The 72,089-nt window shown below is 32.4% G+C and overlaps 3 protein-coding genes across 7 annotated transcripts; all 3 read right to left on the bottom strand.

Annotated features, from left to right (window-relative positions):
- Positions 1-263: 263 nt before the first annotated feature.
- On the bottom strand, positions 264-2,149 carry LOC115969511 (peroxidase 16-like). The gene is made up of 4 exons (XM_031089176.1): positions 1,937-2,149; positions 1,445-1,642; positions 1,081-1,246; positions 264-670 (listed from the first exon to the last, which is right to left on the bottom strand). Exons 1-4 carry the CDS (start codon positions 2,144-2,146, stop codon positions 264-266), a joined length of 981 nt encoding a protein of 326 aa, XP_030945036.1. The 5' UTR covers positions 2,147-2,149.
- Positions 2,150-29,931: 27,782 nt separating this feature from the next.
- Positions 29,932-34,799, bottom strand: LOC115967741 (peroxidase 45-like). 2 transcript variants are annotated; one of them, XM_031086869.1, is made up of 5 exons: positions 32,360-32,534; positions 31,632-31,853; positions 31,170-31,358; positions 30,783-30,948; positions 29,932-30,502 (listed from the first exon to the last, which is right to left on the bottom strand). In XM_031086869.1, the coding sequence occupies exons 2-5, from the start codon at positions 31,839-31,841 to the stop codon at positions 30,096-30,098; spliced, it is 972 nt and encodes a 323-aa protein (XP_030942729.1). In that variant the 5' UTR covers positions 31,842-31,853; positions 32,360-32,534; the 3' UTR covers positions 29,932-30,095. The 2 variants fall into 2 exon arrangements, with proteins under 2 accessions (XP_030942729.1, XP_030942730.1); XM_031086870.1 differs by lacking the exon at positions 32,360-32,534 and adding an exon at positions 34,698-34,799 and having other exon boundaries at positions 29,933-30,502.
- An 8,009-nt stretch (positions 34,800-42,808) lies between these two features.
- On the bottom strand, positions 42,809-56,839 carry LOC115968156 (putative glucose-6-phosphate 1-epimerase). Of its 4 annotated transcripts, none has more exons than XM_031087456.1 (9): positions 56,488-56,834; positions 55,924-55,998; positions 51,503-51,559; positions 51,260-51,420; positions 50,942-51,082; positions 49,306-49,408; positions 49,141-49,240; positions 45,789-46,036; positions 42,809-43,181 (listed from the first exon to the last, which is right to left on the bottom strand). In XM_031087456.1, the coding sequence occupies exons 1-8, from the start codon at positions 56,623-56,625 to the stop codon at positions 45,822-45,824; spliced, it is 990 nt and encodes a 329-aa protein (XP_030943316.1). In that variant the 5' UTR covers positions 56,626-56,834; the 3' UTR covers positions 42,809-43,181; positions 45,789-45,821. The 4 variants fall into 4 exon arrangements, with proteins under 4 accessions (XP_030943316.1, XP_030943314.1, XP_030943315.1 ...); XM_031087454.1 differs by lacking the exon at positions 42,809-43,181 and adding an exon at positions 43,279-43,785 and having other exon boundaries at positions 56,488-56,839; XM_031087455.1 differs by lacking the exon at positions 42,809-43,181 and adding an exon at positions 43,370-43,826.
- Positions 56,840-72,089: the final 15,250 nt, after the last annotated feature.

Raw genomic sequence — 72,089 nt, 5'->3', positions numbered from 1 at the left:
CTTTAGTATGCAACCTTTGCTTATCGCTAGTATAGTAAAAAAAAATTAGCTTTGAACGGTCCTCTTTAGGTACTCCAAAATTCGTATGACATTGTCTGATTTGGCATTATTTTTTTGTAGGCTGAACGTATCACTTTTATTATATTCTGAAAGTTACATTAAAAAAAGCTTATGAAAATGAAATATCATGTTCAGTGCGAACTTATAGATTTGTGATACAGTCATAATTAACAAAACTAGAAGAAAACTCTCTTCTCTTCTCTCTAGTTTATCCGGGAGCAATCATGCCGAATCTCACCTTGATTTCCAGTCTTAACCCCAACTCGACCTAGTTTGGTTATAGCACTTACAAAGGCCTGTTGAAAAGCGTCATTGTTTGATGCAAATAAATCGACTGTGGACTTTGATCTTGCATCTGTGAACAATACCTCATCAGAGCTTAGGAGACCCTTTCCTTGTTGAAGATTTGTGTAGTAAGCATTGTCGAATTTATTAGGTGTGGTTGGGTCCAAACTAATGGCGATTGTGGGGTTGACATTTAAGGGACACATCTGTCTAAGCTGGAAAGCATATGTCAAGTTTAGGGTTGGGTCAATCGGGTTTTTGGGGCTGAATTTGTAGATTCGTCTGGAGAAACGGCTGCAATGAGAAACCCCAATTGTGTGCGCACCTAATGGAAACATAGAACTTTGCATGTTAGATAACATGAGTTACATTACACATCAGTAGATTTATGATTGATGTTGTACACTCAAATTAAGTGACATGTTACTTATTTCTCTAGGTCTAGTTATTTAATAGGATTCATCATTCATATAAAATGAGGAAGTAACACGTGTACTCTATTCTGGAAATGTCTGTGATGTCTTATAATTTAGACCAATTAATTAAAAACACATTAAATCTGCTAAAAGTCTTGTAGCTTAATTAATATCATTTGGTATTTATGATGAAAACATACAACGTTCAAATTATCATTTTCCCATTATTATTGTATCTATCAAAGTTTAAAAATTGTCAAATCTATGCTACATAGAAAATTGTAAGAGCTACAATAAAGGGCTTGAAGACTTCAGGTACCTGATAATGCAATCATATCTGTTTGGGTGAGATTATTAAAGCCAAAGAAGGAATTGAGCTGGTCTAAATTGAAAAAGGGCTGAGGAAGATGCCTTTGAACACTAGCAATAGTAGATATCCTCCCATCACGCCTCCCCAATTCGACTGGGTAAAATGGTCCCCCTGTCTGTATTACATGTCAAAGCATATACTATTTAAATGTGTTGGTGCTTGATTATAATGACTGTAGAAGTTCAACTATATAGGTATAACCGTATAAATTAGTTGAGAGTTTGAAAAGTTACAAAAGTTTTCAAAACTATATAAGTATATCGTTTTGAAAATAATGAACTGAAGAGAAAACCAACGTTTTATTTCCACATACCAATACAACCACATCTCTAGTGGCAAGAGCTAGTATATCAGCACAGGAAACTTTGTTTGTGCACTGAGGGTCACTATCTACAGCTGCCTTAGCTTTGACCACAGTGTCAAATCCATCACCAGCAAGAGAAATATCATCAGGGTGATTCTTCTCTGCTGTATTAGTTGGTGAGTCAATCAACATTGAAGCATCACATCCCTGTGCCAAAGAAAGCCAATATCTCAATACATACGTTTCATCTTGCAAACTCACCATGATTATATTCCAACCAACAAGGTCTTTACCAAAAACCAAAAATGATAATTATCAATGCTATAAATACATCAAATTTCAAAAGATTTTCAAGATGACAAATTGTAATTAATGCAACATCTTTTTCATATTAGATTATCACTGACATCATTCTTATTGTATAATTATTGCATCTTACTACCTCAACAGTCGTGGACAAAAAATGAATTGAAATTTGCTGTGTGAAATAAGACTACAAACCCGAACAAAGCAATCGTGGAAAAAGAGTCGAAGAGTGGCTGGAGCAGTCACAAAGGTCTGCTGGAACTTATTTGTGACAGCTGTGCGGACTAATGATTCAACATTCGGGCATGTGTTCTTGTAGAAGTCACTGCTAAGTTGAGCTGAAGTAGTACTTAGGAGAAGAGAAAAAAGCAAAGATGATAAAAGAATGGCACTTCTAGATTCCATGACTTTTTTTGTAGTAGTTGTTGTTGTTGTTGTTGATTTGCATGCTGCGTGGGGTTATGGGACTATTTATACACGGAATTTGAAGTCAAAAAAAGGATGGTAATTAAAATAATCCGGTAGGTACACTGGCTTTAATTGCATGGATTTTTTTTTTTTTTTTGGATTTATTTTAATTGCTTACCATCGATGTTGAAGAGAGGTGACAATAAAAAATAATTCAAAAAATTATATAATGATAAAACTGGAACCAATGGACAGAATTGACTAGAGGGATCAAAATTTATTTAAACCAAGCTTTTGCAAATGATTGGACTAGTGGAAACGTACAGGCATGGATATGTAAATTTCTTTGGTTTTTTACTTTTTTGCTAAGAATCGATGCAAACAATGCAAAGGACAACGAACATTCTAGTCTGCATTTTTTTAATGTTGGACCAATAGGGATTTTCATTAAGTTGACAACCTCAGTATATGAACATGTGCAGCTCTACCAACTCCATTGCAACCAGGTGACCTCTCTCTCTCTCTCTCATGTTAGCTTGCCATGTCATCACCATTCACCAATCATCATTGATCATTGACTACTATTGTTGAATTTTTTTAATATTTTTTTTATGCCCAGTTTTTGCAATCAGGACACTTTAACACCTTTTTTTTTTACACAGATTCTCAATTTAAGATCTATTTTTCAATGTAAGACTTAGAGATGGCCCAAAATCGCATCACTCATCCATTTTTCATTATTCTTAATTCTTAATGGAGGCAAGTATTCCATTTGGACCTGGAGCATGCCAAGTTTCATCAATTATTGCAAGTTCAGGTCATATATCACCGGGAATTGCAAGATGCAAGTCAAGAAACCTTAGGAGTTTGAAGAAGATTACACATCACAAGCTGTGGGCTGGGGCAACTGTAGATCTACGGACCCAACAATGTAAGGTTCTTTGCAGATGCCACTTGTTGCAGTTCGGCCAATAAATTTTTTTGATTGGAATCCCCCTCCCCCACTTGCTATAAGCAATAAATAAATAAAAAAACAATTAGCTCAGTGAGTCCGTGACAACATATATTATGATATGGGATTGAAAGCGATTGTTCAATAATAATATCTAGGGGAGTTTACAGTGTGGTTTTGGGTCAAGTTTAGCACCATACTTTGTGGTGCAGTTTAGCTAAAACTATAACTACACTGTACTTTATTTTTGCAATCATATGTATGGTGTGGTGTGATTTAAAATTTAGGCAAAACCATAACCGCACTGCGCCTCATTTTTACGGTTACATGTGCGATACTATGTATAAGATGGGGTTTGAAGTCGGTATATTTTTCAAATTTTGGGCTTTTCCTACTCAGTCCAAAAGTAATTTTTCCCTTTTTTTGAGCCCAAATTTTAAATTATTGAGCTAGTTTTTCTTTATTTTAGGTTGGCCTTTTTAGTTAACACTTGCTAGGGTTATTAAACTTTTTTTTTTTTTTGGGAAAACTAGGGTTATTAAACTATTAATAATATATTTAATATTAAAAATAAATAAATATATTAATATATAGTGAGGGTGCGGTGCGGTGTGGTTTGTGCGGTTTTCTTATTATAAAACCGCAAATTGCACTGCACCATGCGGTGTGGTGCAATGCAGTGCACTATGACTTGCGGTGCGATACAGTTATGTCATTTTGTGGGTGGTTTTGGTGCGTTTTTTACTGTTTGTGCGGTTTATGCGATTTGGTGAACACCCCTAATAATAACATCTTTTGTGGTTCAAATATCACCTCTTCCTTCCTTATTATCTTAAAAAATATATATATTAAAAGAAAATTATGATATCTATATTGTTGGGTTGGAATTAAAATCTACGTACGTAGCAAAACGAGGACTAGGATTCCAACTAAACTTTTGATGGATCAACCCTTTTTTATTGACACTTGCAATTTGTCACTTGCCAACTTCTACTAGAGAATAGAGATATGCACCATTTAGGACCTTAATGAATTGACAAGTTGATGGGGGTGAAAATGTGTGTAAGTCCACTACCAAAAAAAAAAACTTTAGGCTAGCTCTAGCTCATATTTATGAGTTGATGACCCTAATATTACTGAAATAAACGATCTTATAGTATAAAAAATTATAAAAAGCTGTGTATATTCTGAGATTTTTCTTTATAATGTCGTGCTGGTTGACACTTAAAGAATAGCAAGTGCATGAGCTAACGTATTATGCTTCGCAACTCAGGCTTTTGTCACGAACGGTGCAAAAACAACATTTGATTGTAATGACAGAATTATCAGGCTAATAAAACCATAATAATTTTGGCAAATCATGCTGCAATAACATGCCAAAGTATAATTTGTTGACTTTGTCTAAATTACCAACGATCATCATTAATAAGCAAACATGGTTTGTCCGTAGTTTTAGCACTATATGCATGTGTTCATGTCAATGAGTTTTGCTATGCTGCCCATAGCAAAATGATTCTCATAAAGCTTTGACATCCTTGTTTTTCTCTTAATTTATTAAAAAAAAAAAAGAAAAAAAAAATTTATATTCTGATTTTGTTCTAATATTGGTGAGACAAGGTTGCTTGGTCACTGTGCTGATTCATAAGATTTGCAGTCGTGGAACATGGATCAAGTATTAATGTATTATTATATACCATATTGAAGACAAGTTACTTCTTTGGCATGGCTTGTAAATTTTTCTTTTAATTATTATTTTTTAATATTTTTTTTGGCTGATTTTATTTTTTAATTTATTTAAAGCACCGAATGGACTGTGAACAGAATAAGGAATATCAGTGCATTATCTTAGAATACATCTTAATTAAGAGTTAAGAATATACCGATTAATCAGGTATTTCTGTCCCGTGACTTGATAAGTGACCCTTCTCAAAAAAAAAAAAAAAAAACAAAGACTTCATAAGAGAAGCTCACATGGGTCTTCAATGGCAATATATATATATATATATATATTGCAGGGTCATATATATATATATATATATAAAATACTACAAATACAAACTATTTTACAATATTTTTACCAAATATTGATATGGTTAATTTTTTATTGGTTTTCATTTAAGCTCACCATTAATATCACTTTTTCATTTACCAATAATCACTCACCACATCAGCAGTTTGTAAAAAATTTTATAAGTTTGTATCTCTAGCATTATTCTATATATATTGTAAAATTGTAATTTACAACTATGTTTTTGTTGGCTTTAATTCCGTGTAAAATTTGATTATATTTTACTCAATCATTTCCCTATATTTTTGTGGGATTTAATGTAAGAATTTAGTGTGAGAGTTTGGTGAAGACTTGTGACCAAAGTGAAGCTCACAACTGGCTTGCAAGTGGACAACTCGCAAAAGGCCACGTGAGAAGCACATATTGGTATATGAATAGTCTCATACCAAGCTGGATTTCGCGAGTCACTTCACGACTTAGGCCAAGTTGAGAGTGAACCGTGAAATTCATTGCTTGAACCTTTTTGAAATGTGTTTTTCTCATTTCTTTACCAATACTATATAAACCCACATTACCCACGAAATTGTAAGGAGCTTTTGAGAAAGAAAACCCTAGCAATACACTTGAGAGTTAGAGATTGTAAACCCACAATCATCTACACAATTTCTCTTAGTTTTCTTCTACTCCTACCTCTCCAATTACAAATCCTTGAAAGGTTGCTAGCTCAAACACTTATCTCACCAAATCTGAGTACTAAGCGAAATTTTAGTGCATGTGGGAAGTATTGGAAGAAGCCATCGATTGGTGGATACAATTTGGAGCTAATTGCAAGATCCGGATAACTAGTGAAGATATGGCTCGGTGAAGCCCGTTGGTAGCTAGAACTTGGAGGGTTCAAGTACATTGGGTAGATTAGGCTTAGAGGGTCTTTTCGATATTTGTATACTCCAACTTTATTCACTAATGGATCGATTTCGGATTGGAGGGCCGCGAAGAGGTTTTTCGCCGAGTACTTCGATTTCCTCTTCAATAACACATTGCAGTATTATCTTGTGTTTGCATCTCTTTTCCCTTACTCTTTAAACTTTATATTTGTTGTTGCTTGCTTGTGGCTATGGCTTAGAGAGTTGTTTCGATTATTGTGTATCATTCACTCTTGTTTCGCACTTAGATGAGTTAGAATAAAAGCAATTAAGCCGTGTTTTTAAAATTGGGGGTCTGAATAAGCTATAGTGTTTTCACACTATTTAAGCTTTCATATATGTATATATATATATATATATATTAGTTATGTTCAAGTTACTTTGGTAGAACTTTAAGTAATATTACACCACTTAATATTTTTTAATTGGATGCGAATTTTGACTAATCCATTGCTAGACTAGATTACCTTCGTATATTCTCCGTGCTTGCCAAATTTCAAGGTGATCAAAGATTTCAATTATTGCGTATCATTCACTCTTGTTTCACACTTAGATAAGTTAGAATAAAAGCAATTAAGCCGTGTTTTTAAAATTGGGGGTCTAAATAAGCTATAATGTTTTCACACTATTTAAGCTTTCATATATATATATATATATATATATTAGTTATGTTCAAGTTACTTTGGTAGAACTTTAAGTAATATTACACCACTTAATATTTTTTTCATTGGATGCGAATTTTGACAAATCTCCTGCTAGATTAGATTACCTTCGTATATTCTCCATGCTTGCCAAATTTCAAGGTGATCAAAGATTAATAGTCATGTCATCAATCAATTATTCAAATTCAAATTTTTGTAGTTTAATTAAAATAATGCATAAAAGATCAATTTATGAATCAAATGGTAAATAACATCCAATTGACATGAAAATTAGGATGAATATTAAGAACATATAAAACATATAATTCAATTGTGAGATTTTCAAAATATGAATTCTATAGTAGGTTATTGGGTGATGTAACATTGTTTAGAGTTACACCAGGTGTAACTTGAACCCAACCATATATATCTATATATATATATATATATATATAAAGAAAAGAGAAGTAGAGATTAGAGAACACTATATCTGTCTTGTATAGGGGGTATGGAGAAACAAAAATAGTAGATGTTCTCACACATTTGTTAATATACACTCCATACATACTATTTCCACAATTTTACACACAATTTTCACATTCAAAGCATAGAAGAAGTGTGTACAAATGATATAAAAACATTATTAAAAAAAAATGTTTTTGTATTCTGATTTTGTGTTACTGTATAGAATGGTCACTGCGCATGCGCTGATTCATAAGATTTACAGTCTTGGAACATGTATCAAGTATTAATGCATTATTATATATCATATTGAAGTCAAGTTACTTATTTGGCATGGCTTTCAAATTTTTCTTTTAATTATTATTTTTTAATTTATTTAAAGCACCAAATGGACTGTGAACAGAATAAGGAATTTTAGTGTGTTATCTTAGAATACATCTTAATTAAGAGTTAAGAATACATCGATTAATCAGGTATATCTATCCTGAAAAGAGACCCCTCTCAAAAAAAAAAAAAAAAAAGACTTCATAAAAGAAGCTCATATGGGTCTTCAATGGCAATGATTGTCAGAAAGAATAACAAAATCCCCCACAGGAATTGCGTGTGTCCTACCCAATGCCTTGCCATTGAAAGCAGAGCCCGACACCGTGGCGTTTAGGGTGTTTTCCAAGCATAAGCAACTTGGAGATGGGAGCCCCGAGTAACCGCCCCCATTGTGGTATCAGAGCCACTCTTTTCTGGCCGGTGATAGTGGTGTTGTGTTCTCTGTATTTCTATCTATGTCTACCCAAAACTTTGATACTCCTTTGTTGTGTTCCCTTTTTACCATCATTGGCACCACCCATGTCGGAAAGTGAATTCCTAGAACCGAACAGTAAGGCCCATTTAAGCCAAGAGAGGGCATGTAGCACATAAGAGGTATAGGGTTGACTAGGGTATGTGTTACAAAATGCAACGGTGATAAGAAAAACATGATAATTGAGTGTTAAACCTAGGATAGTATGGATAGGTTGTGGAGATCCAACTCTTCTATCAACTCCTGAACTGGTTGTCCTCCTGATATTGTAAATGAAGAAGATCACAATGTTGAAGATAATGAGTTGTTTCCTGGTTTCCAGAAATGGAATATCCCCAAGATTGATACTAAAACTGTTTACAAAACTAGTTGGACTGAAAATGCTTTTCATTCTACTTATAAAGCTAGAACTATTGAACAAACATTCTCTATTTCAAAAACTCATGAAAAATGTTGCTTGTTTTCTAAGAGAAATATTAGTGAATTTATTGCTACTAAAAAATTCAGTTATTTGCATATTGGTATGGTTCAAGTTGCTGTTAAACCACTTACTAGAAAAGAAATAAATGCTTCTGTTCGCATGTGTTTAAGAGATGCCAGATTTAAAAACTTTAAAGATAGCATTCTTGGTATGATTACTGCTTCTATGTATGATGGTCCTGTACATTTTAATTGTTATCCTAATATTACTCTTGCTTTGGATGATCCCAATATTGTTAAAGCTTTGACCTTGAATATTGCTTCATTTGGTTATCACTTGGAAGAAGGTAGTAAGCCTTTTGCTTTGATCTATCGCATTTATTACAGATTGTTAGAAACTCAATTGAATCCTAGTGCTAAGATCAATAGAGAACCTTTGGTAAAACTATGTTAATTCAATGTTCAACTCCTACTGCTAAAGTTCAAGTTCTAAAAATGATTCAATGTCAAGACGTAAAGCATCCCATTGAATGGCTGTTGTAATAAGAATCCCCCCTTGCTAAACCTGTTTTTGATGAGCTAGATCTTACTCATATTGATCAACAATATCTTGATGGTACTGTTAAAATAAGTTTGCAAAATAATCAACCTTTGAGGATCAACGAAGGAAGGCATTCCTTTGCTGGATATGAAAGTATTTCAAAAAGAGAACAAGAGATCAATGATTTTTTGCAAAATAATTTTGAAAAACCCACTAATTTAAAGCTAAAAGGTGTTTCAAGTGATAAATCTCAAATTAGTTCTGTTTACTATTCAACTGAACCTAAAGCTTCCTCTGCATATAGCAAAACTGCTAATGAAGAAGAAGATGACACTAAATCTGTTTATCCATCTAATTCTGATTTTCCTCCTATTGAAAATCCTTTTTTCCAAAATCAATTAAGAGTTTTGAATGTTTTCGATGAAAGTTTTGAAATTGATATGGTTTCCCTGTATAATGAATTTATGCTTACAAAAAACAGAAATAAAAGAAAATACTACCAAAGTAATTTTGCTCAGTTTGAAAAAGATCGTGTTAAAAGGAAATGGGTAGAAAAGATGAATCAATTGAAAAAACATATTTTGTTTTTTGATTTTCTTGAAACCATTATGTTTCAAAAGATGAAGTTTCAAAACAACATCTAAATGTGATAAAGAAACCAAATTTTGTTAAAGAAGATAAAACCATTGTTAGGTCTAGTCATCCTCCTCTTGAGACAGTTTTGATTACTTGTCAAAAGACGGAAGTGAAGGCCTCCCCTTTCAAAATTGCTAATGCTGATACTCCTATTTTTAGTATTATTGAACAAAACAATTTTACTAATGAATCTTTTCATATTATTGGTCAACAACTTGACCGTATTGAAGAAAAACTTGTTGAAAAAACTCTTGTTTCAAAAATTGAGAAATGTTTGATTGATTTACCAAGTCAAAGAGAAAAAGTGAATTTTAAAACTTCTCAAGCCACAACTCTTGACATTGTTGAGAAAATGCTTTCTGATTTAAAGGTAAAAACTGAAGGTACTTCTACAAGTACTCCTACTACTTGAACTATTTCAAAAAATGAAAAAGAAATTGTTTCTGAAGAAAATACAGATTTTGATACTGTTTCTTCTGTTTTTGCTAAAATGGTTTTTGATGATGATTTACTAGAAATTGAAAGATTTTTTGGAAATTCCAAATTCATGTCTTTTACAAAAAAATTGGTATTCAAAACCTACTCCCCCTGATATGCAGTTTGAAGAAAGAGCTTTTCAAACACAATTCTCTGTTTCTGCTGATAAAATTTATGAATGGAATATTAATGGTTTGTCTAAACAAGAAATCATTAATAAAATGGGTCATATGTCTATGGTTGGAATTGCTTATGTGAATAACCATAATCTTGATCACCTTGAAATTGTTGACCTTCTTGTTACCGGTTTTTCTAGTACACTTTATGGATGGTGGGATTCATATCTCACAGAAGACTCCGGAGAATCTATTAAACATGCTGTTAAAAAGAATGCTGAAGGATTGCCTATTTTTGATGACGGTGTTGGTCGAGGTATTCCTAATGGTGTTAATACCTTGATCTATATTATTCTCAAACATTTTGTTAATACTCCATCTAATATTTCGTCTCGAATTTATGATTATCTAAATAATTTGATATGTCCTACTGTGTCTGATTACAGATGGTACCAAGATGTTTTCATTCCCAGAGTGATCCTTCAGAAAGATTGCTACAAGCCTTATTGGAAAAAAAATTTTATTGACGGTCTGTCTCCTATCTTTGCTCATAAGGTAAAACAATAGCTAATGGGTAAAAATGATTCCATTGATTATGATAATTTTAACTTATGGGGATATTTTAAGCACTATTAAAAAACTTGGTATTAATATGTGTAATGATGAAAACTGTTAAAATACCAATTAAAAAATAAAAGAAAAGCTAAATATGAAATGGATAATTTTTGTGAACAATATGGTTTGCCCCCTATTGCTCCTTCCAAGCAAAAGGGTAAAAAACATCATAAAAGTTATAGTCATAAAAAATATAAAAAATACAAAACCAATTTTGTTAAACCTAATGATTTCTATTCTAAAGAGAAAAATGTTTCTAAAAAATATGATAAACAGAGATCAGGTAAAGGTAAATGTTTTAATTGTGGAAAACCTGGACATTACAGTAAAGACTATAAACAAAAACTTGGTAAGTTAAAAAATAAGTTTAACATGTTAAATATTGATAATAAAGATCAAGAAAAATTATTTAGAATCCTTTAATCAAACAATTCGTCTGATTCTTTGTGTTAGGTTCTAAGGAATTGGGAACTAATGTATTAGAACTTCATTTTGTAATGTTGGCAAGCCATGATCAAAACGTTTTAATCTTGTTTAGACTTGCTCAAATTATATGCTTTTTATGTAAAGTTGGAATTGAGTTGTTGCAAGATTTACTGTGTAAATCTGCTTAGCTCGATCGATCGAGAATTAGACTCGATCGAACGAAAGTCGTGCAGATTGTTTTTTCTATAGAATTTCCAACTCAGCCCAAGCTCGTTTGACATGTAGGGTTTTATGTTTTGTCTTAAATATAAAAGGGAAAACCCTAGCCATGTTTTTAGGTTGCTCTTTATGCTGCATGTGTGAATCTTCTGTGAAATTAAAAGGTGATTGCCTTCACACATACTTAGGGTTTCCAAGATTCAAGATTATGTCAAGAACTTGGTGATCAAATCAGTTGCAAATTCAAGAGCTTAAAGATACACAAGCGAGAGTGCTTGTACTTGCTGGGAATCCAAGAAAGAAGTAGTTCGTGGACTCGGAACTATCATGGGGTCGTGGTAGTAAGTTTCCTTCTCGAGATAGTAATAGGATGTTAGTGGTCTAAGTCGCTATTGTGAACTTCCATTCTTTCATAGTGAATTCAGTTTTACCTTGAAGATAGGTAGGTTGAATCCTCCCCCGGTTTTTTACCTGTTTGGTTTTCTTGGGTTATCATATTGTTGTGTTCTTTATTTTCCGCACTTGTCAATGATATGACTTATATGTGTTAACCTAGATTTGCATAATTTATCTAAGTTAATCATTTGGCTAAATAACTAGGTTAATTTGATTGTGTTTTAAGGGTTCTAAAAACAAACACTTTGGAAGATGATTTTTCTTCTTCATCTAATTCTTGCTATCAATCTACTGATAATTCCTCTGATTCACCTAATATTAAAATTGCTTGTAGAGATTCATATTGTAATGTTATTAAATCTGTTAATGTTCTCACCAAAAGTGAAGAAAATGAAAGCTTATTAATTAAATTGATAAATCAGATTGAAAACCCTGAATTGCAAAAAGAATATTTGGATAAGTTTAAAGAAATATTTGATAAAAGATGAAACTAGTAAAAAACTAAAATCAACTATAAGCTTTGAAGAAACTTTGGAAAGATTTAATAAAAAGAAATCCAAAGAATTGACTGCTAATGATCTTCAACATGAAATTAATGTTGTTAAACAAGAGATAAATGAATTAAAACATGAATTTAAAAGCATTAAAAGTGATAATAATAATCTTAAACAAGAATTGTTGTTGTTAAAAATTAATAAAAATCTTAATAAATCTGATAATGAACAAGATGAACAAGATGAGCACAAAGATCGAGATGAATCCAATCAACAGGCTCTTTTTCCTGATAAAGGTATTGTTGATAATTCTCAACTTAATCTTGTTAACAAAGTACTTCCTCCAAAATGGTTTACAAAAGTTAAAATTGTTGTTTCTCATGATTATCATTTCACTGTTATTACTATGATTGATTTTGGTGCGGATATGAACTGTATCCAAGAAGGATTAATTCCTTCAAAATATTTTGAAAAATCAACTGAAAGATTGATTTATGCCAATGGTAGTCAAATGAAGATTAAATATGAATTTGAATAATGCTCATGTTTGTCATGGTAATGTTTGTTTCAAGATTCCTTTTGTCCTTGTTAAAAACATGACTGATAAAGTGATTCTTGGTTTGTCATTTATAAATGCTTTGTATCCTTTTCTTGTTGAACATGATAGAATTACTACTGATCCTTTTGGATAGAAAGTAAAATTCAAATTTGCTTCAAAGTTTGAAATTGATGTTAATGCTTTAAATTTGATTCATGCTAAAACCAAACATCTTAACTTCCTTCAACAAGAAGTAAGATACAAGAAAATTGCTGAATTATTGCAATCAAAAATTGATAATTTTTAGAAAATTTTGATTGATGATGTTTGCTCTGATGTTCCTAATGCTTTTTGGCATAAAAGAAAACATATTGTTGACTTGCTAATGTTAAAGATTTTGATGAAAAGAATATTCCTACTAAAGCTCTCCTTGTTCAAATGAATGCTGAAACAGTTGAGTTTTGCAAAAAAGAAATCAATGATTTACTTCAGAGAAAACTCAAAAGGAATAGCAAGTCCCCATGGTCTTGTGTTGCTTTCTATGTTCAAAAAAATGCTAAGATTGAGAGAGAAACCCCTTATTTAGTTATCAATTATAAGCCCTTGAACAAGGTCTTAGAATGGATTAGGTATCTCATACCTAACAAAAATGATTTAGTTCACAGATTAAGTATAACCATGATATTCTCCAAGTTTGACATGAAATCTAGATTCTGGCAAATCTAGATTAGTGAGAAGGATAGGTATAAAACTGCTTTTACCACTCCTTTTGGTCATTATGCGTGGAATGTGACATCTTTTGGTCTTAAGAATGCCCCAAGTGAATTCCAAAAAATTATGAATGATATTTTCCATTCTTTCAGCCATTTCACCATTGTTTATATTGATGATATTCTTGTTTATTCTAGCTCTATTGATGAACACTGAAAACATTTGTATTCGTTTCTAGAAACCATCAAAATAAATGGTCTTGTTGTCTCTGCTAAGAAAATTAAACTGTTTCAAACAAAAGTCCGCTTCCTTGGATATGACATCTCTGAGGGACAGATTCGTCCTATAGATAGAGCCATTCAATTTGTTGATAAGTTTCCTGATGTTATCACTAGCAAAACTCAACTCCAGAGATTTCTTGGGTTCCTAAACTATGTTGCTGATTTCTACAAGGATATGAGGAAACAATGTAAACCCCCTTTTGGTCGGTTACAGAATAATCCTCCTCCTTGGTCTTATGTTCATACTTCCCTTGTTAAACAAATCAAGTCTCATGTTAAGACATTGTCGTGTCTTGGTATTCCTACTGTTGATGCTTTCAAAATTGTTGAAACCGATGCCTTTGACATTGGTTATGGTGGTATTCTGAAATAGAAAATTTCCCCAGAGTCATCTGAACAAATTGTCCGTTTCTATTCTGGAATCTGGAATAATGCATAGTTAAACTATAGTACTATTAAAAAAGAAATTTTATATATAGTACTATGTATTTAAAAATTTCAAAGTGATTTGTTAGACCAAAAGTTTTTGTTACGTATTGATTGCAAAAGTGCAAAATATGTTATTGAAAAAAATGTTGAAAATATTGCTTCAAAACATATTTTTGCCAAATGGCAAGCTATTTTAAGTGTTTTTTATTTTGATATTGAATATATTAAAAGATCTCAAAATGCCATCCCTGATTTCCTTACCCGTGAATTTTTGCAGTGTCATAATGGCAAGTAGAAGGTCGAAAGATCAGACGCCTGCCATTGCTAATCAAATTGTTAAAAAAGAAACTGTTTACCCTCTAGACATTGTTAACCCCCCTAGGTACTATTCCCAAGCCTAATTATTCTTCTATATTGAGCCAAATAGGGCTTCCATTACTGGTCCCTTTTCACTTGCTACTAGTTACTTTTCCCCAAGATTCCACTGGATCCCTAAACATGGTGAAAAAACTGTGCAATATTACTCTGATATTTTGTACCATGAAAACTCAATCACTATTAAGGCCATCACTGATAAAATCAACACTACCAAGATAATTTATCATAGTGTTTTTCTTAATCATATTATTTCTGAAGAAATGTGAGGCCCCAACCTTGCCACCACAAGAAGGCTACCAAAATCTCCTATTCCTTATTCATATCATGATTATCTCACTACCTAGTTTAGATTTATGCTTCACCAGAATGACAACATGTCTTATTCATGGTTTGTTAATTTTGATAAAAATTTCAATTCTAATTTCCCCCTCTGGTTCATTTGCTGGTGGGCTCAGTTTGGCTTAACTGTTGAAATATTCCCCGAGCCATTAATGAATTCTCTTACATATTATTTCAAAAGTGTGCTCAAAGTTTATTCCTATGGTGTAAAATTCCCTCCTTTACTCCATTTCATTAAAAAAATATGAAGTTCCATGGATTCTGAAATGGCAGTATGTTAAGGAAGGTGATACTCTCACTCACTGCTGCTATATGTTAAGCCTCATACCCAATCAATCATTAACGATGTTACCAGAGATTTCTCTTCCCCAAGTGCTTCTCCAACATTAAGAATCACTACCCCAATGCAAAAAGCTGAACTACCTGATGCACCTACTTCCTCATCTGCTAAAACTATCAAACCTCCTGTTAAGCCTAGAAAGAAGGGTTCTCCTTTGGATGAAATTTGCAAGGACCCTGATGCTCTATATGCTCTTATCAAAATGATTTCAAAAGAAAAGAAGCTGTTGTCTCAGATGATGAACGGTCCTCTGAAGCCTCTGTTATAAAAGACCCTTACAACCAGGAGTGGTTTAATCATGATGAAGAAGATGCTCATGATCTAGCAAAGGATTGATTGATTCCCCTATTTGTCTGGCCTACACAACGGCAGCCAAAATGATGCAATGTTTACTCCCCCGGTGAAATTCCCACCATTGGTTCACACCACAAATAATGATGGTTCTTCATGATGATGTTTCTTCATGCTTTCTGTCAACTCAAGCTCTCTTTTGACAAAGTTTGGACACTAGTTATTACTTTTGCAGAATCCTCATGATCTCCTGTTAATTCCTCATGATTTAGTCAAAAAATAAAAAATCATTATTCACTTTTATTGTTCACAGATTACTGTTCACGGGTAGTTCATGGATTACTATTCACTTTTTATTGTTCACTTTTTACTGTTCACTCCAAAAATTTTCCTATTTAAGGGGGGTTGTCCCTTAAGTTTAAGACGGAATTCTTTCTTCGGAACTTCGTTCTTTTAGAAGCCTTTCTCTAGTGAGAGTTCCTTGTTTCCACCTTAGGATTTCCTTCTACTTTCCCTATAAACTTGTAACTGTTTCAATCTTGTAACCACTACTACTACTGTAAGTGTTTTGTTCTATTTTCAATAACAAGTATTTTTAGTTTTTAGTTTATTATACTACTTGTTGCTACCACTATCTTGGATGGTTTAAATTTTTAATTGCTTTCATATATACTGCTTGGCTGGTTCTACTGCCTTACTATAGTTTTAAATTACTTTGTTTATATCTCCAATACCGCTTCTTGGTTGGTTCTACTTTATTTATTTTACTTTCAACATATATATTATTGTGCTTCCGCCTTCAACGCCATGTCCCTTCCCCCATTTTGGTATCAGAGCCTGATTAAACTGTTGATTCTCTCACTTTGTAATAGATACATGGTAAAGAGAGGCTCTCCAATGGCAGGTGCGAATACCGAAAAGTGCTAGGACCATATGCTTTGGTAGGTACGCGGTGTCGCCGAAGTCAGGACCACATGAATTGCGTGTCTTGCCCTATGCCTTGTCGTTGAAAGCAGGGCTCGACATCGTGGGGTTTAGGGCGTTTTCCGAGCATAAGAAACTTGGAGATGGGAGCCCCGGGTAACCGCCCCCATTGTGGTATTAGAGCATATGAAAAGAAACATCCATTTTCCTAGTCTCTTGATTGATTATGATGATGGTTCATATGTTGCTGATGATGATTTAGATGATGATGATAATAGGGATCCTAACGGGCTTTCCTAGTGGTATAAGTATTAGTATTATTCCACTTATTATTGGTACTTATCCACGTAACATGCTTCGATTCCTGCGAAGAAACATTGATAATGTTAGGACAATCGGTAATAGTTAACATTTTGGTGCTATGAATATTACCTTTAGCAATATCTGTGAAACATTGGCAAGAACCTATCACTTGGTCTTGAATAAGAACATTAATAAGGAAGTCTTCAACATAGGACAGATTATCAATGTGTATTTTCTCATGCCAAAAAGCATTAGGAGCATAAGAGAAAACATCATCAATTAGAATTTTCTGAAAATTATCAATTTTTTATTGTAACAATTTATTTGAAAGTTGTTCAGCAATTTTCTTGTACCTCACTTCTTCCTAAAGGAAGTTAAGATGTTTGGTTTTAGCATGAATCAGATTTAAAGCATGATCAATATCAATTTCAAACTTTGAAGCAAATTTGAATTTTACTTTCTACCCAAAAGGATTAGTAGTAATTCCATTATGTTCAACAAGAAAAGGATACAAAGCATTTATAAATGGCAGACCAAGAATCACTTTATCAGTCATGTTTTTAACAAAGACAGAAGGAATCTTGAAACAGACATTACCATGACAAACATGAGCGTTATTCAATTCATATTTAATCTTCATTTGACTACCATTAGCAGAAATCAATCTTTCAGTTGATTTTCCAAAATATTTTGAAGGAATCAACTGAAAGATTGGTTTCTGCTAATGGTAGTCAAATAAAGATTAAATATGAATTGAATAATGCTCATGTTTGGATACAGTTCATATCCGCACCAGAATCAATCATAGCAATAACAGTGAAATGATAATCATGGGAAACAAGAATCTTAACTTTTGTAAACCATTTTGAAAGAAGTATTTTATTAACAAGATTAAGTTGAGAATTATCAACAATACCTTTATTAGAAAGAAAAGTCTGTTGACTAGATTCATCTCCATTTTTATGCTCATCTTGTTCATTATCAGGTTTATTAAGATTTTTATCAATTTTTAACAACAACACTTCTTGTTTAAGATTATTATTATTATCACTTTTAATGCTTTTAAATTCATGTTTTAATTCATTTATCTCTTGTTTAACAACATTAATTTCATGTTGAAGATCACTAACAGTTAATTTTTTTGGATTTCTTTTTATTAAATCTTTCCAAAGTTTCTTCAAAACTTATCGTTGATTTTAATTTTTTACTAGTTTCATCTTTTATCAAATTTTTCTTAAACTTATCCAAATATTCTTTTTGTAATTCAGGGTTTTCAATTTGACTTATCAATTTAACCAACAAACTTTCATTTTCTTCATTTTTAGTGAAAACATTAACAGATTTAATAACATTACAACATGAATCTCTAAACCAATTTTAACATTAGGTGAATCAGAGGAATCATCAGTAGATTGATAGCAAGAACCAGATGAAGAAAAAAATCATCTTCCAAAGAATCAAACGAATTGTTTGATTCAAGGATTCTGAATAATTCTTCTTGATCTTTATCATCAATTTTTAACATGTTAAACTTATTTTTTAACTTACCAGGTTTTTGTTTACAATCTTTACTGTAATGTCCAAGTTTTCTACAGTTAAAATATTTACCTTTACCTGATCTCTATTTATCATATTTTTTTAGAAACATTTTTCTTTTTAGCATAGAAATCATTAGGTTTAGCAAAGTTGGTTTTGTATTTTTTTATGTTTTTTATGGCTATAATTTTTATCATGTTTTTTACCCTTTTGCCTGGAAGGAGCAATAGGGGGCAAACCATATTGTTCACAAAAATTACCCATTTCATATTTAGCGTTCCTTTTATTCTTTAATTGGTGTTTTAATAGTTTTTCATCATTGCACATATTAATACCAAGTTTTTTAATAGTGCTTAAAATATCACCACAAGTTAAATTATCATAATCAATGGCATCATTTTTACCAATTAACTCTCGTTTTACCTTATGAGCAAAGATAGGAGGCTAACCGTCAATAAACTTTTCTTTCCAATAAGGCTTGTAGCAATCTTTCCGAAGCATCACTCTAGAAATGAAAACATATTGGTACTATCTGTAATCAAACATAGTAGGACATCCCAAATTATTCAAAGAATAAGAAATTCGAAACAAAATATTACATGGAGTACCAACAAAATGTTTGAGAATGGTATAGACCAAGGTATTGACACCATCAAAAATACCTCGACCAATACTTTCATCAAAAATAGGCAAACCTTCAGCATTCTTTTTAACAACATGTTTAATAGATTCTTTGGAATCTTCTGTGAGATATGAATCCCACCATCCATGAAGAGTGCCAGAAAAACCAGTAACAAGAAGATCAACAATTTTAGGGTGATCAAGATTATGATTATTCACATAAGCAATTCCAACCATAGACATATAACCCATTTTATTAATGATTTCTTTTTCAGACAAACCATCAATATTCCATTCATAAATTTTATCAGCAAAAATAGAGAATTGTGTTTGAAAAGCTCTTTCTTCAAACTGCATATCAGGAGGAGTAGGTTTTGAATACCAATTTTTTGTAAAAGACATGGGTTTGGAATTTCCTACAAATCTTTTAATTTCTAGTAAATCATCATCAAAAAACTTTTTAACAAAAACAGAAGAAACAATATCAGAATCTGTATTTTCTTCAGAAACAATTTCTTTTTCATTTTTTGAAATAGTTCGAGCAGCAGGAATACTTGTAGAAGTACCTTCAGTTTTCACCTTTAAATCAAAAAGCATTTTCTCAACAATGTCAAGAGTTTTGGCTTGAGAATTTTTAAACTTCAATTTTTAATCTTGACTAGGTAATCAATCAAAGGTTTCTCGGTTTTTGAAACAGGAGTTTTTTCAACAATTTTTTCTTAAATGTAGTCAAGCTATTGACCAATAATATGCAAAGATTCATTAGTAAAATTGTTTTGTTCAATAAGACTAACAATGAGAGTTTTATCATCTGCAATTTTGAAAGGGGAGGCCTTACCATCAGTCTTATTAGTAGTTATGAAAATTGTCTCAAGAGGCGGATGGCTAGACCTAGCAATGGTTTTATTTTCTTTAACAAAATTTGATTTTTTTTATAAAATTTAAATGTTGTTTTGAAACTTCAGCTTTTGAAGCATAATGGTTTTCAAAAAAATCAAGAAACAAAATATATTTTTTCAATTGATTCATTTTTTCTAACCATTTCCTTTTAACACAGTCTTTTTCAAACTGAGCAAAATTACTTTGGAAGTATTTTCTTTTATTTCTATTTTTTACAAGCATAAATTCATTATATAGTGAAACCATATCAATTTCAAAACCTTCATCCAAAACATTCAAAACTCTTAGTTGATTTTGGAAAACAGGATTTTCAATAGGAGGAAAATCAGAATCAAATGGACAAATAGATTTAGTGTAGCAGTTCTGCTATATGAAGAGGAAGCTTCAGGTTCAGTGGAGTAGTAAATAGAGCTAATTTGAGATTTATCACTTGAAACACCTTTTAGCTTTAAATCAGTGGGTTTTTCAAAATTCTTTTGCAAAAAATCATTGATCTCTTGATCTTTTTTTGAAATGCTTTCAGATCCAGCAAAGGAATGTCTTCCTTCGTTGATCCGCAAAGGTTGATTATTTTGAAAACTTATTTTAAAAATACCATCAAGATATTGTTGAATATGAGTAAGATCTAGCTCATCAAAAACAAGTTCAACAAGAGGGGATTCTTGTTCCAACAACCATTCAGTGGGAAGCTTTACGTCTTGCCATTGAATCATTTTTGGAACTTGAACTTTAGCATTAGGGGTTGGACATTGAATTAACAAGGTTTTACCAGAAGGTTCTCTATTAATCTTAGCACGAGGGTTCGGTTGAGTACCCAAAAGTCTATAATAAATATGATAAATCAAAGCAAAAGGTTTACTACCTTCTTCCATGTGATAACCAGATGAAGCAACATTCAAAGTTAAAGCTTTAACAATATTGGGATCATCCAAAGCAAGAGTAATATCAGGATAACAATTAAAATGTACAAGATCATCATACATAGAAGCAGTAATCATACCAAGAATGCTATCTTTAAAGTTCTTAAATCTAGCATCTCTTAAACAGATGAGAATAGAAGCATTTATTCCTTTTCTAGTAAGTGGTTTAACAACAACTTGAACCATACCAATATGCAAATAACTAAATTTTTTAGCAGCAATAAATTCACTAATATTTCTCTTAGAAAACAAGCAACATTTTTCACGAGTTTTTGAAATAGAGAATATTTGTTCAACAGTTCTACCTTTATAAGTAGAATGAAAAGCATTTTCAGTCCAACTAGTTTTGTAAATAGTTTTAGTATCAATCTTGAGTATATTCCATTTCTAGAAATCAGGAAATAGCTCATTATCTTCAACATTGTGATCTTCTTCATTTACAATATCAGGAGGACAACCAATCCTGGAACTGATAGAGGAGTTGGATCTCCACAACCTATCCATACTATCCTAGGTTTAACACTCAATTATAATGTTTTTCTTATCACCGTTGCTTTTCGTAACACATACCCTAGTCAACCCTATACCTCTCATGCCCTACACGCCCTCTCTTGGCTCAAACGGGCCTTACTGTTCGGTTCTGGGAATTCACTTTCCGACATGGGTGGCGCCAACGATGGTGAAAATGGAACACAACAAAGGAGTATCAAAGTTTCGGGTAGACACAGATAGAAAGATAAAGAACACAACAACACTATCACCGGTAAGAAAAGAGTGGCTCTAATACCAAAATAGGGGAAGGGACACGACGTGAAGGCGGAAGCACAACAATATATATGTTGAAAGTAAAATAAAAAAAAAAGTAAAACCAGCCAAGAAGGCGGTATTGTAGATATAAACAAAGTAATTTAAAACAATAGTAAGGCAGTAGAACCAGCCAAGCAGTATATATGAAAGCAATTAAAAAATGGGGGAAGGGACACGGCACTGAAGGCAGAAGCACAGTAATATATATGTTAAAAGTAAAATAAATAAAGTAGAACCAGCCAAGAAGGCAATATTGCAAATATAAACAAAGTAACTTAAAACAATAGTAAGGCAGTAGAATCAGCCTAGCAGTATATATGAAAGCAATTAAAAATTTGAATCGTCCAAGATAGCAATGGCAACAAGTAGTATAATAAACTGAAAACTGAAAATATTTGTTATTGAAAATAGAACAAAACATTTACAGTAGTAGTGGTCACAAGATTGAAACAATTACAAAGTTTGTACTAGTTCTAGTTACAAGTTTGTAGGGAAAGTAGTAGGAAATCCTAAGGTGGAAACAAAGAACTCTCTCTAAAGGAAGGCTTCTAAAAGAAAGAAGTTCTAAAGAAAGAATTTTGTCCTAAACTTAAGGGACAGCCCCCCTTAAATAGGCAAAATTCCAGAATGAATAGTGCCATGAACAGTAATTATGAACAGTAATCGGTGAACAGTAATTCATGAATAGTAATTGTGGATAATATTTTTTTTACCTTTTTTACTAAATCATGAGGAATCAGCAAGAGATCATGAGGAATCTGCAAGAGCTATGACTAGAGTCCAAAACTTGCTAGGAGGAATGATTAAAAGTATGAGGAAAAGCATGACGAAATTTCTTTTCAAAACATCATCATATAGTAAACTTTGGAATGACTTCTTTTTATGCATGGAGCAATAGTAGGCTTTGGAATGATTAAAAGCCAAAAGACCAAAAGAATCTCTCTGAACATCAGGAAGCAATGAAGCAATAGTAGACATTGAATTGACTAAAACTAAAATAATCTATCTGAACATCATCATTTACGCATGGGGCAGTGGTGTGAAACAATTGTGGGAATTTTACCAGAGGGTAAACATTGTAGCAATTTGGCCATTGTGCAGGCCAGACAAATAGGGGAAAGTAGCAATAGCCTAAGGAGGCCACTCATCAATCAGTTGAAGGAGCATCAGATGGATAACCATCATAAGGATCCCATGGAGAATCATTATTGCATGCATGCTCATGATAGATGGCTTACTAGTTATAGAATCCACAATATAGAAGTGCCTCAAATTCTGGAGTTTTTCCTGGGGTGAGAAGACTTCTTGTGTTACAATGATCGGCTATCCGCAAATGAGCAATGGCATTAGCATAGGGTCTGGGACCAAAAACAGAAATTCTATCTGTGCTTCCTATGAAATGATAATCTTTCCATAGATTCTGAGCAACATCAAGAATTTGATTATTAAAATAATTTCTCCAACATTCTGCAAGAGCAAAAGGATCTTTGAATGAGAAGTGGGAATTTCCCTCAAGCCATTGTCCTTGGTTAGTGTGACCATTAATGAGAATGAGATGATTTAAGGGTTGGACATTCATCAAGTTATCTCTTTCCCATTTTGGCAAAGTGCTCAGCATCTAATGGAAACAAAAGAGCTCTCAAACCCCTTAATAGCGGTCTACATAATTTGTGGAAGCTGGCTGACCTGTTTATGGCTTGTTAATTTTATGAACCTGATAAAGCCATATTCAAACATTTGGGAAAGTCAGATAGGATCCCTATCATCATCATCATCATCATCATCATCATCTGAATCATCATCAACAACATATGAACCATCATCATAATTAATCAGGAGACTAGGAAATGGATGTTTCTTTTCATACACTCTGAGAAAACTCCCAAAGTGTTCTTCCCAATCTAGTTGGATTAATATGTTACCAGATTCATCCAATTCATCAGAATTAAGAATAGTAGCTGAAACAAGTTTCTTGAAATATTTAACCATAGGTCAAAAGACCTAAACATAGCCTTGCTTTCCAGAATACGAGATTGTATATCTATTGGCCAGTTGGTAGTAGCACTTCTTTATAGAGATTGGGTCTTAAAACTCAATCTAGCATAATCAGTGCCCATTATAGTCTTTTTATCCATTGAATGGATTTCCTCTTTACCAAAGAGTTGACTAATGTAGGCTTCAAGGTGGCTTCTAAGAGCCTCATTTTCTGAAACAAGGTTATTTTCTAAAGTAAGATCATTTTCTAAAACAGGGTTATTTTCTGAAGCAAGATCACTTTCTGAAATAAGGTTATTTTTTGAAACAAGGTCAGCATAGTGGCTCATATAAGCCTCATTTTGAGCAGTAAGGTTAACAAGGTGGATTTCAAGGGCTCTAAGGGTTTTCTGGAAAAGGTTACGGTGGTTTCTAGTAAAAGCAACTTGAAGGTTATGAAGAATACATTTAATAGAATCTAGCAGTTCTAAATAGGTTCCATTGTGGAATTGTAACCTTTTAGACAAAACTTCTTGCAAAGCAATTATCATATCACCACTGGAATATGTCTCCTTTGCTAGGACAAATCCCTGAAGGGATGTTGATCCACTAGATTTTACTCCAAAAGATGCGCCTTCATGCATTACAAAAGGTTGTCCCACTGGGAGCCTTTTTTCTTGATAATAGCCCTGTGCTAGTGCTTTTCCCTTGTTCTTCCTCTCTGCCAAGGAAGTCATAATAATCCACTTACTAGCGCTATAAGTATTAGTATTATTCCACTTATTTACTTATCCATATATATATATATATATATATAGATTGAGTTCAAGTTACATTAGGTGTAACTCATTATAGAATTCATATTTTGAAAATTCTACCGTTGAATTACATGTTCTATATGTTCTTAACATTCATGCTAATTAGATGTTATTTACCATTCGATTCATAAACTCATCTTTTATGCATTATTTTAAAGTACAAATACTTAAATTTAAACAATTGATTGATGACATGACTGTTAATTTTTGATCACCTTAAAATTTTGCAAGTATGGAGAATATACAAAGATAATGTAATCTAACGGTAAATTTGTCAAAAGTCGCATTCAATTAAAATATATTAAGTAATATAACATTACTTAAAGTTACACTAGTTGTAACTTGAATACAACCCTATATATAATAATAATAATAATTGTAAGGACACGATTTGTGACGACCCATAATAATATTGGGTTCGCACGTAAAAAGGCCCAAACAATATCATTTATAGAGTGTGGGTTTGAAAGGCTAGGCCTTGATCACCAGACAGTGGGTTTTTCATGGTGTTCATACGTGGTTCAATCGTGTTCACCTAGGAGTCTTTCTCCAGGAGGCGGGCTGGGAGGCTCTGGTTTTTGGCCATTTTTCCCAGCCTCTTTTCCCCGGATTCCTTACTTTTCCTTTTATACTAGCCTGCATCCCTTATCCAACGTCCACGTGTGGGTTCGACTTTCCAGGACTGATACTTGTCCCATTAGCCCATACCCAAAGTGGTTGGGGTGGTTGTAAAAGCTGAAGGGTATGGCTCTGTCAGGTGCAGAGTATTGAATGGCAGTAAGGGCAGTTTTCCCTTTGTCCTTGGTCGTTATACTATCCAGTGTTCCCTTATCTATTGACCTAGATATTTTAGATTTTTTCCCAAACTGTTCCTATACCGTTTTTGCCCTTCCTTCCAGGGAGACCTCGGATATTCCGAGGACAGAATCATCCTCGGCGGTGTCTCAAAACTATTTGGACTTTTATTACCTATCCTCGGCCATAACCTTCCTCGGCTCGGGCCTTGGTCCCCAATGTAAAAATGGGTCAGGGCCTTAAGTTATTGGACCCCACAATAATAATAATAATAATAAAAGAAAAAAGAAAAGAGAAGTAGAGATTAGAGAACACTATAATTGTCTTGCATGTATGGGGTGTAATAGAGAAACAAGAATAATAAATGTTCTCACACATTCACTAATGTACATTCCATACATACTACTTTCACAATTTCACGCACAATTTTTACATTTAAAACATAAAAGAAGTGTGAACAAATGATATACACTAACAAGTGTCTAATAATCAGTAAAATTTTTAAAATACTATTATTTTTTCATATTAATTATTTAAATTGACCTTATCTTGAAGTTAATTGGAACTTAGCCTCTTTTTAAAATCTAGCTTTAGAAACACAATTTTAACACTTAATATCAATTGACTTGGTTGTATTTGAAAAAATGTTAAAAATCCAAATTATTTCAAAACAGTAACAATTTAAATAATTATTATTAAAATAATATAATTTACAAATTTGACCACCAAATACTAAAAAATTGTTTACTAACCCTAATAAAATTCTAACACACAAATAACACACAAGGAGCTAGGATGGTCAAGGCTACTCATTACTCCCTATGTAGAAGAAAATGCCTCACATAACCACCTATATAGTAAGAATATATCTCAAGAGATGATCTCATAAAATCTCCCCCTCACATGATATTTGGGTCTCATATATGTAGTTTTCACTTATTGTGAAGGTGACCTCATAAGATTGTCTTATAATATAAATTTTCTTAAATAACAACATAATCATGACTCCTTAACTTTTCAATTTTCAAGTGGAACCAGTTTTCAACCAATGTTGTTTAGCTTATTTTAATAGGTCTTCATTTAATGTCTTGTAGCTTTTGTCTTATGCATTTAACTTTTAAATAGTCTATTTAATTACATTGATTGATTTTAGGCTCTCTCTCTCTCTCTAAATTTGCTTTACCCTACGTTTGGTTAGGGTGATTTTAGGGAGGAAGGAAAATGAAGGAGAGAAAAGTTGGGAGAAAATTATGTTTTTGGTTGTTTGGTTGAGGGTGGAAAAAAGGAGAGATTTTGGTGGGGTCCACAAGTTTTCTCTTCTCCCCCTTTAAAATACAATCTCTCCAAACTGGAGAGAAAATTGAAGTGAAAAATATGAAAAATATTTGGACAAAACTGCCCCCACCTCTTTTAACGTTTCTAGCTCCTTTTTCTTTCTTTTGACTTTTTCTTTCTCTGTTAATGGTAGCTTTTTTTTTTTTTCTTTTTTCTTTCTTTGGTTTTGTCAAGACATGGTTGGTTCTTCTTCTTTTCCTTCTTTTTTTTTAAATTTTTTTAATTATTTTTTTAAGAAAACACTTTTGAATGATTTCTTATGCTATTTTTTGAAATGTCCACTTTCATCTATACACAATTTTTTTTAGAAGTATAATGTACTACTTTTTGTTTTATTTAAGAGAGACATGATGGTAAATTTATACAAACCTTATTTTCAATCAAACCAAAAATTTTTCCATCCCTCCACTTTTCCACCCTCTCAACCAAACACAAATAAGGAAAGCTAAAAACTTTTCTATCCTCCCACTTTTCCATCCTCCCTCTATTTTTTATCCTCTCACTTTTCCATCCTTCCAACCAAATGGACCCTTAGTCTTTTGATTGTTGTCAAAGCAACTAAGGAGGAAGAATGTTATCGTTGAAGTCAAATGTTTTTTCTTTCCTTTTTGATAATAAGAATTCCAAATAACTTGTTTAATATAAAAGTTTTATAAAAATAATGCTATAAATTTCTTTTATATAAATAATTAATGAACTATGTATAGATAATTGATAAATATATATATATATATATATATGTAAATGCATTTAACCCATTAACAGGTGGTAATTAACTAGTACCTTGTCATAAATGCAATTTTTTTTTTTTTTGTTGGCTCTTAGGTAGAATTCTACTTTAGTCTAAGATAAGTATATATGTGTGTAAAACTCTCTCCTAGAAACTTGAACACCAACTCTTCCTCCCCTCCCCCCCTCCCCCCAAACACCCCACAAACACTTATACTTTTTGTAAGGGTGATAGGCCCAGGAGTACATATCTTTGTATATATTGGGTCAGAGGCCCAATCTGAGGACATTAAATAGTCTAAGGACGAGTAAACACCTTCCTAAGAATCCATGTTCGTAAGTAAAGAAGTGAGGTCTGATTATGACCATCCAAGAAGGCGGTCCGAGGAGGAATGCTTCCTCGGTTGAGCAAAGCCTAGGTCAGAAGGTGCTGTCTGACACCAAGAGCAATGTTCCAAATGATTACCCTGATAAGGATAAGTATCCATAAGGAACAGGACAGAGGGAGGCCATGAAATATCTAAAAGAAAAACTGCTACCACCGCATTAAATGCTCTACAGTTAAATTTTTGGCCACATTAATGAAAAAGTGATACCTAAACAGTATCTTTCAGCATTACAGCTACTCCCCAAAGAGTTCAAGAAGATGCTGATAGGAAAAAGATCAACTTTAGCAATCTAGTCTACACGTGGAGGGTAGAAATGAAGGAGGAGGATAGTATAAAATAGAAAGAAGATCCTGAAGAAAGGGATCGAGAAATTAAGAAAAAAATACTATAGCAATCAAAAGTGGAATTTGTAATCAAACTTGAGAATCAATATATAAGAACTAATCTCCTCGGACTGTGCTGAGAACGATTTTCTTCAGATTAAACCAGTTTATCTTCATTTTCTTGTCATCTAGATCCACTTTACTTGTTGTCTGACTCATTAAAGCCTAGTTTTCCAACCCACTCTCTATAAATTCATTGTATTGGACTCTTTGGGTCTAAGTTCATACATCCTTTGGACTTGGGAGCCAAATTGTTACCTTACACTTCTAAAGGAATGTATGTAACACTTAATTGAACCTTAGACCACTATGAATATAGAAAAGTTTAGAACTTGGCATCTACATATAGGCAAGCAATTTATGGTGCACAATACAATCATCAATAAAGTTAGGGACACTACAAAACTTCAAGATAATTTCATATTTTTAGTTAGCCTACAACCTTACACAGGAGCCTACCATAATTTGTAATTTAATTTGTTAAAAGAAGATTCTAAAAATAATAATTAATGACCAATGTGCGAGGAGGTCACATAATTTGAGAATATTGTAAAATTGTTATGAATTTTTGAAATAGTGTGACTACCATTATTTAGTTGGAATCTTTTTCCTAGAATATATATCTTACTAAATTGTTGCCCAAAATTTTTAGAAAATTTTATTTTAGAGAATAATATTTTTTTAATAGCTATCAGGTAGATAGAACCATGATTGAAGCTCTCTACGTACCCGTTTTTTTCTCCCTTTTTAATCTTTTCGGTAAAATTACAACTTACTCATCTATGACTTAACTAAAATTTAAGTTGCCTACTTATGGTTTGAAATTTGATATTTTAACTACTTGAGATTTGACTAAAATTTAAGTTGTTTACTTGTAATTTGAAATCTCATGATGCAAGTGTTCCACAAAATTCTTTTTCATCTTATTTGATATTGTATTTTTATGTTTTTTGTGTTTTTGGAAGAAAGATACGTAAAAGTTGAGCAAAATTACATATTTAACTATGTTTTTAACAGAGATGGGTTATGAAACTTTAACTGAGTTAACCTTTGGTGGGTAAAATGTCAAATTTCAAATTATAAGTAGATAACTTAAATTTCAATCAAATCACAAGTGAATAAGTTGTAATTTGCTCAAACTTTTTAACTATATTCTGCTTCTATTTCTAATCTCATTGCTTATGACTTGCCATCATTGACTGACTGCCCATATAGGCCAATGGGCCATAAAAGTATAAAAAATTAAACCCAAACGTTTTGTTTGGAATCCATCGTGTACTTTAATCTAAACCCACAAACCCAACAACCCATTCAAAATAAAACAATCTAAAATGAGTATTATATAGGACACAATACCGACACATTGCTCTACTATTTGTTTCAATTTAAAACATTTTCTACAAGTGAACGTTTGGTGCAGTTAAAAAAATCTTGATCAATAGAAATCATTTACGCCAGTGATGAAGAGTAACTGAAATGGTGAAAAGGTAAAAGAAAAGAAAAAAAAATTTCAAAATCAAGTCTCATTGGAAAACCTTTTTTTTCTCCCTCTCGTGCCACATTACCGGTATGATCTAACTCGATGACCAAGTGTTGTAGTAAAGGAGTATACCCAACCGGGTATACTCCAATTGACAAATGTTTGTATTCCCAACCGGTTCTTTGATAGTTGGCGATAGTGATTTTTGTGTCTTTCTTTTCTCTCTTTCTCTCATGTTGAGGCTGATGGTTTATTAGACCAAATTTGACTAAAAACATGTTGAGGCTGATGTGAATGCTTTTATAATGAAAAACACAAATAGTAAGGAACATATATAAAATCTTGGACATGGTAGCTATTGCCAACTTTAGTATGCAACCTCTGCTTATCACTAGTAGTCAGAAATTTTGCTTTGATTGGTCCTCTTCAGGTATTCTCAAGTCGTAATTGTTTGATTTGACATTTTCTTTTTGTAGGTGAACTTATCACTTTTATTTTATTCTGAAAGTTACCATCAAAAAGCTAAACACTTGTAGGTTGTGATACAATCATAGATAACAAAGCTAGAAGAAAAATCATTAGAAGAAAGAATGAATCTCTCTTCTAGTTAATTCGAGTGCAATCGCGACGAATTTCACCTTGATTTCCAGTATTAACCCCTACTCGGCCTAGTTTGGTTATTGCAGTTACAAAGGCCTGTTGAAAAGCTCCATTGTTTGATGCAAACAAGTTAACAGTGGACTTTGATCTTGTATCTGTAAACAATATCTCATCAGAGCCGAAGAGACCCTTTCCTTGCTGAAGGTTTTTGTAGTAAGCATTGTCGAATCTATTAGGTGTGGTTGGGTCCATATTAATGGCAATTCTAGGATCAACGTTTATCGGACACATCTGTCTAAGTTGCAAAGCGTAAGCTGAATTTAGTGTCGGGTCAATCCGGCTTTTCGGACTGAAGTTGTAGATTCGATTGGAGAAACGGCCGCAATGAGAGAACCCAATTGTGTGCGCACCTAATAGAAACATAAAACTTCACAAGTCAGCTAATATGTTGAATGACCGATATTAGAGATATTACAAATTTTATCACATAAATTCTACAAATTGACGTATCATTAATTAAAAAAATATTCAAACATTAGTATTTTGTTGTTGAAAAATTTGTAATAGTTTTAGCCTTACAAAATATTTTGCTTTATGTGTCTGATAAATAAGAGTTACTAAACCATGTCAAACGTGTGTTATATAGAAAATTCTAAGAGCTAGAACAAAGGGCTTGAAGACTTCAGGTACCTGATAAGGCAATCATATCTGTCTGGGTAAGACCATTTGAGCTAAACATGGAATTGAGCTGGTCTAAATTGAAATCTGGATGAGGAAGATGCCTTTGAACACTGGCAGCAGTAGATATCCTCCCATCACGCCTCCCCAATTCGACTGTGTATGATGGCCCCCCTGCCTGTATTACATGTCAAAGCATATACCATTTGATCAAAGTGTTGGTGCTAAATAATAATGATTGTGGAAGTTAAAACTATGTATAAATTAGTTGAGAGTTGAGCTGTTGAAAAGTTCAAAAATTTTCGTAACTATACATCTTTTTCCAGCAATGTTTTCCCTGAAAATGACAAATAATGAACTGAAAAGAGAAACCCAACTGTTTGTTGGGAGTCCACATACCAATACTACCACATCTCTAGTGGCAAGAGCTAGTATATCAGCACAAGAAACTTTGTTTGTGCACCGAGAATCCCTATCAACAGCTGCCTTAGCCTTGACTACAGTGTCAAATCCATCACCAGCAAGAGAAAGGTCATCAGGGTGATCCTTCTCTGATGGTGAGGCAATCAACACTGAAGCATCACATCCCTGTTCCAGAAGAAGCCAATATCTTAATATATAGGTAACATCTGGTAAACTGACCATGATACCAAAACTGATATTAACAATGCTATGGACACAAAAAATTTAATTAGTTTTTTCAAAATTTATCAAAATAACAGATTGTGATCAGTGCAACATCACTTTCACATTAAACTAGGTCTAATTAATGTTACTTTTATCATACAACAATCACAATCTGTTACCTCAACCCTTATGAAAAATGTATTGAAATTTGTTGTGTGAGATAAGACTACAAACCCGAACAAAGCAATCGTGGAAAAAGAGTCGAAGAGTTGCTGGGGCAGTAACAAAGGTCTGCTGGAACTTCTTTGTGACAGCTGAGCGGACTAATGATTCAACATTTGGGCATGTGTTCTTGTAGAAATCCCTTCTAAGTTGAGCTGAAGTAGTGGTTAGAAGGAGAGCAAGAAGCGAAAATGACAAAAGAATGGCACTGCGAGATTCCATTGCTTCTTGTTGCTGTTGTTGTTTTGCATGTAAGGGATTATTTATACAGAGAATTTGAAGACAAAAAAAGGATAGTAAGATAATGTTATACCCCTAGTTGGGACAAAGAATCCTGCAGGAACACTCTGGCCTTAATGCATGGATTTTTTTTTTTTCAATGTTATTTTATTTGTTCGCCATCGATGTTGAAGAGAGGTGACAATAGAAAATATTTCGAAAATTATTCAGAGATAAAATTGCATCTACAATTTCACTTTTTTTTTTTATATCTATGTTTATGTATTATAATGTAAATATTATCGCATCAATTGTAGATATGTGTGAAATAATAGACGTGAATAAGTGTGTACAGTGTATAAACAATATTTTGCTTGCATGGATATCTATTTCTAAGGATTGTAGAGTCCACTCCAACAATGCATAGGACAATGAACATGTTCGACAGACAATGAAAGACAATCTGATCTCCATTTTTAATGTTGGACAATAGGATTGTAAATAAGTTGGCAACTCAGTACATGTGCACCTCTGCCGACTACGTTGCAATCTGGTGCCCTTCACTTCACCGCCCCTCTCCAAAATAAAAGAAAAATAATTAAAACGTAAGCCACTTCTTGATGTGATTTGATTTGAATTTTGATTTGCCAATTATGCTATGTACTTCCAGTCTTCCATCATCCGAATCACTATAAGTACATTTAAATAATTTAAATCATTTGTTGTTGGTAAAACCCTGTCACAAATACTTAAAAAGTCTAAAAGAGTTGGAGATTTTTAGTATCGTTATTTAAATGTTATGAAAATATATGTGGGTTAAAAAATATTGTGGAAATATTTGTTTTAGTATTTAAACATTAAAGACTGTTATTTAAACAACTGCACCAAACATTCCCTAAAAAATGTATTACCAAAAATCTCAAAAAGTTTCTAGATTTAATATAAAAATATTTTCATCATCTATTATAATCTTTTATTCAGATGAAAATTCAATCTTTAACTAAATAAATCTACCAATTTCTTAAAAAAATTTAAGGCTCTTAAAAAACTTTTTCAATAGTGCCCCAATACACCCTTTTAATCTTTTATCATTCATATAACAAAATGTATTACTATTTATCAATCTTTTTTCTTAACCTTGAGTTTGGTAAGCCTTCTAGCTCGTGAAGGCATTATTTAATATACCGAGTACACAAAAAGATAGAAGCTTGTAAGAGAAATTCCTATCAAGATTCTTTTATGTGGAGCTAAATTTGGTGTATAGTAGAAATAACAATTGCTGATAAGAAACTTCATGCTAAACTAAAGTAATAGATACCTTATTTTAGTTTAGCTTTTTCACCATAGTTTTAAAAATTATTTCCTAACCACCTACAGTTGCCAGTCAAAACTTATAAAAAAACAACATTAACAATGCACAATATTCAACACGTATTACCTAACTACAAAACCTTTTTTCTCCTTTCTGTTTTCTCGCAACGAAACAAAACTTGAACCAAAAGAAGAATGCTCAGATATATACATGGTTTTTGATCTTGGAAGGTCAATTTTATTCGTAAGTAATGTATCTAGGAACATGCTCATAAACATAATAATTATATATATGTAGATAAGGCCATAAAATATATGTGACTCTTAATTAATGTTTTTTTTTTTCTTAGATAAGATGGATTTGAACTATGACACCCACTCTATGATGATTGTTGTTTAATATCAAGCCAAGACATGGTTTACTTTTTTTGTATAGGTGGGATTCAAATATCTGTATCTTTTATTTGAAAACAAAATAATTTATTAGTTGAACTAAATGGGACTTACATTTTAAATTAAATTTTTGGTAATATAAATTGTCACAAAAAAATTTGATATGTTGTTTATTATAAACGTGAGGCTATACATTTCTATTAGTTCATTAGTAAAAACAATATAATCTTAACTATATTTTAAGCAATTAATCATTAGCGTGAATGAGAAAGAAAATGTTTTTTTTATAAGAAAAAAAAAAGTTTGACCAAACATTTCAAGTACAAAATTAGATATATTATCACCCAAGTGGACCAAATCAATTGTATGCCCATGTACTTGTAGAACAAGCAACTTAACCTTGGGTTAGTCTAGGGTTAGTCAACTATTCTCTAATATCTAAACTCTATATTAGGTTCTATATAACGAATACAAACCCTTTATACCACTTTTTGTGTTTCATTTTATATTTCATCAATCATAACTTGTCATGTGCAATTTTTTTTTTCTATTTTAAACTTAACTTTGGTTGTTTTATAAGAAATGTCAAACAAATACATGATTAGTTCTAATTGGTGAAACATAAAGTAGAATATAAAATGTAATACAGAAAATTTGTATTCTTTGTAACTCAAGGCTTAATATAATATGTAGCCATCAATGGCTCTAACACCATGGACATAAGTAGTTAAGCGGAACCACAAAAATCTTTGTGTGTACTCTCTTTCATGCTTCCGTTTATTATTCAATCATTACACACGATCACACAACAACTTTAACACAAAGGTTGTGATGTTGGTAATCTAAGTAAGTGATGAATTCGAATTTAGTTCATATTTAATTAAAATAAAAATAAATAAACAAATAAGCAAATAGTATTATTATTAGGCTTAGTGTGATACTTGATAATAAATTCACCTTTGGGATTCTTGACATTAAGAATAAAAAAAACAAGAGCTATCAAAAAAAGAACAGAAAAGAAGACTACTAAGAAAATGACACTATAGGAGAGGTAAAAAAAAAAGGAAAGTAAATACCCCATAGATTTTGAAATATGATGAAATGAAATGGTGCATTAATCCATAAAAGTTAATCATAAAATTTTTGACAGCTCACCGTGTGATCAGCTTCTATAAGTTTCTTTGGGAAGAAGACGAACCAGAAGGACCAGGAGATGAGCAGACTATAATCTGACCACGAACTCAATGGAAGTTGCTCTGAAAGTTGGCTAGGAAATAAGAAAAATTAACGTCATTAGCCATATATGAACCTTAGAAGATGCACGGGCACCCTGTGAAGACAGATGTTGCACGAGACTGGATTTATCCCCAATCACACGGCATGGTAATTGAGTGAATTGAGACCATCCTGTGGAGATTTTTGTTGAGTGTTTTTTCTTTCTTTTTTATTTAAGATAAAATTGCAGTCTTTTTTTTTAGTTGATATATGAGAAATTTGATGATTCATTTTTTTTTTATTATTAAAAAAAAGTTGGAAAGATGATTCATTAATATTGATATTTAGTGGGTTTTTTTTTTTTTTTTTTTTAATGTAATCACTCACTTAGCACAAAAATTAAAAATACTTAAATTAGACACATGGCACAACATTAAGTTTCAATTGAAATCTAAATTCAATTTGGATTCTATTTGCTTCTTCAACCAAAAAAAAACCCAAGAATATGATAATTTAACTAGCATTTTCTGGTGTTTCCAACATATACATCTAGTGTGCATTCGGGAAGCGCGTTTTGTTCTTCCCACGTCTGCGTTTTCATGTTTTTTCTTTTTTTTTTTTTAGCCACAGTTATTGACTTTTTTTTAATGTACAGTGCACATCAGTGGGTCCCATGCACTGTTCACGGGACTCACAAACTTCACTTTTCAATAATTTTCTCATTAAAAATGGGTCTCACGGCACTATTCACACATTTAAAAATTATTTTGCTATAGTGTTTATAGTTTTCAGCAAAATAAGCTGTATCCAAACGAACCCCTAGAATTCAAATTTCTACTATTCTATTGTAAATATTGAATTATCAAAAAAAATTAAATAATAAAAACAAATGACCAACATTGCCGATGATGGTGGCGGTGGCGATTGGTTTTAGCTTCAACAACGTTTTGATTAGGCCTATACTTTTATATAATCAAATTATAAAATGATCAAGTTTCTGCCCTAGGATCGCCTAGGAAACTTTTGTTTATGATTTTCTGAATTTTGAGCGTTTGGCTTCCAATTGGTAGGGTCTAGATTCTTGCATTTTTGTTTCTTTCTTTTTACTGATTGAGAGGCTTTGTGTCAAAGTGATTTTTTTTTTTTTTTTTTAGAAAAGGAGCCTAGCACTAATAGGTTGTTGATTTATAAGGTCATTTATATGTATTATTTAAATAAGTCACAATACTCCTTAAAAAAGTTATGTGACTAAAATTACACATGAATGGTCTCTTCAATTACCACATAATGGTGGGTTCCAGTTAGCTCAACTGGTAAAGTCTCTAATAGTTGTATAAAAGATCTGGGGTTCAATCCCCGCCTACACCAAAAACTAATTGATGTTTTGGTCTGATGATAAGGAGTCATCATCAGGAGCGGACGCCATAAGTTGAAACTTTCTCTCAAAAAAAAAAAATTACCACATAATGAATTGGAGGAAAATAGCTCCAAATTGGTTTGAAGCTAATCGTTTATCTATTATGATATAAAGTTCAAGTGATAATCTAATAGTAATGACATTTTTTGTAATACTTTTTATTTGTGATTCAAAGTTTCAAACATCACAGACCCTTTTGGATATACATTACTGTCAATTTCTTTAAAATTAACATTTTTCCCTCTCGTTGTATGTGTGTTAAAAAATTTAGTATTCTAAAAAAAAAAAGAAAAAAAAGTTTCAAACATCACCTTTCTTTCTCCCACTATCTAACTATATATATAATAATAATAATAATACAAATAAATAAACATTTATTATGATATTTAAAACGTAGGTTTCAGCCCTTTTTATCTGCCCATTTCAGTTATCACTAGCCAACCTCTACTAGAGATGAACCGTTTACGACTTGGAATAAATTGACAAATGGATATGCTGAAAATGTTTGTAAGACCGTATCCATTTGGGAATAGTTTATCTATTTTTTTGCTAAAATTTTTTTTATTGAAAGCGTGTTAAAGTATATTTGTACCTTGAAAAATTTTTAAAAAGTGAGATTTTAAAAAATTGTACATAAAAGTTAAAAGTTGAATTTATAAGCTAATGTCAAACCAACACAAACACAAGTCCACTAAAACAATCGTTTGTTTAGCACCTATCAATACATCGATGACTCTAATATTACTGAAATAAACTATCTTTTGTGTAACAATTCATAAAGCTGTGGATATTCTGAGATTTTTCCTTATAATGAAAACAGTATTAGGCTTCACATGTCAGCTAGCTTTTTGTGATAGTGCAAAACAGTATTTTAATTTCTTACTTTAGTAATGACACAATTATCATAATATCGTAATAGTACTGCTATATTAATATGCCTAATCGTGCTACAATAATAGATTCCAGTTAGCTTAACCAATTAAGTCTTTTATCATCAAATAAAAAATGCGAAGTTTAAACTCTATTTAAAAATTAATTACTATCTCAGATTTGATAATAAAGAACAATTATTATGAAACAGACACCATAAATTGAAATTCTACTGTGTCTATCCAAAATAAATAAAAATCATGCTCAGAGTTTGTTGACTTTAATCTAAATTCATGAATGATTGGAAACATGGTTTGTCCGCAGTTTTAGCACAATGTACATGTCAATGACAATAAGTTTGACATGCATGCTATTAACAGCAAAAAGATTCTCATAATTAAGCTTAGACAACACCAACTATGAAGACAAAATTAACTAGATTATGTGAGACGAGCTCTCGTGCACTACGCTAATTGATCACATTTGAAGCCGCAAAACATGGATCAATTATTATATACCTAAGCATATATTGATGAGGTTGATCAAGTTAATTATTCCTGACATGACTTTCAAAATTTTATTCTTAAGCTCCATATGGACAGTGAAAAGAATAAGGAATATTGGTGCATTATTTCCTAAGCACATCTGAATAATGGTCCATTGACTTGATAAAACACCCCCACATGTGTTTCCAATGGCAATCGTTGTCAGAAATCATAACAAAATGAAGGGCCATAAGCAAAACCTTTTTTTTCTTTTTTTTTTTAAAGGACAACACGATGTCTCTCTTGTATAGGGAAATATTATATATCCTAAAGAAAGGGAAATTCTTTTTTATACATCATATGGTATAATGTAAATTTACGTGGTAGGGATATAAATAATGACAAATATTGTACACATTTGCAAAAAGTGAACAATATATATATATATATATATTGCAAATATGCACAATATTTGTCACTTTGTATGTCTGCAATGTAAATTTCATTACAAGTACAATATAAACATATAGAGGTCCTTAAAGAAAATAGCTCAAGTTTGGCGCATAAAAAAATAAATAAATAAAATCGTCCTCAAAACAAACTACGCATCCTTGTTCTCTCTCTTTTTTTTAACGTATATAATAGGGGAAGAGAGAGGTGGAGTTTGAACGCTGCACAAACATGAACAGAGGTGTCTCTACAGCCAGCCCAGGGGGTTCAAATGAACCCCCTGACCTGGCCAAGAACCAAAAATTATATAATATATATATATATATATATTTTTTTTTTTTTTGTTTAGACCCCTAAAATAAAATTTTGAACACTCTAACTCTAAATTTTGTTTAATCCCAATTGAAATAAACTTGAATATAATCATTTTAGTGCTATTTTCACAATAATTTTACAATAAAAATTAAGTGGCAAGTTTTAATAAATTTCTATCTAAACCCACAAATGACATCACTTTTTTATATATCTTTAACAACTTGCCACCTAAATTTTGTTGTAAAAGTGTTGTGTCAGTAGCTAGTTGTACTCTTAAAATTGCTGCTTCATTTTTTTAAAATAAATAAATCCTCTCTCCGGTCTCTAGCTTACTTTCCTTTTTCTGCGGAATGAAATTTTTTTTCTTGCACTTTTCTTCTTCGTTAGCAAAAATTACACAACTTTTAACACACGAAAATTACAATACTATTAACTCCCTTAAAAAAATGACATATAATCACATGATATATATGGTTTTTGTTGCATCACTATTTTTTCTTCCATCATAATAAGTGGTGGGAGGGGAAATTTGAACCCAAATTCTTCTCATTTGAAGACTCGAGCAATATCACTAAACTACACAGCTTTTGGTGCATCTATCTATACAATATATACTAACAGAATATTAGCAATTAATTTTGCTAATCTCCTGTTGTGCTATGTCAAAAACATTTCTTGACTCTTTTTCTTGCAATCATTCCTCACTACACCATTAAACTTCCTCTCCCTTTCTTAATTCTTTTTCTTCCTATCATTTCTCACCTTACTGTTACTCTTCCCCCAACCTTTCTTTCCCCCCCCCCCCCCATCTTCTTTGATTTTCTTCTTTTTGTTAGTGGATTTTTTTTTTTTTTTTTTAATTGTTCACACCATCTCTGTTATGGATTTTTGCTTCTTTCTTGTAGCTCTGCTTCGCATAAATACATTTTGGTGCTTTTGGCACCTCTGCTTCTCTCTCTTATAATTTTTTATTTATTTTACTTATTGTTAATATTTAAATGTTTTGGAAGTGAGAATTTGAGTTTATATCATAATACATTTTATTTGGCTTTATATTCAAATGTGCCTACTGCTTGTTTGGATAATTTATTATTACAAAGTCTATCCCTTACGGCTTTGATTTCATTATAATTTTAGTTTGTTTCGTTGGATTTTGGGTCTTGGAAGAGTTTGATCCATTTTCTTTCTTTTCTTCAATATATAATTGCTTTAGATACATTTTTTGTGTTTGATTATTTGGGAGATAAAGTTGGATATTTATGTGATTTTTTTTTTTTTTTTCAAATCATAGTTTCATTAGGTTTGGGTTCTAAAAGTGTTTGTTTACATTTTTTTTCTTTTATTCAAATTATGACTTTCTAGTTACGTTTTCTATGTTTTCATGAGAGAGAGAGAGTTTTGATATTGCTATGAATTTTTTCTTATCATTTTGTTTCTGAATCTTGGCTTTTTTGGGCTTTAGGTCTCGAAAGTATTTGTTTCATATATTATTAATTTTATTTGATTTATAAAAAAATTTTAAAAAAAATTAAGCATGTTTTCTATGTTTTGGATATTAGGGGGAAAATTTTTGGATTTTGATGTGATTTTATTTCTTTTGGATAACTTACACTGACACCCCCAATGTATAAAAAAATTAGACTCACTACACTTGATTTTCAAAAAATGACACTTTGTCCCAAATGATCAAAATAATAGACACTTTGTTCCCTTTCTTAAATAATTTTGGAGGCAAAATCTCAATTATTTTGATCATTTGAGGGAAAAACATCATTTCTTTGATTTCACTGTTCCTCAAGGGTGTCAGTGCAATTTGCCCCTTTATTTTTCATTTTGAATGCTGATTTTTTTATTGAGTTTTGGGTCCTAAAATTTTTTAATTGAACTTCTATTTCTTTTTTTTTATTATTATTAATAGATATTTTAGATATGTTTTGTTTTTTGGATATAGGCAAAAAAGTTGAGATTTTAAGAAATTTATTGGAGTATAATTGCCAATTTCCAGCGTACTTTGATGATATACAAAATTTTGTAAATAAATGCTATTTAAGCATAATTTTTTTTTCTAACTTATCCTTTGAATTCATGAGAAAGTTTGTTTTAATTTTTATTTTGATAATGAAGAAATTGTTTGATTAATATATATAAATGGTCTTGTGGTAGCCACGGAGAGAGAGAGAGAGATGATAAGCTATAGTACCTCACCTAACTTAATGTGGGATTGCACCATTTTGATAGAGAGAGAGAGAGAGTTGATAAGCTATATTATCTCACCTAACTTGATGTGGGATGGCAACATCTTAGAGTTTTTCAGCAACACGCTAGCATGATGCGTGGCATTTTTTGGATTGGACTAGGCATATTTTGGCTAAAATTCCCATATATCCATCATGATACAAATGCTATAGCCATAAAGTACTGAGTTCTTTTCCCTATTAAAAGTTCATATTCATTACTACCGTTCGAATTGCTGTTGTGCTTGAGATTGGGAGATACAATAGAGAGAATAGAAGGCAAAGTAGAATCAAAGTTGTTCAACCTGACAAGTTATATCTATGATGAAAAGTCTTTGAGCGAGTTGATCTTTCATATCAAGTTCTATGTTTATAATTTGAAAACATTCAAGGATATTTATAGTAGAATAAGGGCATGTTTAGTGTTTGGTAATAGATCTAGAAATGGGATGGTTATTCATGTATAATAGATATTAAATTATTTGGTTACTTCTTTATTACAAGCAATAGTTATTAATTAGGAATAGCTATTTCTTAGTAGGTTTAACAACTTTTGAAATTAATATATTTCTAAAAAAAATACAAACTTTCTATATACATCATTTTTTACAAAATATAACAACTAATTTTACAACCAAACATATGAATAGGAATAGTTGTCCCATTACAACATCATTTATTTCCAATAATAAAGCATATTATTCTTATTGTAATCTACATTCAATATACCAAATTTGCCCAATTGCCCTAAATCCTAACAACATTTAGCATTGAATGTAATGCCTTTTGAACTTAAACTTAATAACTCTCTTCAAGTCTTTCAAGGATGAATGGACAAAATCTTTATAAAACTTAAAGATTTTGTGTAGTTTATATAGATGATACTTTTATGTTCTCATAAACAATACATATTCAGAAAAATAAATAAATCTTAAACTTGTTTGTGAAATATTCAAAAAAAAAAAAAATTGAATAATCAATCCTCCAAAGATAATTGAGGTAAAAAGGGAATCTATAAAATTTATAGGTTTAGTTTTAAATTAACCAATTTTTAAAATACAAAAACATATAATATAGAATAAGAGAACTGCCTAAAAAATTAGAAGTTTAAAGAAGGAAAAAAAAATTTATTTAAAATTTTTTAGGTTTGGTGATGTTAAGGCTATTTAAAAATTTTAGGAATTCTTAATTATGGAAGAAATTGTATGAAAATAAATAAATTTCTAAGTAAATAACCTTTCTTTTCGAGAAAAAAAAAATTGTGTAGACGAAAAGCCAGAATTAGTTAAACAAATTTAAAAAAAAAAATAGAAAATTTACTTGAGATTTATTTTCCTGAAATTAAAAAGGTAGATAAACCAATACTTCCAGCAAATGCTTCAAAGTTCAGACAAATAAACATTTGTTTTAAGCTTTAGGTGTGCATTTTAAAATCGATATATACTAGAAATTTGACAATAATATGAGCATCAACCTAAAAAGTTTTGAATAGGAAATAGATCTAAAACAAATCCTACTCCTAGAATACTTCAAAAATAGAAAGAAGAGTAAAATACTATTTTAGTCCGTAAACTTTACTAAAAGTTTATTTTTTGTCTCTAAATTTTATAAAGTTCTTTTTTCATTCCTAAACTTTGTAAAGAGTTTTTTGAATAGTATAGAGACAAAAATAAGGATGAAAAAAAAAACTTTTTTTAATAGTTTAAGAATAAAAAACAAACTTTTAGTAAAGATTAAGAACATAAATAAAACATTTTCAATAGTTTAGAAACGAAATATGAATTTTTCAATAGTTTAAGGATGAAAAATGAACTTCTTAAATTTTAGAGATGAAAAACAAACTTTTAGTAAAGTTTAAGGACCAAGATAATATTTTACCCTAAAAAGAATTAATTTGTGGATATAATTATGAAAATTATAAAAAAAATAAAAAATAAAAAAAAACAAATGAACAAAATTATATGATATTTGAAAACATTTAGCAGTTAAATCAGCAATAAAGAGCTTTAATATTTATGTTGCACTTACACATGAAGACTATTATTTTAAAAAAAAAAAAAAATTGATAAAGTAGTCAAACTTTTTGACAAATAAAAAATATATATATCACTAAAGGAAGATTGAAATAGTACAACACCATTGCAAATTATACCTAGATGAATTTATTAAAGGATCTAACAATTTTATTGCAAATTATCTTAGCATGAATCATCATTAAGAACTCCTAAACAGGCAACCAATAAAAATTGACCTATATATGTAGGAATCCACGAATCCGAATTAAGGAGCACGTAAACAAGCTATATAATATGATCAAAGGATTCCAACCACAAAAATCTATACAACATAAACAATGCCAATCACAAATTAACATCAAAAAGTATGTTACATAGACAATTCAATAATGGGTATCAAGGATAGTCTCAAATTTGATGATAACTTGAAGATTTTAATTTTGGGTGAACCATTTTGTGCATTTTTTTTTTCTTTTAGATGAATAACCATACATCTTGTGCATTTGGGTTACAGTAGTCTCTGTTCCTGCCATATATGCCATTAAAATTTTCCACAACACTCTTGGATAATGCGTTAACATAAGCAAGTACGTCCATTGCAAAATATGGAAGTCATGCTAGGACCTTGAAGTTCACCCCTAGCCCAAAGAAAAAATAATACAAAAACTATGTTAGGACTAAGGAGTTTAAAACCATAATAATCTCAAGCAGTGCTCGAAAAAAATACTCTCGAAGGAGTCTTTTCCGTCAATCCAACGGAGTACTACTCTTCATTCATGGAATTCCTTAAAACTACCATCATAGATCCAAAAGTCACACTTAAAAAGGCTGTACAAACATAATTATCAAATTTCCAAAAACTAAGCATGCATCATGTATATAGCATATCATGCAGTTCTCAACATCATTCTCTTATATCAAGCATAAAATACAAATTCAAGACTATCCAAAATTACTATGTCACAAGAACATCATAAAGATTACAAGGAATAACAGAACCCAATGGCTTCAATTAAAAGGAAACCATGATGGTGGTGGTGCCCATTCAGTTTATGCTTTCTTTGTTGCTCTTCAACGTGCCTCCCAAGTCCCAACCCGGTCCCTCACTAAAAGCAACAAATTATTTGACACGTCATATCTATTAATAAATCCTTCTTTCCACCCAATACTAAAGTAAATTTCAAATAAGAATACTGGACAGAATTTGCTGTCATGACCCATCTACATTTTGCAACAAAACACCTGCAGAACAAGGTCTCCATCACCAACTCCTTCATGAAATTCTAAGGATTCAATAAAGAAATATCAATGCAGATACATGTAAGACTAAGATTCTCCAAATAAATTAAACAAATTCTAATTTACTACTCTTATAAGAGATCAAACTTCCTAGATAAAGCAAATCCACAATATAAATTAACCAATTGAAGACCTGCTATAGTCTAAATCTAAAGTGATCATGAAAGTATAAAAGTTGAACATCTAAGCATCAAGGTTACATAATGATATAAGATTGATGAAATATGCCCCTTTGGAGTCTTTCAAAAAATAAAAAGCCATGAAATAAAGTACACCGAGGCCCTTTGTGGTGGATGATTCAGCTTTTGTGCAACTTTTTAATGCCTCACTTTTTCTCAATACAACCGTACTCTTACACAACTTATTTCAAAAAAAGTAATAATTATAAGCTCAACCAAACACATCCTAAGACAATTGTGTTAATGTTGTTTAGGGTAGCCTCAAACAAACTTCTTTTTATCATTTAATAAGTAATAATTTCATTCAATAGTTCAAAAGGGGGCACAACTCTAGAACCTGGAACATATACAAAGAAAGAGCAAATAGAAAAGGAAACAATGAATTGTCCAGAATTCATTTTATATATAATAAAAAAAATAAAAATAAAAAAACACGCAAAATTGAGGAGGAGTAAGAAAAAGACACCAAAGTTCCCTCATACAATGTCAACAACAAACTTTAAGTGTCAAAGAATTTGTTAGGCTATATTATACATTATGTTTCTTTTTGTTTTTAATGTTTAGAGCAATGCATAACTCCAAGGGGTTGGCCTAGCGGTTCCTAAGGCCTCATGAGGTCTTGGGTTTGAAACCTTTAGCCAGCATCTTAAGGCCAACCCGAAGGGATTTCTCCCTATTATTACCTGGTATGTGTGGGAGGAGGGAACTAAACACTCTGAAAAATAGTCAAATACTCAAAGAGCTCAATACCCTCTTTAGCCAAAAAATAAAAAAGTTTAGAGCGATGCATGACTGCCATTCTTACAAGGAAAAAGGAATACTGTCATTAAAATTGTATGGAATTGATACATCTAATAGCTTTGTCAATGACAATTCAACAACATCCAAACCTTAGTCCCAAAATTTTGGGGTCAGTCAATCACATGTATTCTCTTTTGCCATTCTATTTTATCTAAAATCATACTCTATGTTACCTATATAATTGGCATGACCCTTTTTACTACTACTAAAGTTATTTTAGGGGTCTTCATCTACTTTTTTTCATTCCATGGACTTAAATCAACTCCCTCGTCCTCAATAGTGCATTGTAACTTTCCTCTACACATGATCAAACCATTTCAAACGACTATCCCTCATCTTTTCATCAATAAGGACCACCCTTATCTTTAAGCGAATTTACTCATTTCAGATTCTATCTTTCCTTGTATTTCTCCATATCCATCTTAACATTCTCATTTCAGCTACACTCATTTTATTAACATGTTACTTCTTAACAGCCTAACATTCAATATCTTATGCATAGTTGGTGTCGTAGCAGTCTTATAAAAATTATGTTCATATGACAGTACAAATAAGCTTAAAATCTCTTAGCAGCGTATTTGTAGCAGAAGACAAGAAATGGTTTTTGCCAGAAGCAAAAATAAATAGATAAAAATTCTCCTCAAAAGAGCACGCAAGGCTTGGAGAGTGATCTTATCATTTTATAGTTAAACTCTTCTTGAACTTGCTTTAAAATAATGGATAAATGGCCCTTAATCATTCTTTGACAACATATAACAAACGCAATCAGAAACAAATAATGACATTTACAAGACAAAATAAAGATCTGTGTAACCTCCACATATGCAACCATCTGATTAGACATTTCAAGCAAGCCCTCTTTGATTATTAGCAATATTGAAGGTTATTATGTAAATGATGAAAGCCGGTATTTAAAGATATTAATTAAATTCAGAATAGGTTATTTGAATTTCCAGCCAAAAGTACCTGTACAGGATAAGGTCCAGAATGATGGATCTTTCAGCTTCCGTGGAGAACCTTCTGAGGATCGAGTTGCCCACTACAGTAACTGGAAGGAACAGCAGAAAGCTCCTGCCTTCCTTTCCACTCCTCACCAGCTTTCAGTGTGATAGGTTTCTCAACAGCAGCAGCCTCCACACACAGCATATGCTTGTACTCTTCATCTCCAAAATCAACCATAGCCTTTGCCTTCTTATCCCAGGGATTCCAAACCACTTATGAGGGGAAAAAATACATAACATAAAATATATAAGATTAATGCTCACAGTGAAAGGGAATTTCAAATAACAAATCAGGAAGTTCAAAATATATAAACGAAAATAGTTTATAAACAAAAATCATTTACATTATATTATTCCAAAGGTTTCTAGTTTATCTTTACCAAGAGATAGGAAGAAGACAAGCATGGATGGAATAAAGGAGCTGGACAGGAAGGAAGAATGAGAAGTCCTCTCACTTGAGGAGAGCTTAAGAAGGGATGACATGGATGGAGACAAAGCACTCAATCCAAATGAATACACTATAGCATTTTTCAAACATTGTTGGGACACAGTGGAGGGGAATAAATTACATCCAAGAGTTTATCACTCACAGTAAGTTTAAAAACTCCCTAAACTTCACACTTGTTACTTTGATTCCTAAAAAGCAAGCAGCTACAACATAAGGGATTTTTGTCCTAAAAGTCTAATTGGTGGCTAATCGTCTGAAGCATGGTATTGGGGATATAATTTCGGAAACACAGAATACTATTGTGGGGGACAACAGATTTGGACTCTGTGCTCATAGCAAATGAATGCCTAGACAGTATATTGAAAATAGGTTCTCCAAGAGTTATTTGTAAACTTGATTCTGAGAATGCTTGCGACCATGTCAATTGGAACTGCTTGCTAATGCCAGTTTGGTGCAAAATGGTGTCAGTGGATCCAGTTCTGTATATTAACCATCCACTTTTCCATCATGATTAAGGTTTCTACCATATGTTTCTTCAACAATTCAAAAGGTCTAAGGTAGAGGGACCCTTTGTCCCCATTGTTGTTTCTCATGCTTATGGAGATTTTGAGCACAATGGTACAGAGAGCAACAGATGGCGGTTGCCCTAAAAGTTAGGGTGGCCAGCAGAGTTATGGATATATCCTGTCATCTCTTTGCAAATGACACATATGTTTTGTGAGGCCCCATCTGAACAACTTGGCTATCCGCCATCCCAATGGTTATGTTTCGAACCTTATTGATCTTTTTGACATTCAAGCAGGGGCGGCAGCACTTGAAGGCCAGGGTGGTGAAATTTTTTTTTTTTTTTTTAATACATAATAATTTAAAATTTTATATTTGTCTACCCTTCAAAAAAAAATTGGGAACACCCTCAGTTTTTTTTTTTTATGCCAATAAAATTAAACTTTGCTCCATAATTTGTTCTACTTAACAATATATTGGGGCTTTCAAGCAAAAAGAATCCCAAAAAAAAATTTTGAACTAAAATCTGAAAAAAAAAAATTATTATTATTACATAGCAAGCCCAAATGCCCAATAGACCCCAGGAAAAAAGCCCAAGATCAATCTCTTTTATTAGATTGTGTAATTTATGCTTCTTAAGGAACACCCTGAAAAAAATTCCTGGAGCCGCCACTGCATTCTAAGGAGTAAGGTTGATCATTACCTATGACCTACATAGACTTAACCTTTGGTTCTCTACTTTTAAAGCCAAAGGTATTTGGAATCCTATTATGGAAAAGGTGGGAAGACAGTTGGAGAAGTTGTATTTGTCAAAAGGAGGATGGGAGACCTTGATTAAGAGTACGCTATCCTCTGTTCCTACCTATTTTATGTCATTGTTCACGATGCCTATTCATGTGGCCAATAAATTGGAGAAACTCCAAGGGAATTTTCTATGGATAGGTATTGGTGATACCAAAAATTTCTATTTGGTGGACTGGAGAGTGGTGTGCTCCCCCTTAAAAGAGGTAGGTTTAAGTATTAGAAAACTTAGTTCTCCAACCAAGCCTTTTTAAGGAAAAAGGCTTGGTTGAAAGAAATATTACACTTTGAGATACAAGATGGCTCTAAGTGAGGTTTTGAAAAACATTTTGTGTGGTGACCCCTCTCTGAAAGACTTGTTCCCAGACCTGTTTGCATTAGCAATGGACAAGGGGGGCTTGGTGGCATCTTACTTAGCTAATACTTCTAAGAATTGGGTTAGACATTGCATTCCTCCCTTCATTCAGTCTTTTCAGGACTGGAAACTGGAATCAGTTTCTTCTTTTTTTGAGTTGCTCTATCATAATTTGCCTTCGTCGTCAGGTGAATACCAAGCCTTGGAATTCCAAACAAAAAAGGGTTGTTTGAGGTTCGATCGTTCTATAATGCCCTTAGGTCATCCACAAGTATTCCCTTGCCATGGAAGAGCATTTGGATGGCCAAGGTCACATAAAAGGTGTTGCTCTTTGCCTCTTTGTGTGGACTATGGCTCTAGGTTATATATTGACAATTAGTAATCCTTGCAAAAGGCATATGTTGATAGTTGTTTGATGTTGCATGTGTAAAAGATGCAGGGAATACTTTATTGTTCTTTATTAACAGATACATGGTCATTTGTCTTTGCATTATTTGGGCTAGTTTAGGTGGTGCCCAAATATGCAATTGAGCTTTTGGACTTTGGAGTGTTGGCAAGATGATTTCATCACCATAAAGAAGAAAAGGTGTGGCAACCCGTGCCTCTATGTGTTATGTGGAATTTGTGGTATGAAAGAAACAAGTGGGTCTTCAATGATTTTGAGTGTCCTACTTTCATAATCATAGAGCACATTTTGCAGTCCTTGTATAATTGGATGTGTGCCCAGGACAATATCCTTTCAATGTCACTTGTTTTTCCTAGTTTCTCCACCTTCGTGGTTTGTATTCTTTGAAAAGGGGACTGTTCAATCCTACTACGTTCATTCTCTTTTACTTTTTCAATAAAAGATTTTACTTATCAAAACAATTCTGCATCTAATTCATCTTAAAATAGTAATGTTCATAATATCTGCTTTAGATGACAAATTGGTAATGCCTAAGCTGGCTCAAGACAAGTAAAAGCATATAGAGACACAGCAGAAAGATAAAGACATTCTATACACTAGTTTATCCTAATCATGTGTGGTATTTATTGTGCTACAAGGTAGAAAGGAGACCCAGGCCTAAGCAGAATGAAAAAGAACTTCATGATAATAAACTTGGATCCCTACACATAATGAAACTTCAACTAAAGAACATACTGACTCAAGCTCCAATCATTAGTAAAATAACAGTATTACAATATCAGCAGGGAGATGGTAGCTTTTACCAGCATCTGGAAGTCCATCTTTGCGTAGAACAAATGTCCTCTTTTTTTCATGATCCAGAATTGCAATCTTTGTAGGAGTGCTAAGATATATCTTGTCCACCTATTTAACCAAAGCATTAGAATCAAACTTTCATATGAAAAACAAAAGGTGCATCTTAAACTCACTTCTGATTCAAATGTTATAGCATCCCCTTGTTCAGTAAAACGCTCCCTATTCTGCAAGTTGTCAAGATAATCCAAAGTCTCCAGTCCTTCTACACGAACTTCACTGGACACAATCAAGTAAGCTATTAGATACAATCTAAAAATGCAGATTATAAATTCAACTGCATGTTATCTGAAAATAGTTAGAATTGCCAGCAAAAATGACCCACAAACTCATTATACCACTTGGAAAAGTGATAAATATATATATATTCCTCACCAAACAGCCAAAAATTATAACGGAATTTCACTTATTTGATCATACCTTGGTTTATCCAGATATTCTTGTCAAATCTAGTGTCCAAACAGCTCAACTCAATTTTGGCAACATATTACGCACCTGGCTTTAAGTTAACCCCCCTTCCCCCAACCATGCTACAGTATAAGTACAGAAAAAGCTGTCTACATCAGTTGGACTAGATTTAGTGATCTACACCTAGTTTACAAATTATACTCAGAATATTTTGCAAGCTTCATTCAGTTGGTCTTGTCTTCATAATTAGTGCCCCAGGCAGTGAACCTTTTTTTTTTGGATAAGTACCCCAGGCAGTGAACCTAGGACACAACAAAGGGTTTTTACCTTCTACAAGCTTGACAACTTTTAGCTTTTTCAACCAGAATATCAATTGGATATTGCATAAGGAACAGTTTTGAAAATAGATAAATTGACAAAAGATTACCTTTTAAGTGTTACAACATGAACTCACAAATGTCTTCACCAACAAATGTACCCACAACAAGGTGTTATGTAATTTACCTTCTTCGGGTATCATTATTCTCCCACCATGGAAAGAATGGAGGTTTATTAGTTATTAGACTGACAAGCAATCGGACATGCATTAACTCTTTTTAAGTTATTAAAATCCCAAGGACACTTACACGAACTTCTTTTTTTTCTTTTTTCTTTTTTGGGTAAATAAAAACCACATTGAAAAAAAAAAGGTTACAACAAAGAAAGCAGTGACCCAGGTACACAGGGAGTGTACAATGGGAAACAAGGCGTTATACAAAACTAAATAAATCTTAAAAATCCAACAAAGAAGATATGGAAAGACCACTCAACGCAGAATCCACTCAAACAAAGATAAGATGAAGATGCGCTTCAACTTAATGATAGACCGCTCCTCCCCTTCAAAAATCCGATTGTTCTGCTCCCTCCAAATAGTCCACACAATACAATGAGGGATAGCCCCCCAGATAGAAGCTGCAGTATGCACCGAACACCTCCATGCCAACAAGCCAACAATTCATTCAACTGATTAGGCATAACCCAGGATACTCCAAACTTAAAGACTATTCAACCAGATCATCATTCTCAAGAAGTTATTTAAGCCTTCTGTGAACCAGAAAGCAGAAAAACCAATCACCGATATACAGTGAACTTTAGTGAAGCTTTTGGCTTCATAACTATGGGAATCAATCGTATAACCTTGACTGACCATTTCTATATATTCTCAATTTTTTTTAACAAGAATAATAGACAAACAAGCCACAGAGACAGGAAAAGAAAAGTGGTTAACTGTATGCATGATAAACAATCTGATGGAATACAGCCACATCATAAAGTAAAGAATCATAAACCAAGTTCATAAGTCACCTGATATCTGAAACAGAGAAATAGGTGTGATAAGCAAATGTGAATGAGAATGGCTTTCCATCAACACTGGTATTCCTGATGCGAGATGTCAACAGCAGATCTCCTCCAGGGCCCAGTGCTACCCTCAGACGAAACTCAAAACTAGAATTAACACGAAGAAAGATTTTTTTTTTAAAAAAAACATCAAAAAAATAATTATCCAAGAAGAAAAAGTTATGAAGTTTCTAATACGAATCTATCTTTCGTTTCAGAAACACATGTTAAAAAGTCCATGAAAAAAAAAATGCATAAGAAAGTGAAATATTTTCAGGTAATTACCTATGAGCCCAGATCTTCATATCTTCTTCAGAGGGCTTAAGGATTAAATCAACAAAAGTCTTACTGGAAGAAGTAGTTGAAAAAGGAGGTGGGTCGGCGTCAATTGTCCACAACCTGTTTCTTGCAAATCCATGCTGCTCTAGAGAACCAATGTTGCTAAACTGCATATGCAGAGAAACTTTCACCAACCATGATGAATGCCACCGAATTAAGCAAGAAAGGAAAATGTGAAGAAGAACATACTTGAGGAAAGCATATTGGAATTCCTCCACGTATTGCTTTTGGGGGCTTAAATATAGCCTGCACAAGACTTAAAACATATTCATTGGAAATCTCTTTATCTTCAACTTCTCAGCAACCATAAATAACATTACAAAACACGGATGAGAAAATCTGCATGATGGAAACAAAGCATAGAAGTCTTCACAGTGGTAAAATGCACATAACAATGCCAAAGCCAATTAAGCCAGCTAATTCCAGTATTGGTGATGGTAGGACAAGGAAGAGCTCAAGGAAAAAGAAGATTAAATATACAGAGATTCAAGAATTGTGGTCTAGTTTTGATGTTAGACCTTCTTAGCACCTTTGATATCAGGTTATTTTAGTTATTATTGAGTCTTAGTATTGAGTCTTTTAGGTTGGGAAGTTGTTGGATCAGTTTTAATTAAGTTCTACTAGAATAAGAGCAATTTGGTAATTTCCACAAATCTGGAATGGGCTGTCCTTGGCTGTACCAAAGGCCCATGAGTCTTATTTTATGTTTCGAGTCCTTCTCCTATTTGGTTTAGGAGTTATTAAGCCTTTTATTTAATTGTTATAGGTATTCCTATTCATTCTAGGAATAGGTTATTTAGAGTCTAAGTCCTACTAGGAAAGGGATAACTATAGCCTCTATATAAAGGCTCTATTGTAGTCAATGTTATTTGATATAGTGATTGATTAATAAAATTCAACAGCTTATTTTAAGCTTCTTCTCTGAGGTGCGATGCTTAGGAAGACCTAGGTGTGATTGCCTAGTATTTTATTTATTTTATTTTCTGTTTATCCCCTGTTTCAACCCCAAAACAGCCATCAGTATTCATTCTTTTCTAACCTAAAACTCTTAAACATCAACCCTTACTCAAGAATTCATCAAGAAACCTAGTATAGTGCTGAATTTTGAAAGATCCTACATCAGTTGGATGTATACTTCATTGTTCTAGGCACAGTATTCAGAAAAACTAACTAGGAGTAAGCCAGCAAACCATCTTAATCAGCTTTACTAATGATGCAAAAGTCAATAAAGCCAGCTAATTTGAATATCGGTTGTACAATTCATTGTCCTGCACCAATATATAGAAAAGCCACCCAGTAGTAGCTAGCAAGACCACCTTAATCAACTTTTAAAGACCGCCAAAACAGAATGGGTGTTAGAAGGGGAATCTTGCTAGTAAGCCAGAGTTTGCTTCTACATTCAAACTCCTTTATCAGAGAAGTATTTGCATACTTAGCTCACAAGACACCACTTCACATGAGGACAATACTTCTATACATACTAGTGCCACCAGAGAGAGTGCCCAGGAATCAAGAAAGAAATAAACATATGTAACCATTATATATGAATCATGACCTATCCTTATCAATAAGTCTAGCACCAGTACAAAAAGTTCTGAATTATCTTTGTATATTTGTAGTTTTTTAAGAACAACATAAATTGAATTGATGCCACATATTTTAACAAACTCAAGTAATTGGAAGAGCCACACATTGTAAATTGGTACTAGCATTGCCTTGCAAGTTGACAAGCAATTTTTTCTTTCATAAGTCACAAGTTGACAAATAAATTCAATGCAATATTTTTTTTTTTTTTTTTTTTTTTGTTAATGCAAATTGACTCATTTCAGAATGTATCAATAAGAAAGTACAGATCCGTTTTGTTAACTCTATTGAAAGCTTATTCTACACAATTACCAAACAGCACTCTTATGCAAAGCTACATTTTCTGTTTCGTGTTTGAACTCATCTTGACAGTTTTGATACACAAAGATCATGGATATGCATAGTGAATGCATAAGGATTAAAATCAACAATAGACACAATTACCTGTTTGGAGAGTGGAGACTATGCATGACAAAAATCAAGTTGAAATATATACCATAGTAAGGAAACACTTTACAAGAAGCAGTGAAAAAGTGTATTTATAAAAATAGTTGGCTGATCCTTCAATAGCATGCAAGATATGTGAGATAGAGGACCAGGCCAACCTCACTCAACTACAGGAAAGCCTTTGCAAATAAATCCAAATTCAGCAGAGACCTAGCACCATAAATCCAAATTCAGCAAAGCCTTGGCACATAAATCTAAAGAGATAACTACAATACACTATTGTGGTCTGCATGACTGTAACATTTAGAGATAAAGTCACTTTTCAAAAACACTTAGAGATAAAGCTCCAGAAATATGGTGAAGGTTGGGGAGGTTGGACAACAGTTTAAGTTCTGGGTTCAAATGGGGTCAATTTGTGGAAGGGTATACGTACGGGATGGAACTCTTTCTCCAAATTCTTACAGTTTGGGTTCGAGATGGATCTAGAGTGAGGTTTTGGACAAACATTTGGTGCAGCGACCAATCTCTAAAGGATTTGCTCCCGATCTGTTTGCCTTAGCAATGGTCTAGGAGGCTTCAGTACTTTATTATATAGTTAACCTGTCAGAGGAAGAGAACCATCATTGAATCCTCAGTTCATCCAGCCTTTACAAGATTGGGAGTTGGAATCCATTGATACTTTTTTTGAGGTGCTATATGATAATTTGCCTACTTCGTCCGGTCATGATTGTGTCATGTGGTTACCATTGAAGAAAGGAGTGTTTGAGTTAAGATCATACCATAATGCTCTTAGGAGTTCTACATGCACTTTTTTCCCTTGGAAGAGCATTTGGATGGTTAAAGTTCCAAGTAAGATGGTGTTCTTTGTGTGGACTGCGGGCCTTTTAAAAATTCTAATAGTTAACAATCTTCGCAAGAGACACATTTTGATAGTTGATTGGTGTTGTATGTGTAAGTGTAGTGGGGAATTCATTGATCACCTGCTTCTTCATTGCTCAATGGCAACAGATAAATGGTCCTTTGTCTTCACTTTGTCTTGGGTGATGCCCAAAGCTGTGTTGAACTGTTTGAATTTTGGCAATGTCAGTTTCAGCACCACAGAGGAGCCAAGGTTTGGCCAGCCTTGCCTTTGTGCGTTATATGGAATCTGCGGTATGAAAGAAATAAACGGGTCTTTGATGGAATCGAACAGCCTGCCTAATCAAAGAGCATGTTTTGTGGTCATTGTTTGATTGGATGTGTGCTCTAGTTGGCACCCCCACCGTGTCTTTTGTTGATTTTATTGACTCTCTTTCCTTTTGAGTTGTATTCTTTGAAAAAGGGCTTGTACACATCTTTTTTCCATGTCTACTTTTCTGATAAAACTTTTTCTTATAAAAAAAAAGGTACATAATTAGAGAGCCAAAATGCATCTCATTGATTGCAAGAAATAAACATTTGATAAAACAGCAAATCCAGAATGTGGCACGGGTATGTTTTCCTTTTCCATGACAACATCTCAAGTTTAAAGTTAAAAAATAGAAGTGCTCTGGAGGAAAAGTTCAAAAGCCAACCATAAGAAATTTGTGGAACAGTCTACCAAATGGCGCAGTTACAAGACCTCCAGGAAACCACACAAAGAACATGTTATATAAATTGCAATCCATATGTGTCACACAATCGATCAAGCAATGTAACCTTACTAAATCTTAAGACCTACTTAGATATTATAATGAAGAAACAAATTCAAAGGCAATGGATGAATTTACACTTTTCTTAACTGGTAAGTTACACACGCATCCAAGGCTCTTGAACTCATGACCTCATCCTCCACCCCTCTCTTATGGGGCAAGTTCCATATGAGCTAAAGCTCATGGGCAGGCAATGGATGAATTACTAGAAACACAGAATTTTTTGTGCTATGCTAGCACAACTTTTTTTTTTCACTTTTCTAACTTGGTTTCAAAGATTGAATATGAAAAATACCTCACCTCCCCCCCACCTTTCCCCAATTAGTGCCATTTGAGGTAGAGCTCATTGGTAGGCAATGGATGAATAACTAGAAATGAGGTCTTTATTGCTATGCTAGCATTACTTGCTTTTGTCACTTTTTGTTTATTTTTTAATTAGTGTTCTTTTCTCACTTGTTTTCAAAGATTGACCAGAAGATAGAGAATCAAAATTTGCATCAAGATAGGAGAAGCAAAAATGAGTGCTTTTACAACCAATTCTAAGAATCATTGTGCTCAAATACTACAAACCTAATTCATCACGTATTACATTGCTTCTTTGAGACTTTGTCAATGCATGGCAAGATCAAATTCACTAAGCTATGTGATTTTTGCCATACTGACATTTACTAATTCAGAATAGGTAATTGCATTATATTATAACAGTTAGAAGGGTGGAAATTAAGATGATGTATACATAATCATCTTTGGTGCAAGACAGTCAATCAGGAAACTAAATAGAAAGATTGGCCCACCCAAATTATCTAAGAGTTATGATTGAAATGTTGATAGCATCTACTAATTGACAAAAAACACTCCTGTCTACAGCTTCTACAAATCAACATTAATAAACTAATAAAAAAATTGCACCTTACTACTGACAAAAAGCAACTCCTCCCCATGGTCATTCTTCCAAGATGTCACATGAGCCCCATATAAATACACCTGGAAAACAGTATTTCAAAGTAAACAAATAAAACACTAATATATTTTTCTATAGCTAACAATAAAACATTAATATAATTCAACAAACACTAAAAATCGTGTTTTCAAAACACAATTTCAACCAAATTGGCTTGAATTTTTAAGCAAAATCGCGCATTTACACGATTTCAACGCTGTTTCTAAAACACAATTGAAAACAGAAAACTAGATTTTGCCAAATTTATACAATTCATTATTAAAATAATATCATTTAGCAAAATTTTCCTTCATTAACAATCCTCAACTTCCGAAATCTTTTAAATCAGATTCACAAAGAATTAAGCAGAACAAACCAAACACAGCGTTGAGTTCTACAGAGATCTGAGCCTTGCGGTTCACAACAACACCAAGCCCTAGATTTCACAAAAACGAAACCGAATTTCCAAAACAAAATGACAAATCCAGCCACAGATATGGAAAAACGAAGCACGTGATCATCAGATTAGGTACCTCGGCGGAGCTTCCACGCGGATCGCGGAGAACGACCTTGTCGAGGCCATTGATGCCTCTGCAAAGCTCAGCGTGAGGAGAAGCCAAAGGAGCAGAGGCCGAGGCTGAAGCTGAAGAGAGAACCTTTTCGCTACTCATGATAATGGTAATAATAACTCTCTCTAATCTCTTCTAAGCTCTTGTTTATTTTCTTGATTTGTTATTTATAGCATGAATGAATTTTCAAAGCTCGATTTGAATCCAAGCCAGCACTGTTAGTTTTGCTTTTGGACAAGATTCTCTCTTTCCGTTGTGTTTGTCAGTGTGTGAGGAAATTTCGCGTACGGTAGTTCTTTTTGTTGTCTATTTATCTCTTTCACTTTGTCTGTCTACTGCCTTGACGGCAAATTTGGCCCACTACCGCTCTTTCTTAAAAAAATTAGGAATATACTACTTTTTTTTTTTTTTTTTTTTTGAAATATGTAGAAATTTACCATAGTTTTTAAAATTCAAATTTGTGAAACTCGAGTATCATAAAAAAATTTCAAAATTTTTTTATAGAGTACTATCAAAAACTAAATTTCTCTATACTCGAGTATTCAAACAGTAGTACACCTCTACATATTTTGAAACAGTAATAAATTGAAAGATAGTTTACAAAAAGGTGTTATTTGGCTATTTCCGCCATCTACTATTTTCGGATTGACTCCAGATCTTCCAACTTTCGATGAATACCCGACACCTCACCCCCCATATCCGTTATTATCTACTCAATTTCTAACTGTAAAAATTAAATAATTGCAAGTTAAAAATAACATTGATTTTTTATAAAAAAACAAAAAACAAAAAACATTGATCAAATTGATTGCGACTTAAATGTAGGGGGCCATGTTAATAGTGACCCCAAATTATTATTTGGACTTGACATATTTGATGAATAATAGTTTTTAGGAGGATAAATGTGTATTAGACAATATTTAATAACAACAAAATTATGATTGTATATCATACTCCTTCAATTCAAAATTTTTAGTTTTCTCTTTATCATACTTGTCAAAAAAAAATTATCTATATCATTAAGAATAAGGACTTTTTTCTTTTTTTTGCATAGAAGACTAATAATATTAAATCTTTCTCAAAATAAATTATTAAAGAGCTTGTCCAAGTGGATGCTAAAATAATCTAGAGCCTATAGTCTGCATTTTAAAATGAGAATGTAATCATGGGTTCTAGTTAACTTAATTGATAAAATTTAGATAATTAAATAAAAGATATGGTGTTCAAATGTTCAATCATTGCCTACACCAAAAAATGATTGGTGTCTTACTCTGATAATAAAAAATGCAATTATCAGAAGTGAAAGCCATAAATTGAAACTCTATAAAAAAAAAATGGTATCATTGTACTTCTACCAAAGCAAACCGAGCCATCATTGTCACTCAAAATATATATATCAAAGCTAAACAATTCATTAGTACTTAAAATATAATAGATAAAAAAGAATTTACACAAGCAATTTAGAACAAAAATATTATAAAAGCTCTAAGGGTTAGAATAGCTTCACCCCAAAATAATGAGACCAAAAAGACTATAAAAACCTTACAAATTTTCAGCCCATCCATATCTTTAGGGGTAAAATATTAATTACATCCCCAATAGGCTTAAAAAGATGTATTAAAACAAAAAGACCATAACAACCTTACAATTTTATAACCCATATATACTTTAAGGGGTAACAATGTAATTTCATCCCCTTACCGAACAAACTCATTTATATATATATAGTATTAAAAACTGCATTCTATTTTAAATTTGACATTACATAAGTGGCGTCTATGGCCTCTTTTGGTTCGAGACTCCGAGTACCACCAATCCCAGACTCCAACTACTAATACACAAACCATAAATTTCATCAATGCCATCAAATCCACTAACCCCCATAGATCCACTAACCATAAACTCCTATGTCCTCAAAAAAACTAACATGTGACCTAGTCTTGCTCTAGGACTCATTCCCTAATGAATCCACTAAAAACTTAAATATTGGGTGGGAAAACTAGGTATGCATGCTTAAATCTCATGTTGAGGAAGGATTGACCTCATGGTGTCAACACCACATGGCAAGGACCTCAATGGAGAAAATGGGACAAGTTCAAAAAAAACATGAAGAGTTCATCAAGTTCAGAAAAGAGAGTTCATCAAAGAAAGTGATCAAGCAAGGAGAGAAGAAAATCCATCAAAAGGAGATAAGATTCTGAGAAAGCATCAAACTATGAGGAAAAAAAAAAGAGAGAAGGTCATCAAGCTAGAAAAGGCTCCAACAAAAAGGAAGAAAAATAAGAAAAGATGAGAGTGCAAGAATTTCCATCAAGTTGAGAGAAATAATGATCTATTCAAAAGACGCATGAGACATGAGATTCCAAAAAAGATTCATTCAAGTTGAGAAGGATGAGAAAAAGAAAAATCAAGAGTCATTTCATCAAAGAAAAAATGTTCAGTCAAGTCAAGAAAAATGAAAGTGCATTAGAAAAAATGAAAATTCATAAAAGAAATGAAAAGATAAGAGTACATCAAAGAAAAATGCAAATTCACCCAAGAAAGATGAATCTTTGTCAAACTGAAAGAAACAAAAAATGCATTTGGTTGAAAGCCAATGGAATCCATCAAAAAAAAATTAAGTCTGCTAGGCTGAAAACCCGAAAGGGCAGTTTAGGCAAAAGTTAGGGCCAAAAAAACAAAAAACAATTAAGCTTACTAGGCTGAAAACCTAAAAGAGTGGTTTAAGCAAAAATTATGGCCAAAAAAGAAAAAACAAAAACAAAATCAAAAAATGGGAGTAAATGATCTAATCATAATATGGGATACTAAAAAAAACCAAAAAGGAAATTTTTGTCAAGCTAAAAAAATAAAGACAAAATGAAAGGAATCAATGAAGAACATGATAAGATTTTAGCACAAGAATCAATGAAGGAAGATGTGGAAAACTCTTCCAATGCTTAAATTTAAAGTATTGCATACTTGGGAAAATATCATAGGGTTTTGAGCCTTTTATATCCTTCCTTTTATAACCAGAACCTGGCCTACATTAAAACCTTTGAATAAAATTAAAGACCTACTTGAAGTCTTGCTGATTGTAGGTACACCTTTAGCTCTGATAATATTTTCTTGGACTGAAAAGAAAAATTGCTTAGGATTATCAAGCCCCACTGGCTAACATCTTTAAAGACAAAATTTATCAAATTCTCAAGTGACTTGGAAAAACTTTTAAGCTCATAATACTCCCATGTTTGCTTCCAACAAAAAATGACTCTTAAGAAACAAAATTTCCAAATTCTCAAATAGCTTTAAATTTTCAAACTTGAGACATTCTCCCCTCTTGCATCTTTCCAACATGTATAATTTCTAAGCGTTTATTTATTTATTATTATTATTATTATTATTATTATTATTGTCTTTGAAGACTTAATTTAGAAATATTCAAAATGAAAAAGCAAATTTGATTGCATGCTTTTAGTGATTTCAAATCCTTCATAGACAATAAGATCGAGTTAACTTTTGAGCATCATGATTGGTCAAAAGGGTTGGTCAAAAGGACCACCTTCTATTCATTTGAAAGAGAAAATTTTTCAAAAAAATCTCATTCTACATTAAATTGCTTTTTCCAAAAAAAAAAAAAATTCATTTAAAAAAATTTATTAAAAAATTTCATTTTTCAAAACCAAGTTTTACAAACTATGTTTGGACTTGATCCTTTATGAGAGAGGTGATAGACAACCTTTCAAAAACCAAGTCACAATCACCAAAAAAAAAAAAAATTTAAAAATAACCCTAAGACTCAAAATCAAGACATTTGTTTGGGTGAATTTTAGGGTAGGAACATTTGTTTTGTATCAAGCATGTCTACACTAGGGGCATTGACCCATTAGTCTTGGTATGCAAACATGTCATCAATCTTCTGTGCAAAACATATTAACAATTTTCTAAGCAAGCATGTCTATAACTCTATATTAGGGGCATTGGCCCAAAATATTTTCATAATAACTAATTACTAACAAGCTTATGAAGAAAAATAAAATTGCAGGAGGTGGACATGGATCTTTCTTCTACTAAACATTCACCATCAATTTTCAGTTTGGCTGCTGCCATATGTCCTAAAGAAAAAAAGAGAAAAGGGTTGAAAACATGTCAAAATGAGAAAAAAATGATGATACTGAGGATGTGCCAATTGGCACACTCTTCCAATTTTGCCTGGTTTTGTAATTTAGACTTTATTTTGCTCAAATTTTGCTCCATATAAGGTCTTTATTCAATAAAAATTTTCAAAATTAACATTGATTGTTAAACTAGGAGCATTTAGCTATGCCTCATCCATTTTTTTGTAAATAATCAACAAGGGGCATTCAGCCATGCCCCATCCATTTTGTATAATAAAAATCATCTCTTTTCTAAAAATCAAGATTTTCAACCAAAAAAAAAAAAGCTTTAATTTGGAAACTAGGGGCATTCGGCTATGCCTCATTCAGGTGAGATCACCCATGTCAAGACCTATCAAGTAAGTGTAAAATTTTGCATAACAAAGTCCTATCAGGTAAACTCTAAACTTTTTCTAAAGTTCTACAAGACTGAGTTCAGCAAAGATCAAGGAGTTCACTTTGAAAGTTAATACAAGTTAACTAACTAAGAAATGTTTTGTCATGTGCTGGAGAATAAAGGGGGAATACAATCAAGCATCATTTGGGCCACGAGTTCTTCGACGGGAAGATCTCCTGGGGCCACCCCTGGAAGAGCCAGCTTCTTCATGACCTTGCGGTTCCTGATTTGCATGAATTTGAGGTCCTGGTTGCCCTTCATGAAACTCAAAAGTCTCTGATTCTTTCTTCCAAACTTCTTATACGAGCATTAGCAATTGCTAGTCTAATGGTCTACAAGAAGCAATAAACAGTTGTCAGTTTCCATCCATGAGTCTCAAAGCAAAGAGATGCAAGAAAAATGATTGTTTCATACCAGTAAAATTTCTTTTATCGAGTGTTGAAAAGATTGGTCACGTGCAACTCTTTGCAAAGCTGCAATCATCCTCATACATTCTTCCACAAGATCAACATCAATCTAAGACATAAAATCAAGATTCATGAACAAGAATAAAGAAAATGAAATGTTAGACTCAGAGCAAAGGTCCAAGATATACCGGGCCACTCCAAGGTACATTTTGTGCATACTTAGGCCGGTCCAAGTTCACAAAGCTAGCATTTCACCAAAATAAATGTTGCAACTTTAAATTGAATAATAATATTAGCCAAGTTCATAGCAATTTAATATGATTATATAAATCTAAATTGACACGAGCATAAAAATATTTGATTAAAAGAATATTCATACCCATCTGAGTCAATGCCACGTCTTTCATTTATACAACTGAATGGTACACCTAAGAGCATCCCCAATAGGCTCTTTAAAGCCATTTTTCGATAGCAAACACACAAAAAACACCCTCCAACAGCCTGTCAAGACTCTAAATATCTTTTAGAGTTACTACAATAACTCTCTTGAAGAAGAGAGCACTGTAGCAACTACTTTAGCAACTCTTAACATTTTTCTCCCTTGAAATAATCACCCGGTTGAAAAAAAAAAAAATCTCTCTCTCTCATTCATTAGAAAACATCAGGGAAGCAGTGCACTCTCTCACAAAATCGATGCAGCTTTCTCTCACAAACGATCTGCCCACATCTTTTAACTCCCAAATTGTGGCTCAACAACCTGTGAGGGAGTATGGAGATCTGAGAACATTTGCTCAGCAACAGAAATCAGTACCCAAAATTTGATTTTAGGGGTTTTTTGCATCATGTCTGAATTTATTGGCTTATACTAGATTTGGTGGTTTTACATGATTTGCTATTGCTATTGTCTGGATTTAGGTTTTGGATTTCTGGGTTTTTTTTGTCTCTGTCTCTTTCATTTATGTTTTTCTCTTTCACTCTGTTTCTTGATCTCATCTCTAGCTATTTAATTAATCTTATTAGAGTCAATAAGCTAATCTTCTTGGATTGGTGTTATATGTGCAAGTGTAATGGTGAATCGGTGGACCATCTCTTTCTTCATTGTCCGGTTGCTATGGATTTGTGGCCTATGGTCTTGGGTTTATTTGGAGTAAGCTGGGTTATGCCACAATCTGTTGTGGAGCTCCTAGCCTACTGGCAAGACAGGCTTGGTCGTCATCAAAATGGTCATATATGGTTAATTGTCCCCCATTGTTTAATGTGGTGTCTTTGGAGGGAAAGAAATAGTAGGTGTTTTGAAAATAATGAGAGATCCATACTAGACCTCAAGTTATTTTTCTTTAGAATTTTATTGGATTGGTTGGTTGCTTTGCAAAACCAATCATTCACCTATTTCCTTGATTTTCTTGATTCTTGTAGTTTTTGTACTCGATTGTTGACCCATGTACACTCCCTGTGTACTAGAGTGTCCCTTTTTTATATCAATAAAACTTATTACTTATCAAAAAAAAAAATGGCCTCATCTCTATATATTTACATGCTAACTGTTTGACTCAAGGCCTTCCCTCATTGATATACAGAACCAATGATATTGTCAGCACATTGTTAAGCAAAAGTAATCTGCTTTGGGCGCAATTTGGTTGTTTTTTAATATCCCAAGTGAGACTAACCAGGGCCATAACCATAACACAATAGTGATGGTAAATCCGCCTGCAAAATCAGTGTGTTTGATACTTGTGTGCTGTGCAATACAGCCAAAACAATGTGCCATGTCAAGGAAGAAGCACTGATAAAGAATATCATATTGATATTTCTTTTGAGGTAAGTATAGAAAATTTTATCAACAAGTATCCCATAGGCATTATCAGCATTATCAGATTCTCTAAGTACTCACATGTCTCTTAGTAGTATTCCATAGGCACTAATCTCAAGAACTAAATAAATCAACAAGGGAATTGATACATATTGTAATTTTATTGGTATTAATGCAATTTTTTTTCCTGCTCACCATCACATGTATTGAGTTTGCAGACAATGCATCAAACAAGCTACAGATCTAAAAGCATGAGCTTAGAAATGCAACAAAGGTTAATTATGGTGACTAATTTTGAGCATAAGATCCTTTTAAAAGACTTATTAGAAGTACCAGCTATCCACACACAAAAAAAAAAAAAAAACCACTCTAATGATACATATTGTTCTAATGGGTTATGCTTCCCTTTCCTTCTTCTTGTTCTTTTTTTTTCAATGCATTTTGATTCATGTGTTAGAGTAATGTAAGAAGCTAGAAGTGAGCTGGTTTATATTGCCAAAAATGTTGGCTTTGATTTCAATCAAGACGTCTTAGTAGTTAGAATTGTCCCCTACAATAATATAACAGTTAAATAATTGATGGGGTCTGGACTCCACTTTACAGAAATGGAATTAATCAATTATGATTGAAATCCTGTTTGTAGTTATGAGATACAGTGAACTCTAGTTGTTTGTAGCATAGCCAGATCTTTTTGTTATGCTTTTTTTAATGTTTCCATTTGCAGAGATTGTATCTATGTAGCTCATAACATTTCTTTTATTGTTGTTTTACACTTTTACTGAACTTTATTGAGCCTATATATATATATATATATATATGTATGTTCTAGGTTAACAACCATTAAAATTGTGCCAAAAAGGGAAGAAAGTAAACAACAATTAATCTTGTAAATATATGTGAATCTAATCCAAATTCATATGATCATATTATGTTGGATGCCAAGTAGCCAACAAAGTATGATGCTTTGGTTGAGATTCAGGCTAAAGTATTCCAAGTTACTCTAGCTGAGAAAATTTCTTTTAAAGTGGTTTGCAGTCTACAGCTATGTCTGGCATTTTTAGTTGGGCTTAAACATAAGAGGCAATTAGATCTAAGCTCCTGGTTGCTAATTGGTGGAGGTTGGTTTAGCACACATCTAATATACCAAGACATGTTTTTATTTTCTGGTTATCATTCAAAAATTGCTTGACTGGTCGGGATGAACTATTGAAATGGGGTAACTAAGGTGACTATTTGTGTGCATTTTTTGTAGTAGGAGTTGTATAAAATACAAGGATCACTTGTTCTTTGAATACCCATTCACCAAGAGGATAATGGCTCCAGATTGAAAGCTTAAGCCTAACTCGATCAATTAAGAAGGCAGACCAGGCCTGAACTCCTTCAATGGGGTGTTAAGGACTTGAAAGGAAAGGGAATCTAAAATCCATAATCTGTAAAAGTCGTAGGATCATCTAATTTTAAGTTTCATGCTTGCATTAATTTTTATGCCTTTAGTCTTTATTGTAATTTGAAATTTCTCTTCATTTATGTTAGTCTACACATACTTTATAAATTCTATATAATTTGAAATTTATCAAATAATATTTAAATGAGATAGAGAAATGATAGAGACGCTCTAAGTAGGTAGGTAAAAGGTAAATGCAATTGTTCACTCTCCAAACAGTACAGTAATTTGGAGAAACTATTGGAAATGCTGTAAGTACCTAACTCTTTCTATCAACTCTATATTGCCGTTCTCGAAAAAGTACGTGGCAAAGCCAGGAGTTCACTTCATGGAAACAATGTTTCAAAGTAAACAACAAAACATTAATATTTTTTTTTTTTTAGATAGGTAACAACTAACAATAAAACATTAATATAATTGAACAAACATTAAAAATCGTACTTTCAAAACACAATTTCAACCAAATTGGCTGAATTTTAAGTGAACGCGATTTCAACACTTAAAAATCATGTTTCTAAAACACAATTGCAAACAAAAAACTAGATTCTGCCAATTCAAATAATAATAATAATAATTAAAATAAAATTATTTTGCAAATTTTTCCCTCATTGGCCTAATAATATATCTCCCAAATATATATTCCAAAATTCCCTTACCATTGCTTTAGAAAAAAAAAAAAAAAAACAACAACAACAACAACAACAATATTCAGTATAACTCTCCCTAGAAAACAACCCTAAACTTCTGAAATGTTTTCAATCAGATTCACAAAGAATTAAACGCAATTGATGAAGTAGTCCAAACAAAGTGAAACAGAATTTCCAAACAATGCAGACATAGATAAATGGAAAATGAAGCATGAGATGAGATTAGGGAAGAATTTTGGATACCTCGGCGGAGCTGTCGAGGCCATTGATGCCTTTGCAAACCTCAACGTGAGGAGAAGCCAAAGGAGCAGAGGCTGAGGCTGAAGCTGAAGAGAGAACCTTTTCGGTAAAGTAATAACTCTCTAATCTCTCTAAGCTCTTCTTCTTCTTTTTGTTGATTTGTTACTTTATAGCATGAATGAATTTAAAAGCTTCAGAATAGAAGCCTCTGCCATTTCTTTCATTTTTTTTTTGGGGACAAGGCTCTCCTTTTACCTCGCCGTAGCATTAAAATAGTATTTTGATTTGTACCTTTTGGGCACTGTCAATCCTTATTATATTCAATATATATGTATGATATATTTAAAAGATATTTATTAAGGAACGTGATATAATTTTTATATATATAATTTAAATATTATGGGTAGACATTCTTTTATATATATATATATATATATATATTTAACTCTTTAAAAAGTCTTGTAAGGATATTATTAAGTAAAAATGTAAATTTTTTATCTTTTTTTTAAATTTTTTTATATTTATTAATTCTAAATTTTTTGGTTTTTGTATGCAATAACTCACTTGGATAGATATTTATGATCAGTACCCACATTTGACTCCAAATTAAGAAATAAAATTCTCTTTAAAAATAAATAATTTAGGACACATGACGTAAAATTGGACTTCATTTGTAAAATCTAATTTGATTTTCTCCAAGTTTTTTCTATTAATATATATATATATATATATATAGAGAGAGAGAGAGAGATTTACAGTCAATTTTTTACCGTAGAAATCAAATTGACTATAAGTTAAAAATAACATTGACCAAATTGATCGTAGCTTAAAGTGTAGGGATCAATTTGATAGCGACCCAAAATATTATTTTCAACTATCATATTTGATGAATACTAGTTTTTAGGCAACAATATTTAATAACAAACTTATGATTGTATGTCACACTCTCTTAATTCAACTTTTTTTTTTTTGTGGTAATTTTCTCTATATCATACTTGTCCAAAAAAAAAAAACCTCTATCATTAAGTGTAAGGACTTTTTTTTCATAAAGAACTAATAATTTATTCACAATAAATTAGCTTTTAAAAAGTTTGTCCAAGCGGATGCTAAAACTATCAAGAGTCTGGGTGAGTTTGGTTCGACTTTCAAAAGTTGAGCTTTTTGAAAAAGTTGAGTTTTCAAAAATTGCATAATGAAAAAATGTTTTTTCAAAAAGCTGAGTGTTTGGTAAAAGCTGTTAAAAAATGCTTTTTGAAAAAGCTGAGTGTTTGGCTATCACTATAAAAGTTGCAGTTTGAGGGATAAATTACCAAAAAGGACAATGTATATATAAGGGGGTTTATTTCATACTTTTTTTTTTATGAGAAGTTTATTTCATACTTAAATCAACTACTTCATATACTTACTAAATAATAATAATATATATATATATATATATAATTGGTATTATTTTAATAATGTTTGGGTAATTTTTCTTTTTTAGTGTCATAATTATTTGTTATTACCATTAATGACTTCTTATCAATATTAATTAAATCTAAATCATTTTCATCATCATGAAGCACAAAATGAAAATGTAAAAAGATGATAAAATATACACTAATATTCCAAGTTTAAATTGTACTACATGATATTAAAAAAAAAAAAAAAAAGACAACTACTAATTATTATCCCTCCAAATGGAATTAGCAATGGAATCACGAAGAACCACCATCGTAGGGTTTGTTAAAGTTCCTGAGTTCTGCTCATAATTGCTACCTGCTTCACTATTATGTTCTCTTCTAGAAATTGAATCTCGATTGACGTTTATAAAGCCCCTATCATCCTTATCATTTAGTCTAACAAAATTATGAAGAGCCATAGTAGCAGATACAATAAGTATTTGGATATGGAATGGAAAAGATGGCATGTTTCTGATAATTCTCCATTTATTTTTCCACACACCAAAAGTGCGCTCAATCGTACATCGAAGAGATGAGTGAGCATGATTAAATTTTTCATGTCTAGTTCTAGGGCTAGTAAATAATATAGTTTGGAAACTGAAACTACTAACTATATAGTTGGAAAATTATGATTAAATTCTCATTTTCGCATTTTACCATATTTTCTATTTAAATAATATTTATTATTATTTTATTAATATGTATCTTTTTAATATCTAATTCATCTTATCCTCATCTCAAGTCTCAACCGTGTTTCTCCCTCTCTCTAAATTCTTCTCTGCCTCTAGGACTCCCTCAACTCTCTTCCTCTTTCATGTCTCAAACCAAAAGGTCTAGTACTCTCTGAACTCTCTTCTTCTCTCATATATCAAACCCAAAACTCACACATGGCAGAAAATCCAGCGGCGGAAGCAAGCAAATCCGGGCAGCAGCAAGGCAGATTGGCGGCAGCAACAACGGTGGCAGATCTGACGGCAGTAATGGTGGCAGATACGGTGGGTTTGGCTTGATTTTAAGTTGGATTTTATGATGGTTTGGTTTGATTTTCTGTTGATTTTAGGTCAATTTTGTGGTGGATTATCAACTGTTGAAAATGGATTGCAGTGGTGGTGTTGGGTTGGTGGTAGGGTGGTGCCCCTCCTCTTCTTTTATTCTTCTTTTGCTGGATTGTTGTGTCTGTTGGGATGCTGTGTTTGTTTTGTGTTTCTTTTGCTTGGGTTGGAGAATGGTGAAAGAGAGAATATGAATGGTGAGAGGAATGAAGGAGCTTGCGCAGAGCAGAGAGATGACCCAAAGTGGAATGAAGGCACTGTGCAATCTCTGAAGACATGAGCATTTGAAGGGCAATTTGGTAATTACCAACTCACCCCCAACGGATACCCCAAAACGTCCAAGGACTTTTGGAAAATGGACCTGATGAGGTCCATAATAGGAGATGCGCGTTCAGAGCATTTTTTAAAACGCAACTTTTGACCCAAAGTTGCGTTTTGTAATAACCAAACGCAATTTTTGGGCCAACTTTTTGCAAAACGCAACTTTTGGACTCCAAAAGTTGAACCAAACGGGTACTCTATAGTCCTCGTTTTAAAATGAGAACGTATCATTGTATTATTGTATTTGTATTACAGAAAATAAAAAATATAAATATAATATAATAGGTAAAAAAGAATTTGTATAGGCAAACAAAAATATTATAAAAGCTTTATAGGGTTAAAATAGCATCACCCCAAAATTAATGAGAACAAAAAGACTATAAAAGCCTTGCAAATTTTTGTTGTATATATAAGTATATACATGGATAGGTTGTAATAATGATGTTTGAGTTTGGAGAATATTGTTTCATAAAGTTGTTAAAGTGAAAATTCAAGTTTTGGAATTTTCTAAGTGAAAATTCAAATTACAGCATTTTCGATTAGTCGAAACTTTGGCTTAATCGATCGAAATGGTAAAGAAAAAATCCTAGAGTCTTTGGATATCTTGATCGCTACACGATTCTTGTTCGACCAATCGAAAAGAGCATTCGATCGATCGAAAAGTAACTTTCAACTAATCGAAAATCGTGAAATAGGATTTTTCTGCAGAATTTTCTGGTGACTGTTTAGAGAGTTTGAAGAGATTTCAAGCCTAGTGAACGGTTTTATGAAATATTTTAACTCTCCATACTTGCCTTTTGATGAAATATAATCCTATCCGTATAAATAGAGGCTTATATTCACTTGAAAAATAACTAGCTCTACAAAATAGTAAGTTAGAGAGAAATACAAGAAATCTTATGATCATGTTCTAGAATTGCTATCTGTAGAACCCAACATCTTGGTTGTATCTTGGGGACAAATTTATGATAACCCTTTAGCAACAATAGTGTGGGGGGCAAATATTGTCTAAGGAAAACGATATTATACCTTCAAGTTACCTATTTTCTATTTGTCTTTTGTGTTAACCTTGTTCTTCCATTATTACTTTGTATAATATCCCCAACAATTTTTAGGCCATCCATATCTTTAGGGGTAAAATATTAATTGCAACCCCATTAAGCTTAAAAAGATGTATTAAAACAAAAAGACCATAACAACCTTACAATTTTGTAACCCATATATACCTTAAGAGGGTAACAATGTAATTCAACCCCTTACTCACCAAACAAACTCCTTTTTATATATAGTATTGATGTTGGTATTGAAAATTGCATTCTATTTTAAATTTGACATTACATAAGAGGCGTCTATGACCTCTTCTAGTTCGAGTCCCACTAATTTCAAATCCTAACTATCGATACACAAACCATAAATTTCATCTGTGCCATAGATCCACCAACCATAAACTTCTCTCATTCTTTGTCCTCAACAAACTAACATGTAACCTAGCCTTACTTTAGGACTCATTCCCCATCAAACCCTCATGCCTTCATTGTCTACCTACACCCTATTTCAATGGAGAGAGAGAGAGAGAGAGAGAGAGAGAGAGAGAGAGATGGGGTTTTTATTTCTTTTTCAGTAAAATTTTTTATAAGGGTATGCATAACATTTTACATGGTATTTTTTAAGTTTAGAAAAAATTTGTGGGAAAAAACTTCTTTTAATATTTTTGAACTTCACATAATTTACTAATGACATGGGGTAATTTGCTAATTTTCAATATTCAAAGGGACATTGCTCAATTTTAAGGGTTTAGAGGGATTAAAGTGTAATCCATAGTTGATGAAGTGCACAATACAAGCTGAAGGAACTCAACTTGACTATGTGGTGTGAGCATCATGATGCGTGATTGTTAGCAACCCAGTGTGGGCTCATCCTAAACATGGTCCTGGGAGTACGCCACCAGAAATCTAATAAATCAAATTATAAGTTCAAAGTTAGGGTACAAGTTTGGGAAGGTGTTAGAGAAAGAGATTTGGGCTATTTGGTCATGAATGTAAACATTTTGGGTAGTTTGGTTGCAAGGATTGTATATTCTAGAGTTTGAATAACAAAATTGTAGACTTTAAGGCTATGTTTGGTAAGAGGTGGAATGGTAGGAGTATGGAAATAGTTGGGATGATAGAAAATATTTTAGTTTTTCATGTGCTTGGTATGTTGGTGGAAAAGAGAAAGAATGGGAAATAAAGATAAATTTCATTTGATTGGTTGGGAAGAAAAATGAGAGGATGTAAAAGGTAATTTTTCGGTATTTACTATAATACCCATATTACATAAGAACTAGTTATTAAGTAGTATACAAAAGGCATGTTTGGTAGATTGTAATAAACACTGTAATGTAATAAATATTCCTATGACATAACTATTTGGTTATTTGGTTATGTTTTTATTACAATGAATAGTTATTCCTTATGAATAGCTATTCTTCAAAATGAAGAATAACCATTCCTTATCAAAAGTACTGAATATCTATTCATTCATCTTATGTAATAACTTTTTATAAAAATTTCCTAAAAAACCATTAGTTGCCGCGTCTTTAAAAGGAAAGAAAATAAAATTTCTTTCTTGTTAATTATTAGCTCTATTTTGAACACCCTAAAATAAGTGTATTTTAGGAAATTTGATTTAAAAATGATTTAATTACACCTTCTTTTTATACTCTACTAAATTGTAGATGCATATTCAAAATTATATTCCTAAATGATCACCAAACTAATGAATAGTAATACTTATTACATTTCATCTTAATGTATTCCTTGTAATACTTATTCCTATTCCCATATAATAATCATTACATTATACCAAACGTGCCCAAATAGTTTTTATTTATTTTTATGAGAGGATGTAAAAGGTAATTTTTCTGTATTTACTATAATACCCATATTACATAAGAACTAGTTATTAAGTAGTATACAAACAGTTTTTATTTATTTTTTGGATAATTCCATAATTACAAGAATATGAACACCAGACATTCACGTTGGAAACACCAGGAAGTAGAACTGTTCATCCATGACTTGAACTTGATGAAACATTGAAACCAATACCTTAGAAGGATCCAAACTAAAAATCGACCAATTTGATAAATGCAAAGGTCGACAATGGTTCTATACCCAATAAATCCTACCAGATCAGTTCGAGTGGCCGGTTCCTCCTCCAAAAAAATCCAATTTCTACTAATTCGATTGAAAAGTCCATTCTCCATCATTCTTCATCGCATGCTGCCTATTTATGTTGATTGATTGAGTTTCTAGCAAGGTTTCAATTAGATTCGATGAGTTATAATTAGATCTTGACCATATACAATAAGATATAGGCCAAAACGGGTGAGATCTAGTGAGTTTCAACTGGAAATGTTAGTATTGCCACAACATGTGGATGCCACTAAGTTTGAGTCAATTTCGACTGATTCAATCACCATGAATGTTGAAGTCATGGTGGTTAGTGACTTGTATGGTCGTATACCCATGATCGACAATGGGCCATGCAATTATATACCTGTCGTGATTTGTTTTGAATGTCGATTAATCTTAAAATCAATCCTAATCAACTAGTAGACAATGCTAGTTGAGCTATAAGACTATCACCCATTTTATGAAATTTTTTATGAGAAATTGAAAATCTGTAA

The sequence above is a fragment of the Quercus lobata genome, chromosome 11 (genome assembly GCF_001633185.2).
Source record: "Quercus lobata isolate SW786 chromosome 11, ValleyOak3.0 Primary Assembly, whole genome shotgun sequence".
Taxonomy (NCBI): domain Eukaryota; kingdom Viridiplantae; phylum Streptophyta; class Magnoliopsida; order Fagales; family Fagaceae; genus Quercus; species Quercus lobata.
The sequence above is the reverse complement of the archived record's forward strand: the minus strand, read 5'-3'. Positions and strand labels throughout refer to the sequence as shown.

Coding starts and splice junctions, on each gene's coding strand:
- LOC115969511 (XM_031089176.1), bottom strand. CDS start 2,146: ATGGAATCTAGAAGTGCCATTCTTTTATCATCTTTGCTTTTTTCTCTT. Junction 1,643..1,936: donor TCCACGATTGCTTTGTTCGG/GTTTGTAGTCTT, acceptor TCTTTGGCACAG/GGATGTGATGCTTCAATGTT. Junction 1,247..1,444: donor CTAGAGATGTGGTTGTATTG/GTATGTGGAAAT, acceptor CATGTAATACAG/ACAGGGGGACCATTTTACCC.
- LOC115967741 (XM_031086870.1), bottom strand. CDS start 31,841: ATGGAATCTCGCAGTGCCATTCTTTTGTCATTTTCGCTTCTTGCTCTC. Junction 31,359..31,631: donor TCCACGATTGCTTTGTTCGG/GTTTGTAGTCTT, acceptor CTTCTGGAACAG/GGATGTGATGCTTCAGTGTT. Junction 30,503..30,782: donor AGATATGATTGCCTTATCAG/GTACCTGAAGTC, acceptor TGTTTCTATTAG/GTGCGCACACAATTGGGTTC.
- LOC115968156 (XM_031087454.1), bottom strand. CDS start 56,625: ATGAGTAGCGAAAAGGTTCTCTCTTCAGCTTCAGCCTCGGCCTCTGCT. Junction 51,560..55,923: donor TGCTTTTTGTCAGTAGTAAG/GTGCAATTTTTT, acceptor AGTCTTGTGCAG/GCTATATTTAAGCCCCCAAA. Junction 49,409..50,941: donor TTCTCTGTTTCAGATATCAG/GTGACTTATGAA, acceptor GATTGTGTCCAG/TGAAGTTCGTGTAGAAGGAC.